Source organism: Saccoglossus kowalevskii, chromosome 12 (genome assembly GCF_978046115.1).
Source record: "Saccoglossus kowalevskii chromosome 12, keSacKowa6.1, whole genome shotgun sequence".
Classification (NCBI taxonomy): Eukaryota; Metazoa; Hemichordata; class Enteropneusta; family Harrimaniidae; genus Saccoglossus; species Saccoglossus kowalevskii.
The window spans coordinates 11,020,066-11,076,164 of NC_140652.1; the positions used below are offsets into that span (position 1 = coordinate 11,020,066).

Consider the following 56,099-nt stretch of genomic DNA (forward strand, 5'->3'; position numbering starts at 1 on the left):
TGGGTGAAACTTGAACTGTACTGGCTAGCCATGGGTCAAGCTTGGACTGTACTGGTTAGCCATGGGTGAAACTTGAACTGTACTGGTTAGCCATGGGTGAAACTTGGACTATACTGGATAGCTATGGGTGAAACTTGGACTATACTGGCTAGCCATGGGTGAAACTTGAACTGTACTGGCTAGCCATGGGTCAAGCTTGGACTATACTGGTTAGCCATGGGTGAAACTTGGACTATACTGGATAGCCATGGGTGAAACTTGGACTATACTGGCTAGCCATGGGTGAAACTTGAACTGTACTGGCTAGCCATGGGTCAAGCTTGGACTGTACTGGTTAGCCATGGGTGAAACTTGAACTGTACTGGCTAGCCATTGGTGAAACTTGGACTGTACTGGCTAGCCATGGGTGAAACGTGGACTATCCTGGCTAGCCATAGGTCAAGCTTGGACTATACTGGCTAGCCATTGGTGAAACTTGGACTGTACTGGTTAGCCATTGGTGAAACTTGGACTGTACTGGCTAGCCATTGGTGAAACTTGGACTATCCTGGCTAGCCATAGGTCAAGCTTGGACTATACTGGTTAGCCATGGGTGAAACGTGGACTATACTGGTTAGCCATGGGTGAAACTTGGACTATCCTGGCTAGCCATAGGTCAAGCTTGGACTGTACTGGTTAGCCATTGGTGAACTTGGACTGTACTGGTTAGCCATGGGTGAAACTTGGACTGTACATGGGTAAAACTTGGACTATCCTGGCTAGCCATAGGTCAAGCTTGGAATATACTGGCTAGCCATTGGTGAAACTTGGACTGTACTGGTTAGCCATGGGTGAAACTTGGACTGTACTGGTTAGCCATGGGTGAAACTTAGACTATACTGGTTAGCCATGGGTCAAGCTTGGACTGTACTGGTTAGCCATGGGTGAAACTTGGACTATACTGGTTAGCCATGGGTGAAACTTGGACTGTACTGGTTAGCCATGGGTGTAACTTGGACTGTACTGGTTAGCCATGGGTGAAACTTGACTATACTGGATAGCCATGGGTGAAACTTGGACTGTACTGGTTAGCCATGGGTGAAACTTGAACTGTACTGGTTAGCCATGGGTGAAACTTGGACTATACTGGTTAGCCATGGGTGAAACTTGGACTGTACTGGTTAGCCATGGGTGAAACTTGGACTGTACTGGTTAGCCATGGGTGAAACGTGGACTGTACTGGTTAGCCATGGGTGAAACTTGGACTGTACTGGTTAGCCATGGGTGAAAGTTGGACTGTACTGGTTAGCCATGGGTGAAACTTGGACTATACTGGTTAGCCATGGGTGAAACTTGGACTATACTGGTTAGCCATGGGTCAAGCTTGGACTGTACTGGTTAGCCATGGGTGAAACTTGGACTGTACTGGTTAGCCATGGGTGAAACTTGAACTGTACTGGTTAGCCATGGATGAAACTTGGACTGTACTGGTTAGCCATGGGTGAAACTTGACCTGTACTGGTTAGCCATGGGTGAAACTTGTATTATAGATAAGACTTGAGCTATCTTGGCTAGCTTTAAAGTGAGCCTTGGGCTATCCTGGCTAGCCATGGGTGACTAAATTGATGATAATGTATTTTTCAGTATGTTCTTATCATACTCCTCACAATTATGCTGCCTGGAAGATTGCACAGTACAAATTATGTGCATATTTTGATGTGCAATTTTTTGCGCAAGACCGGACCCAGGTTAGCCGGTTCTGTAGAACAACTACTTATGTCATGAGACAACCGAATGTGTAAATTGGGACAATGGTGAAAATAAATATAGAAATCATACTTATAGTGTAGTCCAATGTTAGGAAATATTTTCCAGAGCTCTAATCAGTTCTTTGCATAGATGTAATATGGCTGTTTTACTAACAATAATGCCAAGGGAGGTCACTAGCCTTTCAGTTTGGTGGGGGTGTGCAGCGGTGAAGTAAAACCCGAGACCCCATCATAGACTATTTTTACCTCAAATACCATACCCCATTATAGATGTGATTTTGTGTATCCCATCAGAGACCAAATTGTCACTAAATTTATTCAGTTAAATAGGTTTAATCTACTCATCACCTGGTCTCATCAACGAAAGGACTAAAACTCAGGTAAATAAAAGGATATTAAAAAAACAGATCCCATCCCCCGGCCCCATCATAGACAGGCAAACCTGATATTGGATCTAAAAGCAATCAAATGCATACCCCAATTACAACCCCAAAGGGTGGGTGACATGTCCACATATTGTGATTTGCAATAAGTGACACCCCCACCCCCGGCAATTATGACACTAATTGTTTTTTTTCAAAAAGAGAAACAGAACTACTAATAAAAACTAAAGAAAAATATATCGCAATTCCGAATGCGCTTTGTGATTGGAGGACTTGTGTTCGGTTATATGTTTATTTTTTATTTTCGCCAACAATGGCATTGTTTATGAGACTGTGAAAGGTGTCGTCTGCACTCATCACAGATAAGAATATTCCTCTGTTCGTTCTTGTTTTACAGAAATTAATTTAGACTAAACAAATAGTTTTCATTAAATAAAAAAACGGATGATTTAACATATGGGAGGCTATTGCATTTGTTGGGGAGAGAGTGTCAATGTAGAAATTATACACTTACTCGTTGTTAAAAACTAGTCCAAATTTGTCCGATAAGTATTAGTAAGATTTCTGCGAAAATAATATTATTTACAAATCAGAGATAAGGATCAATGAGTCATATAAAACCTACAAACTTTTCAAGTTTCAGATTGTTTGCCCGCTATTATTTAAAAACTGACGTACTGTGTTTAAATCCCGTCGCGGTCTCAATTGTAGACGGCAACTTTAACGGGACATATTAAAGGAGATGGCTTCAATTTAATAAATGTCGTATACGCGTAAAAAATGTGTGCAATTGATATACTAAAGCTAATCCTGTTAAAATAAAAGTGAAAAAAATATATAAACTCATGAAAAATGTCATACTCACTTTAAACTTGGTTTAGATGGCAACTGAACGCCGAGCTGATTGCAACATAAGTTTGACTTCGCCGCCATCTTGACTTAATTATAGAGGGCGCACTTCACTTTTCAAGTCACTTGTAATAACAATTGCGGGCGCTATCAGACCTGGAGATCTTTTTTTTACCTCCATGATCCTTACTTACTTAGTCTTTACTAGACTCGTCACATCCGACAATGTACAACACACACTTGCATAAGGTAAGGTTCATGCCAGGTGCGGCCACGTATGTGCAGTCGGTCCGGCGAACCATTTATTTAACAAAACACACTAATAAAGCCAACTAAAAACGGCTGCCATTGCATTGCATGTAGTGTTCAGATTAAAATAAACTAAATGAGAGAAAAAATAACTAGCATGGACTGCAAACAAAAATCGACTATTGATGCTCGGCAAATGACATTAACATTACTCGGTCAAAGAAACATTAAAAAACTACTGACAAAAACATCGACAAAAATACAAAAATAGTAACCCCCGTTACTGGCACGCCGACCGCCCAGGAAATACCAGGTTAAAAAACCCTTTGGGGACAAGAAATACCTGGAAACCTGTACCCGTCGCACTGTTGAACGTGCCCAGGGGAAGGTGGCGGGTGTCGCCCTGTATTATACAACAAACATTAACAAACTTACAAAACAACCAGTTGAAAACTGCACTGTAGCGGGACTGGCCTAGACTGACATCCAACCTTCTGTCCTCCACTTAAATACCCTTTGTCACATGACCCCCACATACCATACCCGTCTGTTTGCCATCACGAACAGACAATAGTTAACCGCTATACTGCGAAACGCGGTTAACAATATTTAGTCACTGAGGCAAAATGGTTTGAAAGTGTACGATTAATTAAACACAGCTGATATTATAGAGACTCGGTCGTACATAGGAAACATCGAAAACAACACTATACTGTTTATTTTTCTGTTTTTCAAGTTTGTATTTCTTGTTTTAACATGTACATTAAAATCGGTGAAATACAACATTTATTAAAGCGCGGTTGATAAACATTGATTTTCCCACAATCCAATGCGTTCTTCTAATGGAAATCACCAGTATGAGGTTTGACCTGGGCGCGACTTGCACTGATTACTGCTGGTGACTCCTTGATACCTTCGAATAACATGAAAATTACCTAATTAAAGCTTGGAAACGTCTCAGTCCGTACTCGTTGATCTGCGCAACAGTCAAAGTCGCCATCTTTGTTTATATGAGACTCATATATCTCGCACATGCGACTACCGCGCTTTAATTTATGTTTCTGTTTCTGGGAAATTTAACGTGAATTCCTCCCTGTGTGTGTTGTGTGTTTGGTTCATTTCTATTATCAACGAACTTCCCAACACATGCATACCACACGTCGTCGCCTTCTGTATAACGTAGTGTTCAAATTGCAATTCGTCGCATGATGGCGCCACTGCTAATTCAGATTTACTATATACAGTACCTGGGTGTTCATGAGTAACCGCGTTCACTTGACTGACAATACGTGAGTGAGAAAAGAGGGCCATATATTCACCAAACGTTTATATTTAATCTCAATACAGACTCCCCAACTTTCATTCAAATTGAAATTGGGGGTTTATACTCATAGTTTTTTCGAATAATAGTCTGTCATTACACCAATGTTCTAAGTTTTCCTCAGTTGCAACATATTGGAATTTGGACAAATTCCGGAGGGCAAATCTTTTGAGTAGCCCTACTGCAAGGGTTTATAAAATAAAGGTATGCAACTCACGCAAATTGCGAGATGATCACAAAATCGCGAGACAAATCACATATATATGTTGTTTAACTCTAAGCTTGCGTCAGGCGTAACATGTGACCATGACAAATGGTCACTAATGCAAAAAGTGAGTCTGAGAGGGTTTGTCTTAAACTTGCGTAATTGAATTTGCGTAAATCTTTGCTTTAAAGTTGTATTGTAGGCAAAACTTTGTTGAAATCCCATTTAATTTTGAGTAACTTGGCTAAAAGTTACATTGTTCGCTAGTTGTACTGATCGAAACCTGACGCTGTGGTAACATGAGTGAAACATTTGTCCTCTAAATTCAAATGGCAGAAACAACTCGAGAGTGTGGTGTGCATATCAGGCTAATCGGTGAACAGAGAATCTTGGTGCGATTTAGTGGTTTGAACAATCGAAGCTACGGAACTGCTCGGTGATGTTCGGGTATTGACAACTTGAAGACGGATATCTTGCTGTAGCTGTGGTAGTTATTTCAGTAAAAATACTACTTAAAATGTCAAAGACTTCAAACAAAATTTAGCCGATAATACAACTTCAAATATGGCTCTTTAGGTGTATATGGCTCTTTAGGTGTATATGGCTCTTTAGGTGTATATGGCTCTTTAGGTGTATATGGCTCTTTAGGTGTATATGGCTCTTTAGGTGTATATGGCTAGTCTTTAGGTGTATATGGCTCTTTAGGTGTATATGGCTCTTTAGGTGTATATGGCTCTTTAGGTGTATATGGCTCTTTAGGTGTATATGGCTCTTTAGGTGTATATGGCTCTTTGGGTGTATATGGCTAGTCTTTAGGTGTATATGGCTCTTTAGGTGTATATGGCTAGTCTTTAGATGTATATGGCTCTTTAGGTGTATATGGCTCTTTAGGTGCATATGGCTAGTCTTTAGGTGTATATGGCTAGTCTTTAGGTGTATATGGCTCTTTAGGTGTATATGGCTCTTTAGGTGTATATGGCTCTTTAGGTGTATATGTATAAGTGTTTATATTATCGTATATGTAGACTTATAGCGGGAGACTATCACTGATTAACAACGATGTTGTTCATGAGTTGCGCCCTCTTGCGACAAGGCACTTCTCTGGTGCTTCACCGCCTGGCAACCGGAGGCGGTGAAAACAAAGGCCCAAAACTCGCAGAAAACGGTATTTTGGGATGATTGTTGAGACTCCTCTGAACAGTGTAACAAGATTAGCATTACGTGTGTAACATGTATAAATTTGGTTGTTCAGGATTACTTCAAAGTTGAGTTTGTGTTGTTTTCTCGAATTTACCGACTCGACCGGCGTTCCACAGCAGCGCGCACAGAGCCCATAGAAATGCATGTACAGTGGTGCGCGTCTTAGTAACGTGGAACGTCTTGTGACGTAGCTCCGCCCCCGAGGATATCGAATCGCGCAAATGTCATAATTGCAGCGCCCTCACATGGTAGAATAGAACGTTTGGGGGGATTCGGAAAAGGTCAATTGTTATGGCCTGGTTATTGAATAGATCATTGTTTGTCCGAATAGAAAAAGTTACGCACTCGTGCGCACATACCTTGGCAACGTCTAGTGTTAGAATACCCTCATTTCTGACCCCTGCCCTCTGAGACAATCCAAACTACGGCCATTATGCAAACAGTTGTGAACAATATTGTGTCTGAACTTTGTTACCTCTTGATTTGTCAAAGGAGAACGCATTCCACGACATACAATAGAGACTGTAACGAGACACGTAGTTACGTCTTTTGTTGTATAAAAGCTGAATTGTGTTCATTGACTCTACACGTGTATCGAGGGTCCATGGTTGTGTACGAATCCTCGTCTAATATTCGAACGCTCTTGCTCACGTAATGTCTGCATATAATATAAATATTTATTAAGTCTCTGAATATAAAAATAATACAAGTCAACCACATAATCTATGTCAAGAGTGATTGATTTTTAATGCATGGAATGTGGTAAGTTGCGAGTACACTCCCGCATTCCTGCTTACACTTAACAACCGTCTTGTTTAAAACCTTACGCATACTCGCCGCGGCCATTAGAAACTTTCGGAGGTTTTGGTTCTAAAAAAACATGCGCAGGGAATCTACAAAGGGGATATGCATAAAAGTAATTCATATACAATATGATTTATTGTAAAAAAAAGGGAACAAACTAAAATGTAAGGCGAAACTATCCAGAAAATTAAAAAAAGTGTTTCTACCAGAGTTTATAATGGACATGTATACGTATCAACAAAGATAGTTCTTATTATGCTTTTAGTAAGTCATGTGACCTAATTCTGCGCGACGTGAGTTAATTCTAGACGGGGCCAGTCGGTTATTGTTTTATATGATAATATCCTATATGAAATAAAATTGGGCCGACGCGAAATTTCCAGAAGAAAAATATGTCCGCATACGCTTTGAAATAGTTAGTACGTACAAGAAAATTTAAAACGCATGCTTATTTTGTAGTTCGATTCATGTTTAATGTAATGTATAATCCAGTGTATATATCAGAATTCAATATCGAAAATTAAAATGTAAAAACGTTATTCACATTGCCTTGCCTAGGATAAATTCCGGCCACGAGGGCGTTTCTGGGATAAAGAGTCCGACCCAAGATAACATGTTATTGCGCGGGGGGGGGCGTATATCCCGGAAGATTCAAGATGAGAGATTGTTATCGTACTTAAAACATACTTTTGAAGGCCTTCAGTAAGTTTGTAAACTATTTTGCAAGAAATTCGTAAATGGGAACCATACCACTATTTTCAAATGAAAATACTATGCTATAAATATTCTCCACCATTTTGTTAAGCATCACATGTACATATGTGCGTGAACGTTGACCTTTCGGATTTTGTGATCATCAACCAGGCCGCCCAGGGTAGTTATTCTCCAATAACTGTTTCGCCAAGAGGCACTAGGTGTGTTTTAATTAGGATTTATGATTAATAACATAGTATAAATGGAAGGGCAAAGTACGCCACCATTATCTGGGTGTGCACGTCACCATTATCTGCTGTGCACGTCACCATTATTTGGGTGCATACGTCATCATTATCTGGGTGCTCACGTCACCATTATCTTGGTCCGGAGCTTGAGGTTCATGCATGCAAAAAACTTCGTCCGTAAGAATGTTTTCATTAAATCAAATTAAGACGTTAATAACTGTCTAATTGTTGTCAGAAACGGAACCGATGTAGAATTGTTGGTTAGGTGAGGAAAATGTGTGCCAAAGATGTCTTTACCAAAGTATTAAACGAATGCTTCAAATGGGCCATGATCCGCCCCCGAAATAGTCTATCCGCAATCTACGGCAATGTGTCGTAAGTGTGATTCGCCGGTTAATTCTTCATGTCCATGTATTCATTTTGGTGTACCTGACGAGTCGGAGTGTCTTTCTCGTATGCGTTGTTGTCGTATGATTGGTTGAAGTAGGGAGGTGGCGGCGATGACGTCGTGTCACCGCGCATGGTCAGGTATTCACTTTGTACTGGTTGTAGATATAACCCTGGGTCACCTTTGGGGTTTATGCCCAGATCATCGATATCAGCATACACAGGTTCATTGAGGTGCTGTAATGGTGGCGGTGTGTTCCTTCGCCTGAAATGAATTACGCAAATATATTATTGGTTGAAAGTGTGTGAAGTAAGTCGCGCTCTATAGTGAGCAGCGATTCAGTGACGTCACGGTAAATCAAGGTAAATGGGAGAAATTAATTTTGTTTTGACCTGTAGTCGTACGTAAAATAACAAAATAATGTTTTTTGGAGGTTTACTGCATTCGAAATGATAATCAAGTATTTCTTTCTCATGAATTTGAACCGGTGAGAATAACTTAACTTTCAAAATTTATAGATCAAAGCAAAGTGATTATATCAGAGTTTTTTTTTTCTAGGAGAATTTTCAATGGAAAACTGAAAAAACATCTCAAAAACTTGAACTCACAATGAGTAATGGGTACTCATCAACGCGTGATTGGTTTCACCCGAATGAACCGAAGTTCAACGTTTAATCTAGCCTAAGGATGGCTATTGTTTACTAGTATTTAGACAATTGTTTCATTTTCGGTTTCGTTTTTTTTTTCAATGAAACCCCTCCATACATCTTGTGTTTTACTCCATGCCTATTGTTTACCCACCGTCCAATCTGAGTAAATGACAGTTTCTTAGGGACGACGTCAAAAGATCGATGTCGGATAAAAAAACTTAATTCCTTTAGTTTTTTTCCAAACCCTCCACTGAAACTTAATTGATAAATATTGGTCATGGCGTCAGACTACATTCACAATTAAATGCAAATTGATAATCGGACAGTAGTATTGCATAGCAGTTGGTTGTCGGGTGGGTGTAAAACGATTTTACAAATGCACCTCATTTGACGCACAGATTTATACTCGAACCAAACCATTTTTCTGTTTTTTTTTCCCTTTTCGGTTATTTCTGTCCATGATTGGATAGAATAAAAACGAACTACAAATCCTCCATGATTTTTTTGACTTCAATAAAAATTAAAATCGTTTTTGTAGGATGGAAACTTTTTAAGGTTAAAACCCCCACCCCCAAACTAAAGGAAATAAGTTTTTTATCCGACACCGATCTTTTGACGTCGTCCCTTACAATACATCTATTCGCTACCTTAGAGGTCATGTTTAGAAATTCGGAACTTGAAGTCATGAGAGAAGTTATAAATAAACTTATTTAAATTACCACCACCCGAACACTTTAAATAACGGTCTATAAGATTAACTCGACCTGACACTTACACAATATACACCTTGAACATATATAACTAATATTACTCCCATATGATCAAGTACGTATATTATACACCCCATGTCTATATCATACAGGTTTGGGAGAGGTTACTATGTAATTTACCTTCGGCGTATGGCTACGACGACAATAATGACTATTATGAGAAGAACAATGCCAGCACCAGCGCCACCAATAATCATCGGCATGGAACTTGCTTCATTATATCCAGCAGTGGGTGGCGGAATATCACGTGGTGATGTCGTGGTGATATCTCGGATATCACGTGGTGGAGTCGTGCTACCTATAGGAACAAAGAGTCAAAGAGTGAAGTGTTTATAACTCATAGCACAGAGTGTCATATAAACCTCCCAAACAATTTCACTGTGTTATCAGCCTTCCTTTCACTCCCGGAAGTAGCGAGACTAGGGTTCAGAAATACCCCTGCTTTGTCATAGCGGGAAATACAAACATGTCATTTTTGCTAATATTCGATAGAAGGGAATTTTATTTTTGTGACGTCGATTGCCGGGGTCGATTGGTACACCAGCAAGCACAATGTCACGCGTGCAAGTTTACGTTTACACCCCAAAACGGTATGCGCGCGCTTGCGAAACGCCGTATTTTCTACTTCCGGGAAAGTGGTATATAGATGACTTTCCCGGAAGTAGCGAGACTGGGCTGTAAAAAGTCTCCTGCTTTGTCAAGGCTGAAAAAACAAACATGTCAGTTTGTTTATAGTCAATAGAAGGGAATTTTATTGTTGTGACGTCGATTGTTACACCCAGAAGCACAATATCACGCGTGCAAGTTTACGTTACACCCCAAAACGAAACGCCGTATCTTTGACTTCCGGGAAAGTCGTCTATAGACGTCACAGAATCGCCTTGTCGCCAGAGGGCGAGACACAGAAGCGCCTTGTCGCCGGAGGGCGCAACTTAGAAAATACCCACCTGTGGATGGGGGAGCTATGAACATACATATACCATTTGGCCGGTTGAAATCAATTTGTCCAACTTCAAAAATATTGAGACCCGTGTACTTATCAGCTCTGTGTACCGATAAAGTCGTCCAATCTGACCAGTAAATGTATTGATCAGACACGCCTAGAGCAAACGGAAGACCAATCGACGATGACACCAAAATATGACGGTCGTTGGACGCCAGATTAAATGTTTCAATTTTCTTCAAATGTATATCAGCCCAATATAATTTGTTTTCTGAAACATAAAAAATAAAAATAAAATATTATTGTTTTGTTTTCAGAAATAAGAATTATATAATAGTATTAAGATGTTTGCCATTTTGTGTCAAATTTTTGTTTCCAGTTCAACGGAACTTTCCGTATGCGAGAATGCATGCGGCTGTACAAGTACAGATTTGAAAACACGATAATAACGCACCTTTCATATCAAGGGCTAAACCAGCTGGTACTACAATATCCGTCGTTACTAGGTCCCCTCTACCACTTCCATCCAGATTGGACCGCTCTATCTTTGCGTTAGTGCCGGTAACTGACCAGTATATATGGCTATAGAGATGGTTAAGACAATTGTTTAGCAGTATAATTATTGAAATATACTTTGTCACGGGGGCTTGCTAACTAACGGCGAATTCCATTCGGGCTCACATTAGGGGATTTACCGTCAGTTAACAAGTCCATATGTATTTTATTATCTAATAGTAGTGTTCCCTTGGGATAAAAATCTATTTTAGGTATTAATGTATTCGTCTTTGTTATTGAAGTTCGTGAAATCACGGAAGTTTGGATATCTATGTTGAATAAAGATAACATCCACAAAAATAGTTTCTGCCTAATCGTCAACCTGGTGGTAAATTGGAGCGTATCATTTGGCCTAGAACGTTAACCAAAGGGTTATGGTCATCGCGCCGTATCCTGTTCGATATGGGACTCATAGCGACGTACACAACGCGTGTAAAATACATTGTTTGTTTACATGAAATTCGAACACGCGCTGCGCGACGACCACCACCCTCGATACGTACGCGACCGTCGTCACACCCGTTAGTGAATTTACTGCGTGAAATAACGTTCTGGGGGCGTGTGGCCCATAGGCATTATTTTAATATTATTTATAATTATTACTCATCCCATTACATGATCAAAACCCCAACTTTGCTCAGTTTCAAAGTTCAACGACATTTTGCACACCACATGGCACGCGCCTATTTATCAATCCAAATTCCTAAACTCGTGTGTGTGTTCGCTATTACACAGTCAATTGTTGACTGTTCCTCCCTATCATTAGTTTTAGCAGTTTCTTTGCTTACACAGAAATGCCAAATCAATCCAAATCGTATCGCAATCCCGGATCGCAATGCGCAGTGTTTCGTTACAACGGATTGTGTATTTCACCTTCCGTGTGTATCCACAACAATAGAAACAGGTTGTCCAAGTCCAGTAGTAATAACAGACTGCACTTCCGAACCATCTAAGTTACTGTACTCAATTCGTGACGTTCCGACATGTGTCCAATACACTTTGCGATTAACTACATCTAGAGCTAAGCCGGTAATTCCTAGAATAGAAACAAAACAAACCTGAGTTGTATTGACACCGAAAACATTATTGCACATTCAATTAACTGTGGTATGCTAAAAAGTTTGAAACGTTGAAAGTAGACTAAACTGCCTGATAGCGGATTAAAGTATCGCTTCATCTATAATTTAATATAATTTATTGTTTCAACACATAATACACGAGAACAAATCACAAAATAAGCAATATGCAAATAACAAGTGAAACGTATAGTAAGTGATGAGTAGAAATAGGGTAAGAAGAATTAAATCAAATAATAATCTCCCTAAAGAAAAAAAAATAATATACTAAAGAAAATTAATGAATTAATTAGATGATAAATTACATGTAATCAATAGGTCAGAATGTAAATAGAGAACAGAATAGTGTGACCGTTTCGTGCACGTGTTCGCTGTGAGAACGCTTATCACGTATACGCACCAAAGACACTTTTTCGCTGTAGGGACTATTCAAGGACGTTGTTTTTTTATGTTGTACCCGAGTCGATGTGGTGACACATTGCACAAGTTTAAATTCCAATGAAATTTGTTATTTTGGAAAGTGCTGACACCGAAATGAGACGTGGCGGTAAATAACAACACACAGCGACAGTATGCGACAACTTGTACGTTAATGACAACTTGTACGTGACGCGCGTCTCCAGACTCGCAGCGCACATATGACGCACACGCTAATCTGTCCCCGGTTGTAGTATCTACCTTCGATGTCCATTGACGCAATGATTTCTCGTTCCGTGCCATCCATATTAGCTCTGTTGACTGTATTGAGACCATAATCAGTCCAGTATAGTTTATTTTCTACCGGGTCGTAATCTACAGCAATTGGGTTGTTTATGTCACTGAGTGGTAGTGGAATGTGACGTTCTGACGGTGACAGCGTATTCACGTGATATATCAGGCCCTGGGAGTCAGCCACCAACATAAAATGGTCCATCGCAGCATCTAGAATTACGCATGAATAAAGTACTTAATAACCATGATGCATCAGTGTATTGAAACGCCACAGTCGCCACTCCGCGCCGTGTTCTCTGGGAGAAACGTATGCAACGCGTGGTGTTTTTTTCACGCGAAACGTGCGCTTGGTGACGACTGGTGCTTTAAAGCGGGAGTGTCATCACCTGAGCCACGCGGGAATTGGGACCCAAGCGACGATAACAACACACGCAAAAAACGCAAAGGCTCATGGGTAGACGCTTGTTTTTTTTTAAACAATGCCACGCTATGGCCATATGACGCATGCGCAGGTGACGATTCTTCGCTTTAATTATTTGCACTGTGTGGGAACATATCTTACAGTTCATACCCGCCCTGCCACTAATCAAGGTACTTGAAGAGAGCGAGTATATAAGCAGGTATTATGTGATTCACTGGGGTTGAATTGACTGAATATGACCTGTGTCCCAGCTTCCTCCGCCTGTGTCTCCGCTTCGCTTCTACCGAAAAATAATGTTACTACTGGCGAAGCAGAGAAACAGACGGGGGAAGCTTGGATATCTGATCTGGTGAGATGATGTCTTTTTTTTAATTATGCAACACATGGTTAAATCATAGACAGCATATAGTATGAGACCCACTGTGCTGTCCATGATTAAATACTAGTATACGGCATCACGTTTGTCGCCATGATGTTTAGAAGTAGACCTCGAACGAACAGCAGGGGTTTAAAGTGGAATCGGCGAAAATAATATTTCGTACCTCGGGCAAAAACAAAAATTGATCGCCATCTGCAGTGGTTTGCTCACATTGGCGGATCCAGAAAATCGGTAAGGAGGGCGCGCTCCTATTGACGTGACCCGAAGGCCAAGTCCGCGCAACTCCGGTGGGCTGGGTTTGTTAATTGATTTGTCGATTTTTGTTTGCGTGTCACTCACTTACGACACAGGTGCGTTTCATGGCTAGAGGGCGCGACTTACATAAAATGTATATCATCTATATTGGGTATTTAGTATTTGGTATTGAGATAATTAATACGTACCCAACTTGCACAATGTGTCGGTATCGATGTTCCATTCACCGTCGGACTGACATAATGACGGTTCTGCGGTGATTGGTATGAAGTAGTTATCACAGCGTACATAGCATTTATTGCCAGGAGTATTCACGCAACTAAGAGACATTTTGCCGTGAAGTATATGCATTGGACATCGAATAACTGTATATGAAAATGCATCGTATTAATTGTATGTAGTAACACTATAATTAAGAATAATTTGCTATTTTTAATTTCGTTTTTATTAACTATTGTTCGTAATTAGCTTCATATTCCGTTAGTAGCTGCGAAATACTCGCAAATGCTTCGAAGTTCAATGCTCATCAACATTATCATAGAACATCAACTTTTAATTGCCGATTTTTTTTTCAAGATAACTACAACAGTTAACGTACCTGAAACACAGTTAGGGTCGCCAGGTATTTCACTACAAAGACACTCTGCACCATCGTCAGTGGGTATACATAATTCAACACATCCACCATTTTGAGAATGGCAATCGCCTATAATATAATATACAGCAGACCTTAGACAAAAATGGCCGCAGAGATTTCATCGAGAGCCACGAGACTTCATGCTCCTCAAATAGTACCTCAAATAGTACAAATTCTCCCCGCTATTGCGTCCACTGTTTTTTTTTTCTTCTGATCAATATAACTATATAACAGTTTAACAGTTCATGTGATGACGGAATAGGTTGGTAACCATTGAGGGGGCAATTAACAAATCTCGCGACACTCTCGCTCTCAGCGAGATCTCTGCGGCCATTGACATCTAAGATCTTATACAGCAAATTGTAGAGACAATATCCACCAAAGGTCGTGCATTATATAATTAAAGAGCAATGGTCGTCGAATTCTCCTATGTACTATCTTGCAGTACTTACTGTCTGTCGACAAACGCTGTTTTGTTTTATCGTACACCATTAGTGAAATGGCAGGTTCATTCAGTGATTTTACGTCGACGTAATTTTCTCCGAAGTGGTCATACATTAGTAGTTGCTGCGAGGTATAGTGAGTCCAATACAAATGATCCTGGAAATAGTTAAAATATTTAAAACACTTCCACTAACTTATACCTAAGTCAGTTCGATCTGAATTCAAATTTTGCATTGGTGAGCATATTACTGCGTATGTATGCAATGCATTGTGGGAATTACATTCAAATTTTGCACTACTGAGCATATTACTGCACATATATGCAATGCATCATGGGAATTACATTCAAATTTTGCACTACTGAGCATATTACTGCGCATGTATGCCATGTATATGATGGAAAATTATAATCACCGTGAAATTGGATGCAATTTTTTTTGGAAATGTTTTAACAATATTAGGAGTCATGTTAATAATGATGCAATATCACCAAGCAACATTTAAAAATATGAATATGAAAAAAAATCTCGCCATAGGGCCAATGTAAAAAAATTGTCCAGTGAGCTCAATTTTCGGTATCATGATGGTATGAACTCATAATAATGAAAATATGATAAACATGACATTGAAACTTGAATTCAGCTCTAACGTCTTTAAAGATGCAATATTGGTGAAAACTTTTCAATATTATTGTTTGTATGTCTACGAATACACTAAAATATTATCATAAGTTCAACTAACATGTTGTTCTTGCAGCTAAGTATTCATTCGATGGAACAATGACGATCGCTAATAAGCATGTGCGCTAGTTCCATTTTCATCGAACGAATAAGATTGTATGTGCTCCAAAAGGCACCATTTTTAGTTTACGAAATATTACAATTCAATTTGACCATAAACACGCAGTATCAAACAGCGACAACGTAAAAGAAAAAAACGCGTTCGCCCATAATGCATCGTTAACGTTGATGTTACGAAGAATCGAACATGCACAAAGAAATAATGCAACTTGTGCAAGAATACCTGGAATATGGCAAGCCCTGTTAGCTGTGTTTGTATATTCAAATCAGATAGAACGATGCTTCGACTCTGTCCATCTAAACCGATAGATTCTAGCCTGGAACTCCCCGCATCTATCCAGTATAGTCTATTAAAATACACATTTACTGCAATTATAGGTTGTATTGATTATATGGCAACAATTTAATCATTAGCATACATTGTAATTAATAATATTATTATTGTTTACCTGTCCTTTGAATGGTCAATTGTCAATGTCGTTGGCGATACTAGATCGGATGTTATAAATGCTTTTCTTTGTCGGCCAGTAAGACTTGATTTCTCGATTCTTGGCAGGCTTCCACTGTCAGCCCAAAACAACAACCTATTGAAAAGTCAATAAATGTTTTGTAAAAGTGGGGTTTGACATTTTGGCTCAATTAGTGATCGCGTAAAGTGTTAGCACGGAACTTCTGGAACTTAAAGCGCGGTGGTCGTCGCGCAGCGCGTGTTCGAATTTCATGTAAATAAACAATGTATTTTACACGCGTTGTATACGTCGCTATGAGTCCCATATCGAACAGGACGCGGCACGACGACTGCCGCCCTTTAATCTATGTTATATACTCATCTATATATAAGCTTTCAGATGATATATAAGTTGTTACAGTAGCTCAGTAACTTTTAAAAAGTGTCTAAGTTACAAGACAACACGTTTTACTCATGTTGCTAGAACATAAAAATAAGAATCAATATACATGCACGTGGCCCTGATGTATAGTATAGTGAGTCATGAGTAATAAGGTTATATTCAAATGTGTATATACACTGGTGTTTTAGCACAGTAGGTATTTCTAACAATGGGGGTGTCATGGAAGTTAAAACGGGAGAGTCGTCACCTGCGCATGCGCGGGATTTGAGTCCCAAGCGACGATAACAACACACGCTAAAAACGCAAAGGGACATGGGTAGACGCTTGTTTGTAAACAATGACACGCTATGGCCATCTGACGCACGCGCAGGTGACGACTACGACTCAAAGGATTGATGGAGCATAATAGAGAGTTTAGATTATGTGGTTCAGTGGCCGTTGTTGGCATTTAGTGGGGATTACTAGAATGCATCGTACCACGTATATATCTTCTTGATAATCGATCAAAATTACGTATATTTTTATATATTTATATACATTTTCATATGCTACTAAAGAAGGACCATTGCCCGAATAGTTATTTCGGACAACGATCACAAAATATTGCCTATACTATGTACCTTAGCATCCTTCATCGTTTTACATATAGTTTTAATTTTCTTACTTTTTCTCTGGGTGCACGACTATTCCTCTTGGTTGGTCTATATTATCAGTGATCACGGGATTTACATAATCCCCGGTAACAGATGAGACAAATATCGCTTGTGAATTAATCCAGTAGAGAGTTCCCTCCATCCAATTCACAGCTATACCTGTATATAATGCACACAGTCAAAGGAAAACCAATGTAATTATTCGGACAAATATTATTTATGTATATGTTATACTATTATGGGTTTTGATTGAAGTAAAAATGCACTTGGTATAGTAAGAGCATACACTTGATGGAATTCAATATTACTATTTCAAATAAGAAATGTAGATAATACTGAGGACAGGTGTCAGCAGCGCGTGTTCTAATTCCATGTAAGCAAACGTATTTTACACGCGTTGTGTACGTCGCTACGAGTCCAATACGACCACCGTTCTTTTATACTGCACTTTGATACAAAAACCTAAGGATGTGATTTATCGTAATATAAAAAAAAAATTTTTTTGAATACTTGCATGTTTGCTACCAAAACAAAGATTTTATTTTTAAAATTAAACATGTTCAAAATACTTAAACTTATTCCTCTTCAAGATATTTCAAATATATCAAATAATTGTAAAATACGCGAAATAAATTGGACAGTAGTGAATATTCATTAACATATTGCTGTCATTGCGGCATTTTCGAGTATTAAATAGCGAAGAAAACTTACCCCGTGTGTTAGGCACATTAGAGACAATGGTCGCTGGATTCTCCCCTTCTCGTAGTTTCAATCGTTGAATATGTTTACTGACGTTATCAAAGTAATACAACATGTCATTGTGATAATCGTAATCCATATACTTTGCAGTAACACCCGTAATGAAACATTCTGCGTGTATGACGTCACTCAAAGTTGCGTAATGTACTGGTAAACTGCAGATGCTGTCACTGGTAGAATACACTAGATGGTGTCCCGGTAGGAAATGACTATCTACAAAAACAGATAACAAGTTTGATGAAGTGACATGCGGAGAATTCTGGTAATGGGATTTATTGATCAACTATCTTTTACATGTTCATTCACGCGAGGCTTGATATGGCCGGTCAGCTTTTGAAGTCATTTGATGAAAATGTTACCTGGTTTTGAAATCAAAACTTAGCTAGAAGAGATAGGGAACCTTCCGGACCTCCTTTCCCGAAATACCCATAATGTACTTGGGATGATTGGGATTCGGGCCGGATTAAAATATTGTTAAATCTGAATTTGTAAATAAAATGTCAAACGACTTGAAACTTTTTTGATTAAAATCCATCTTTCGGTTCCTGCAATCTTTGATTCTGCCAGAAATAACACTTTTAAATTACATTTATACTAATACACATACGACATTTGTTGGTAGCGAATAATTTGGCTCATTAGCAAATTTAGGTTGTTCATATTCAAGCAAACATTAACGTTAATTACTGATTTCGTACCGTATTAGATAGTATACATATGTTAGTATGAGGTTATTACGAGGATACCTCAAAGTATGCACGAAGACAGTACAGCGGGAGTATCGACCGACGCGCAACACTACTTTGTGTGGAGTCCGGTCAAACTCTGGTGGCAGCCATGTTTGTTTTTATTATTAGTGGACGCTTACGCGCGTAATCATTCCATATTTGGAATTCGCATTTTTTTATATGGTAGGATGAAAATACCCTGTAAATACCGCAAAATTACGGCACGCTGTTACCTATGGCGTTACGGGTGACAGATGTATAATAATATGTTATAACTTTAACGCAGTTACCCATTCAACCGTACCTGGTGAACATGTTTTCCCATCGGACGATAGAATACTTCCATGAGTACACAGACATCGGTGTCCAGAGGGGTCTCCAACACATAGCTGGTCACATCCACCATTATTATCGGTGCATTCACCTACATAGAATATTAATGTAAACAAACTTGCAAAACTAGACACATGTGTAAATTTAATGTACATTATACTTTTGTAGAAGTAGCATCAAACCAAGAAATCACTTCCAAATTTATACACATTTTTCGTGGCAGATAAAGACTGTACCATGCAGTAAATGTATAACCCAACTCACCATCCATAAACTGTTGTCTCCATTCCGAGTAGTATGACATACCAAGCGGTCGTCGTTTGGAAATCGTAAAACCTTTGATGATATTGGGATCGGATCTGTTAAATATATACAGTTTCTGTTCCCAATGGTCTCCCACAAAGTAATTATTCTGAAACAGATCATGGTAAAAAGCTGATTTTTTTAAAGTTTTTTTTTTCTAGTAGATTATTTCTCAATTTGTTAAACAATTGTGGTGTAATTTGTCGATTGATTTTCAGTATTTTTTTCTATATTTTCAAACTTTAATAACTGTGGATAAGGATATTATTTATATATTATATATCAATACATATGTTGCGCCATCTAGCGTCGAGGCATGCCTCTGAGAGACAAATGATGCCGGATGTAATAAGCTTCTGTCTTTCAAATAGACAACTTTGTTTTGGTTGTGCAGTTATTACCTCTGCTGATAAAGTTATGTTTTCGAAAGCGTTGTTTTTTTTTTCTGCTAGCAAAATTCCGGGGGGAAAAGTTATGGACGGATTGCTCTGAAAAAAAAGGCATTTTGGTTGTGATCCGGATCACTGTTGCGAGATATGGGATATGTGTAAATAACTCCACAACAAATGCGTAGGGTGTATGAGTCCCATATCGAACAGTACGCGGCACGACGACTGCCGCTCTTTAAAGCGGGAGGGTCGTCACCTGCGCACTCGCGGGAATTGGGTCCCAAGCGACGATAACATCACACGCTAAAATCGTAAAGGCTCATGGGTAGACGCTTGTTTGTAAACAATGACACGCTATGACCATGCGCATGCGTAAGTGACGACTCCCCCGCTTTAAGAGACAAGTGGAGAAACCGGCTGTTTCCCCAAATCAGGAGAAAATGGTGATTTTTCAATGCCAAACCATGGGGGTAAAAATTAAGCCAACCGATAATAAAATTCGATCGCACACGTCGTTTCTGGGTGGAAAATCCCTTACATACGAACGTCTCATTACACGACTCAGAACACTTTCCCGGGGTACTAGTATTTGAAACTGAATTCGTTATCCATTTGTACCGCTGTCGCTGATTGGCTCCTTTGTACGATAACAGAACAAAACCAGCATAAAGTGTCATTAAGAATAGATACTCGTTTTTGATCGTCACGGTGAGACTTTGACAATTCTATGAATAAGTAATAGTCTAGTGAATATGTCCGGAAGGCTTTTGGCAGGCCTCACGTACGAATCAGTCTGCACATGCGAGTTCACATGGTAATATACTGAAACAGCCGATCAGCGACGATACAAAATTCTTTGCCGTCTACGCATTTACGAAGTGATTCACAAGGCCATTTTCAGTGCTCTGGGAAGGGCACACCGATTGGCTGGATTCCAGGCTAGATGTCAATTTAAAGCGCGGTGGTCGTCGCGCAGCGCGTGTTCGAATTTCATGTAAATAAATGTAGTTTACACTTGTTGTATACGTCGCTATGAGTCCCATATCGAACAGGACGCGGCGCGACGACTGCCGCCCTTGAAGTAACACCACATATTTTACATGCTGAATATTACACCAGAATGTTAAGTTATCACTACATCTGTCATTTCTTAACTCACCTGATTTATAGCTATACTGAATGGCAGTATAAATGCTTGTCCTGAGTATTCCTCGGTAACCACATAAGAACCAAGGTCAATGGTAACTGACATTATCTTGTCCAGTCCGCCTTCTGTCCAGTAAAGTCTTAATACATAGATGCGTGAAAAATAAATAAATAAATAAATAAATAAATAAATAAATAAATAAATAAATAAATAAATAAATAAATAAATAAATAAATAAATAAATAAATAAATAAATAAATAAATAAAATAATGTAGGTGTTATGGTTGCATGGTTGTGGTGACCTGTGACATTTACTTTTGACCTTGAAATGTGACGAGATCTTGTGGATCACATGGGTAACGTTCAGTTTTAACCCATCAGCTATTTAACCGTGCTATTATATTGAGAACAGACAAACACATATACTGTGACAATCAACATTGACGTTTTGATCTGAAAATCTAACTGGATCTTGCGAGTCGTATGAGAAACGTACGGTGTAAAGTTTGAAGGTGGTACCCCCTCCAATTGTGTTACGAACTTACATACACACTAAGTATGACCTTGACCTTTGTCTCAAATATGTAACGAGGTAATTGTGGTTCACATGTGTGTAGAACTGAAAGGCTAGACCTAGTGTTCAGTTGGACTACCTTGACCTTGGAACCGTTGTTCTTGCATTGTAACTAGTTATTGGGGTCACACAGTGAACATGTGTGTCAAGTTTGAAGGCCGTACCTATTTTTCGCAATGTTATTCTATACCTTACATACATAAGGTATGTATGTCATTTATTTTTATTATTACATGTTTTTGAGTTTATTGTATTTTATGTCAAGATCTCAAATGGGATACGATAGCAATAAAGAATTACTTACTTACTTACTTACTTACATAAACACATACCGTGACCATAACCTTTGACAATTTGGCCCCAAAATTGTGACCAGGTCTTGTTGGACACATTACAAACATACATACATACATACATGCATACATACATACAATTAATAACCCTATGACGTCATGCACTCCGCATATTAATCCTCACTTGTTTTCCTGGAAGTCGATGGCCAGACCATGTGGCGTATGAATGACGTCAGCGCCACTATGCTCTTCATCGACTATTATTTGTCTATCTTCACCATTCAGCTTAGCCATCTCAATTTTCGGATTATCTCCCAGGTCGCACCAGTACAGGTACCTGGAACATAAGAACGTTTCAATTTCAGCTGAAGACTATCACATAAAAAGAAAGGTGTGTGTTTACATTATCAAGTTAATACAAACCCAGGTACTTACCAATACGACCACGGATTCACATTTTTGAGCGCGCATTGATCAATCGAAACAGTTGAAGTAAAATATTACGTGTAAGATTTTGTATGTAAATCATGCATTGCGTAGCCATTTTTGTTGAGCAGTAGTTTCTGAAAAATATTGGATGATCTTGCTAAATGCATCCATATTTAGTTAAGAATCTCCACATACGGCGGGTACTTACCCTTGACCCGGATGTACAGCAATTCCTCGGGGCCAGTCAATGTCATTGACAATAATTGGATGTGTGTACATTCCATTATAATCTGACACCATTATCCAATTATATGATGAATCAGTCCAGTATATTTTCTTGTTAACCCAATCCACGTCTAGGGCATCTACATTATAAGAAGTTGCCCCATACACTGTCGTCACGTGATCATCGTCCGACATCTTGTAAACACCATGCTTCTGAACATCATTCCAAAATATCAGCCTATCGTGATAGTCAAATCCTATGCCTCGTTTGTAAGAATCGTATTCAGTGAGAACCAAATCTACAGCTATTTCACCAGTATTCTGTAAAATAATATATCAATTGGTGGCGATGAGTTTATATCAACAAAGAGCAAAATAAATGCACTTAACAATGAAATACTTTTTTAATACGAACTCAAAATTAAAGGTATAGCGGCCATTATGATTTCCTGAAGTAAATAAAAAGACGATTCTCCGCTACAAACGTCAAACCAGCTGGCCCGTTTTAATTTGTTGCTGGGAGGGCAGAGTTAAGGTAATGAAATCGAAAAACGGGCGTGGTCTTGGCTGCTGGTGATCAATGTCAACAAATGGTGGTCAATGCGAAGCTTTATAGAAGATTGTTCCTGATTGGCTACCCAATTTTAACACCTTACGTTCAGACCATCAGAGAGTTTGTTTGTTGACAGTTATTTTCAACGTACCAAATTCTGCTTTGTATATATGCTTCGATCCAAACTGAAAATGCTGAAAATTTGGGAATTATTTCGACCTTGTTTACAATTTTAAATCCATTTAATTGAAGCAGCAAGTGTAGAAGTAGGTACTAACACAGTCCCTCTAGAGGGACTGTGGTACAAGTAACACCACGGGACGGCGAGAAGTTGTTTCAGACTACGCCCTCACAACTTCACAGAGCGCAATTGTTTCAGACTATGCCCTCACAGCTCGCTGTCCCGTGGTATTACATATACTATTACAGCAACAGTAAAAAAATCACCTGAAGTGCCGTTAGTGTGTCATCTTCTACTAACATGATATATGACCTGTTGCCCTCACTCGCCGTGTCCCTCATCACCATTAACAACCCATTGTTGTTCGGGAAACCTAGAGAAATGTCAAAATATGTATATTACCTTTTGTACTTGACAATTTGCGATAATAGGCAATACGTGTTTATGTTGTGAGTCGATAATTGTTCCTCTCTCAATGCGTATAACAGTGTAACTTTCAGATTTCAACAGCTCCGCATCAATGATCATTTTAGAAACATCCCCTTTCCAGTGAGTATACAAATTCAACTTTTATTATATGTCACGGAAAGAGTTATATCCAATATATCTGATTTAAATGTATTTTAAAGTGAAAATACATACAATTGCATTTAATTCGTCAATATTGCCGATTAAAATCTACGCTGGGTTGCCAGTGAGCGTTTTTTTTTAAATACTGTAATATTAAAGGGCGGTAGTCGTCGCGCTGCGCATGTGCGACATTTGTGTTGATCAACATTGATTTCTCCCACAATCCAATGCGCTCTTCAAATAGAAATCACAAGTATGAGGTTTGACCTGGGCGCGACTAGCACTGATTACCGCTGGCGACTCCTTCGATACATTCCAATCACCTGAAAATTCCTAATTAAAACTTGGTAACGTCTCAATTTGTACTCGTTGATCTCATTTGAACAGTCAAAGTCGCCATCTTTGTTTATATGAGACCAATATATCTTGCGCATGCGTGGCGCGATGACTACCGCCCTTTAAATATCAGAGTTAAATCCGCGTTGGGCTGTTTTTTTCATTAAATACGTGGGTATATCCAACTTGAATTCATTTAATTTCAACTCGACATTATAGATGATTAAACACATCCACGTCGGACTGGCTGAAAAATTTTATAATTTTCGAAAAATAAATTTTACCTGTTTATATCGTCAATATGCGTGAAAGTTTTGTTGTTTTTCATTTAAATTTAAATCATCAATATTGACGATTTGAAACCACGTCGAGCTGATCGTGAAAGCTTAAAAATATACCGTAGTGTCATTAGCTGAATACGACGACACTCTGAATGCTACCGCTTCATTGGTCGAGAGCGTATGACAGCGCATATGGGGCAAATGGCAGTACTGGACCGTAGCGACGTGTAGTTGGCGAGAGACTGGGGAGTTGCCGGTGAAATCCCCGATAAGACATAAAACCTCTACGTTATATTTTGATATAGGGATAGAAGAGAGGGTAGAAAATAGGAGTTTTGAATTTATAAATTTGTGTGAGTAAATCGGCCGATGTGGGTATCGTGGATGCTTATCCACATGTGTGTTTCTCGATTCAATTATATTTGTTGTTGTTTAATTATAGTTATTATTTTTCATTCGTATTTAGTTTGTATCGATAGACAACCATTTTCTGTATTTGTTCGTTTTCGTTTCATTCGATTCCAAGCATTATTCTCTGAGTTATTTCACCTCACAATACATGTATTCCTATGACAAAGAAGCACAAATCAATTTATTGTAAGCCATTTACGTAATGTTCACAAACATGCCTTTATCACAAAAGAAGGGACTCATTTGGAGAGCAGACATGCTCCTCGTGTCTGTTGTTGCACGTGACCTACAGCTGTCTACTGTGTTCGTTCTTCGTCGACTTCGACTGGCTTCCATGTGAGGTAGTATTCTTGTGTTCTGTTTTCTGACTTGAATTTTTGAATCCGCTGTTTATGTTTTTAACGTCTTTCATGTCTTTTGTAGGAGTGTCCAATCCGTGATTCGAACTTGCGATCTTTGAGTTCCCAGCGAGTCTTCACTAGCATTCAAAAATCTAACTAAACATACTGGATTCGAACCAGCGATCGCTCACATTGCTGACATAGTACAAATCAACTGAGCTATGTGGGTAGTCATGCAAATTGAATAATTTGTTGTCATATTTAGCTTTATTGCCAAATAGTGTTTGCGAGAAAAATATGGGCAGGCAAGGGAATTGAACCCGGCTCCTCCTGATCACTATGTAGAGAACTGACCCACAAGACCACGATGGATTGACTGGTTGTACTTGCAATTGATAAGAGTATATAGTGTATATATATAGAAATACAACATATTTCAATTATTGAGTTACAATTGTCCAAAAAATTGGCAATTTTGTGTTTTTACTTGTGTAAACTATATACATGGCATAACCCGTTAGAGTACATTTTGCCAATTGGGTGTTTGCCATTTGCGTTGCCCATATCTGACCCTAACCCTAACCCTAATGCCAAGACACGTTCCTGTTAATAATTCCGTTGCCCATACCTGACCCGACCCTAACCCTAATGCCAAGACACGTTCCTGTTAATAATTGCATTGCCCATACCTGACCCGACCCTAAACCTAATGCCAAGACACGTTCCTGTTAATAATTCCGTTGCCCATACCTGACCCCACCCTAACCCTAATGCCAAGACACGTTCCTGTTAATAATTCCGTTGACCATACCTGACCCGACCCTAACCCTAATGCCAAGACACGTTCCTGTTAATAATTCCGTTGACCATACCTGACCCGACCCTAACCCTAATGCCAAGACACGTTCCTGTTAATAATTCCGTTGACCATACCTGACCCGACCCTAAACCTAATGCCAAGACACGTTCCTGTTAATAATTCCGTTACCCATACCTGACCCGACCCTAAACCTAATGCCAAGACACGTTCCTGTTAATAATTCCGTTGACCATACCTGACCCGACCCTAACCCTAATGCCAAGACACGTTCCTGTTAATAATTCCGTTGCCCATACCTGACCCGACCCTAACCCTAATGCCAAGACACGTTCCTGTTAATAATTCCGTTACCCATACCTGACCCGACCCTAACCCTAATGCCAAGACACGTTCCTGTTAATAATTCCGTTGCCCATACCTGACCCGACCCTAACCCTAATGCCAAGACACGTTCCTGTTAATAATTCCGTTGCCCATACCTGACCCAACCCTAACCCTAATGCCAAGACACGTTCCTGTTAATAATTCCGTTGCCCATACCTGACCCGACCCTAAACCTAATGCCAAGACACGTTCCTGTTAATAATTCCGTTGCCCATACCTGACCTGACCCTAACCCTAATGCCAAGACACGTTCCTGTTAATAATTCCGTTGCCCATACCTGACCCAACCCTAACCCTAATGCCAAGACACGTTCCTGTTAATAATTCCGTTGCCCATACCTGACCCGACCCTAACCCTAATGCCAAGACACGTTCCTGTTAATAATTCCGTTGCCCATACCTGACCTGACCCTAACCCTAATGCCAAGACATGTTCCTGTTAATAATTCCGTTGCTCATACCTGACCCGACCCTAACCCTAATGCCAAGACACGTTCCTGTTAATAATTCCGTTGCCCATACCTGACCCGACCCTAAACCTAATGCCAAGACACGTTCCTGTTAATAATTCCGTTGCCCATACCTGACCTGACCCTAACCCTAATGCCAAGACATGTTCCTGTTAATAATTCCGTTGCTCATACCTGACCCGACCCTAACCCTAATGCCAAGACATGTTCCTGTTAATAATTCCGTTGCCCATACCTGACCCGACCCTAACCCTAATGCCAAGACACGTTCCTGTTAATAATTCCGTTGCCCATACCTGACCCGACCCTAACCCTAATGCCAAGACACGTTCCTGTTAATAATTCCGTTGCCCATACCTGACCCGACCCTAACCCTAATGCCAAGACACGTTCCTGTTAATAATTCCGTTGCCCATACCTGACCCGACCCTAACCCTAATGCCAAGACACGTTCCTGTTAATAATTCCGTTGCCCATACCTGACCCGACCCTAACCCTAATGCCAAGACACGTTCCTGTTAATAATTCCGTTGCCCATACCTGACCCCACCCTAACCCTAATGCCAAGACACGTTCCTGTTAATAATTCCGTTGACCATACCTGACCCGACCCTAACCCTAATGCCAAGACACGTTCCTGTTAATAATTCCGTTGCCCATACCTGACCCGACCCTAACCCTAATGCCAAGACATGTTCCTGTTAATAATTCCGTTGCCCATACCTGACCCGACCCTAACCCTAATCCCAAGACATGTTCCTGTTAATAATTCCGTTGCCCATACCTGACCCGACCCTAACCCTAATGCCAAGACACGTTCCTGTTAATAATTCCGTTGCCCATACCTGACCCGACCCTTACCCTAATCCCAAGACATGTTCCTGTTAATAATTCCGTTGCCCATACCTGACCTGACCCTAACCCTAATGCCAAGACATGTTCCTGTTAATAATTCCGTTGCCCATACCTGATCCGACCCTAACCCTAATCCCAAGACATGTTCCTGTTAATAATTCCGTTGCCCATACCTGACCCGACCCTAACCCTAATGCCAAGACACGTTCCTGTTAATAATTCCGTTGCCCATACCTGACCCGACCCTTACCCTAATCCCAAGACATGTTCCTGTTAATAATTCCGTTGCCCATACCTGACCTGACCCTAAACCTAATGCCAAGACATGTTCCTGTTAATAATTCCGTTGCCCATACCTGATCCGACCCTAACCCTAATCCCAAGACATGTTCCTGTTAATAATTCCGTTGCCCATACCTGATCCGACCCTAACCCTAATGCCAAGACACGTTCCTGTTAATAATTCCGTTGCCCATACCTGACCCGACCCTTACCCTAATCCCAAGACATGTTCCTGTTAATAATTCCGTTGCCCATACCTGACCTGACCCTAACCCTAATGCCAAGACATGTTCCTGTTAATAATTCCGTTGCCCATACCTGACCTGACCCTTACCCTAATCCCAAGACATGTTCCTGTTAATAATTCCGTTGCCCATACCTGACCCGACCCTAACCCTAATGCCAAGACATGTTCCTGTTAATAATTCCGTTGCCTATACCTGACCCGACCCTTACCCTAATGCCAAGACACGTTCCTGTTAATAATTCCGTTGCCCATACCTGACCTGACCCTAACCCTAATGCCAAGACATGTTCCTGTTAATAATTCCGTTGCCCATACCTGATCCGACCCTAACCCTAATCCCAAGACATGTTCCTGTTAATAATTCCGTTGCCCATACCTGACCCGACCCTAAACCTAATGCCAAGACACGTTCCTGTTAATAATTCCGTTGCCCATACCTGACCCGACCCTAACCCTAATCCCAAGACATGTTCCTGTTAATAATTCCGTTGCCCATACCTGACCTGACCCTAACCCTAATGCCAAGACACGTTCCTGTTAATAATTCCGTTGTCCATACCTGACCCGACCCTAACCCTAATGCCAAGACACGTTCCTGTTAATAATTCCGTTGCCCATACCTGACCCGACCCTAACCCTAATGCCAAGACACGTTCCTGTTAATAATTCCGTTGCCCATACCTGACCCAACCCTAACCCTAATGCCAAGACACGTTCCTGTTAATAATTCCGTTGCCCATACCTGACCCAACCCTAACCCTAATGCCAAGACACGTTCCTGTTAATAATTCCGTTGCCCATACCTGACCCGACCCTAACCCTAATGCCAAGACATGTTCCTGTTAATAATTCCGTTGCCCATACCTGACCCGACCCTAACCCTAATGCCAAGACACGTTCCTGTTAATAATTCCGTTGCTCATACCTGACCCGACCCTAAACCTAATGCCAAGACACGTTCCTGTTAATAATTCCGTTGCCCATACCTGACCCGACCCTAAACCTAATGCCAAGACACGTTCCTGTTAATAATTCCGTTGCCCATACCTGACCCGACCCTAAACCTAATGCCAAGACACGTTCCTGTTAATAATTCCGTTGCCCATACCTGACCTGACCCTAACCCTAATCCCAAGACACGTTCCTGTTAATAATTCCGTTGCCCATACCTGATCCGACCCTAACCCTAATGCCAAGACACGTTCCTGTTAATAATTCCGTTGACCATACCTGACCCGACCCTAACCCTAATGCCAAGACACGTTCCTGTTAATAATTCCGTTGCCCATACCTGACCCGACCCTAAACCTAATGCCAAGACACGTTCCTGTTAATAATTCCGTTGCCCATACCTGACCCGACCCTAAACCTAATGCCAAGACACGTTCCTGTTAATAATTCCGTTGCCCATACCTGACCCGACCCTAACCCTAATGCCAAGACACGTTCCTGTTAATAATTCCGTTGCCCATACCTGACCTGACCCTAACCCTAATCCCAAGACACGTTCCTGTTAATAATTCCGTTGCCCATACCTGACCCAACCCTAACCCTAATGCCAAGACACGTTCCTGTTAATAATTCCGTTGCCCATACCTGACCCAACCCTAAACCTAATGCCAAGACACGTTCCTGTTAATAATTCCGTTGCCCATACCTGACCCGACCCTAACCCTAATGCCAAGACACGTTCCTGTTAATAATTCCGTTGCCCATACCTGACCTGACCCTAACCCTAATGCCAAGACACGTTCCTGTTAATAATTCCGTTGCCCATACCTGACCTGACCCTAACCCTAATGCCAAGACATGTTCCTGTTAATAATTCCGTTGCCCATACCTGACCCGACCCTTACCCTAATGCCAAGACACGTTCCTGTTAATAATTACGTTGCCCATACCTGACCCAACCCTAACCCTAATGCCAAGACACGTTCCTGTTAATAATTACGTTGCCCATACCTGACCTGACCCTAACCCTAATCCCAAGACACGTTCCTGTTAATAATTCCGTTGCCCATACCTGACCCGACCCTAACCCTAATGCCAAGACATGTTCCTGTTAATAATTCCGTTGCCCATACCTGACCCGACCCTAACCCTAATGCCAAGACACGTTCCTGTTAATAATTCCGTTGCCCATACCTGACCCGACCCTAACCCTAATGCCAAGACATGTTCCTGTTAATAATTCCGTTGCCCATACCTGACCCGACCCTAACCCTAATGCCAAGACATGTTCCTGTTAATAATTCCGTTGCCCATACCTGACCCGACCCTAACCCTAATGCCAAGACACGTTCCTGTTAATAATTACGTTGCCCATACCTGATCCGACCCTAACCCTAATCCCAAGACATGTTCCTGTTAATAATTCCGTTGCCCATACCTGACCCGACCCTAACCCTAATGCCAAGACATGTTCCTGTTAATAATTCCGTTGCCCATACCTGACCTGACCCTAACCCTAATGCCAAGACATGTTCCTGTTAATAATTCCGTTGCCCATACCTGACCCGACCCTAAACCTAATCCCAAGACACGTTCCTGTTAATAATTCCGTTGCTCATACCTGACCCGACCCTAACCCTAATGCCAAGACACGTTCCTGTTAATAATTCCGTTGCCCATACCTGACCCGACCCTAACCCTAATGCCAAGACACGTTCCTGTTAATAATTCCGTTGCCCATACCTGACCCGACCCTAACCCTAATGCCAAGACACGTTCCTGTTAATAATTACGTTGCCCATACCTGACCTGACCCTAACCCTAACCCTAACCCTAACCCTAACCGTTGACCATACCTGACCTGACCCTTACCCTAATCCCAAGACACGTTCCTGTTAATAATTCCGTTGCCATACCTGACCCGACCCTAACCCTAATGCCAAGACACGTTCCTGTTAATAATTACGTTGCCCATACCTGACCTGACCCTAACCCTAATGCCAAGACACGTTCCTGTTAATAATTCCGTTGCCCATACCTGATCCGACCCTTACCCTAATGCCAAGACACGTTCCTGTTAATAATTCCGTTGCCCATACCTGATCCGACCCTTACCCTAATGCCAAGACACGTTCCTGTTAATAATTCCGTTGACCATACCTGACCCGACCCTAACCCTAATGCCAAGACACGTTCCTGTTAATAATTCCGTTGCCCATACCTGACCTGACCCTAACCCTAATGCCAAGACATGTTCCTGTTAATAATTCCGTTGCCCATACCTGATCCGACCCTAACCCTAATGCCAAGACACGTTCCTGTTAATAATTCCGTTGCCCATACCTGACCCGACCCTAAACCTAATGCCAAGACACGTTCCTGTTAATAATTCCGTTGACCATACCTGACCCGACCCTAACCCTAATGCCAAGACACGTTCCTGTTAATAATTCCGTTGTCCATACCTGATCCGACCCTAAACCTAATGCCAAGACACGTTCCTGTTAATAATTCCGTTGACCATACCTGATCCGACCCTAAACCTAATGCCAAGACACGTTCCTGTTAATAATTCCGTTGACCATACCTGATCCGACCCTAAACCTAATGCCAAGACACGTTCCTGTTAATAATTCCGTTGCCCATACCTGACCCGACCCTAACCCTAATGCCAAGACACGTTCCTGTTAATAATTCCGTTGTCCATACCTGATCCGACCCTAAACCTAATGCCAAGACACGTTCCTGTTAATAATTCCGTTGCCCATACCTGACCCGACCCTAACCCTAATGCCAAGACACGTTCCTGTTAATAATTCCGTTGCCCATACCTGATCCGACCCTAACCCTAATGCCAAGACACGTTCCTGTTAATAATTCCGTTGCCCATACCTGACCTGACCCTAACCCTAATCCCAAGACACGTTCCTGTTAATAATTCCGTTGCCCATACCTGACCCAACCCTAACCCTAATCCCAAGACACGTTCCTGTTAATAATTCCGTTGCCCATACCTGACCCGACCCTAACCCTAATGCCAAGACATGTTCCTGTTAATAATTCCGTTGCCCATACCTGACCCGACCCTAACCCTAATGCCAAGACACGTTCCTGTTAATAATTCCGTTGCCCATACCTGACCCGACCCTAGACCCTAATGCCAAGACACGTTCCTGTTAATAATTCCGTTGCCCATTCCTGACCCGACCCTAACCCTAATGCCAAGACACGTTCCTGTTAATAATTCCGTTGCCCATACCTGATCCGACCCTAACCCTAATGCCAAGACACGTTCCTGTTAATAATTCCGTTGCCCATACCTGATCCGACCCTAACCCTAATGCCAAGACACGTTCCTGTTAATAATTCCGTTGACCATACCTGACCCGACCCTAACCCTAATGCCAAGACACGTTCCTGTTAATAATTCCGTTGACCATACCTGACCCGACCCTAACCCTAATGCCAAGACACGTTCCTGTTAATAATTCCGTTGACCATACCTGACCCGACCCTAACCCTAATGCCAAGACACGTTCCTGTTAATAATTCCGTTGCCCATACCTGATCCGACCCTAACCCTAATGCCAAGACATGTTCCTGTTAATAATTCCGTTGCCCATACCTGACCCGACCCTAACCCTAATGCCAAGACACGTTCCTGTTAATAATTCCGTTGCCCATACCTGACCCGACCCTAACCCTAATGCCAAAACACGTTCCTGTTAATAATTGCATTGCCCATACCTGACCCGACCCTAACCCTAATGCCAAGACACGTTCCTGTTAATAATTCCGTTGCCCATACCTGATCCGACCCTAACCCTAATGCCAAGACATGTTCCTGTTAATAATTCCGTTGCCCATACCTGATCCGACCCTAACCCTAATGCCAAGACACGTTCCTGTTAATAATTCCGTTGCCCATACCTGACCCGACCCTAAACCTAATGCCAAGACACGTTCCTGTTAATAATTCCGTTGCCCATACCTGACCCGACCCTAACCCTAATGCCAAGACACGTTCCTGTTAATAATTCCGTTGCCCATACCTGACCCGACCCTAACCCTAATGCCAAGACACGTTCCTGTTAATAATTCCGTTGCCCATACCTGATCCGACCCTAACCCTAATGCCAAGACACGTTCCTGTTAATAATTCCGTTGCCCATACCTGACCCAACCCTAAACCTAATGCCAAGACACGTTCCTGTTAATAATTTCGTTGCCCATACCTGACCCGACCCTAAACCTAATGCCAAGACACGTTCCTGTTAATAATTCCGTTGCCCATACCTGACCCGACCCTAACCCTAATGCCAAGACACGTTCCTGTTAATAATTCCGTTGCCCATACCTGACCCGACCCTAACCCTAATGCCAAGACACGTTCCTGTTAATAATTCCGTTGCCCATACCTGATCCGACCCTAACCCTAATGCCAAGACACGTTCCTGTTAATAATTCCGTTGCCCATACCTGACCCAACCCTAAACCTAATGCCAAGACACGTTCCTGTTAATAATTTCGTTGCCCATACCTGACCCGACCCTAAACCTAATGCCAAGACACGTTCCTGTTAATAATTCCGTTGCCCATACCTGACCCGACCCTAACCCTAATGCCAAGACACGTTCCTGTTAATAATTCCGTTGCCCATACCTGACCCGACCCTAACCCTAATGCCAAGACACGTTCCTGTTAATAATTCCGTTGCCCATACCTGACCCGACCCTAAACCTAATGCCAAGACACGTTCCTGTTAATAATTCCGTTGCCCATACCTGATCCGACCCTAACCCTAATGCCAAGACACGTTCCTGTTAATAATTGCATTGCCCATACCTGATCCGACCCTAAACCTAATGCCAAGACACGTTCCTGTTAATAATTCCGTTGCCCATACCTGACCCGACCCTAACCCTAATGCCAAGACACGTTCCTGTTAATAATTCCGTTGCCCATACCTGACCCAACCCTAACCCTAATGCCAAGACACGTTCCTGTTAATAATTCCGTTGCCCATGCCTGACCCGACCCTAACCCTAATGCCAAGACACGTTCCTGTTAATAATTCCGTTGTCCATACCTGACCCAACCCTAACCCTAATGCCAAGACATGTTCCTGTTAATAATTCCGTTGCCCATACCTGACCCGACCCTAACCCTAATGCCAAGACATGTTCCTGTTAATAATTCCGTTGCCCATACCTGACCCGACCCTAAACCTAATGCCAAGACACGTTCCTGTTAATAATTCCATTGCCCATACCTGACCCGACCCTAACCCTAATGCCAAGACACGTTCCTGTTAATAATTCCGTTGCCCATACCTGACCCGACCCTAACCCTAATGCCAAGACACGTTCCTGTTAATAATTCCATTGCCCATACCTGACCCCACCCTAACCCTAATGCCAAGACACGTTCCTGTTAATAATTCCGTTGCCCATACCTGACCCGACCCTAAACCTAATGCCAAGACACGTTCCTGTTAATAATTCCGTTGCCCATACCTGACCCGACCCTAACCCTAATGCCAAGACACGTTCCTGTTAATAATTCCGTTGCCCATACCTGACCCGACCCTAAACCTAATGCCAAGACACGTTCCTGTTAATAATTCCGTTGCCCATACCTGACCCGACCCTAAACCTAATGCCAAGACACGTTCCTGTTAATAATTCCGTTGTCCATACCTGACCCGACCCTAAACCTAATGCCAAGACACGTTCCTGTTAATAATTCCATTGCCCATACCTGACCCCACCCTAACCCTAATGCCAAGACACGTTCCTGTTAATAATTCCGTTGCCCATACCTGACCCGACCCTAAACCTAATGCCAAGACACGTTCCTGTTAATAATTCCGTTGCCCATACCTGACCCGACCCTAACCCTAATGCCAAGACACGTTCCTGTTAATAATTCCGTTGCCCATACCTGACCCGACCCTAAACCTAATGCCAAGACACGTTCCTGTTAATAATTCCGTTGCCCATACCTGACCCGACCCTAAACCTAATGCCAAGACACGTTCCTGTTAATAATTCCGTTGTCCATACCTGACCCGACCCTAAACCTAATGCCAAGACACGTTCCTGTTAATAATTCCGTTGCCCATACCTGACCCGACCCTAACCCTAATGCCAAGACACGTTCCTGTTAATAATTCCGTTGCCCATACCTGACCCCACCCTAACCCTAATGCCAAGACACGTTCCTGTTAATAATCCCGTTGCCCATACCAGACCCGACCCTAACCCTAATGCCAAGACACGTTCCTGTTAATAATTCCGTTGCTCATACCTGACCCGACCCTAAACCTAATGCCAAGACACGTTCCTGTTAATAATTCCGTTGCCCATACCTGACCCGACCCTAAACCTAATGCCAAGACACGTTCCTGTTAATAATTCCGTTGTCCATACCTGACCCGACCCTAAACCTAATGCCAAGACACGTTCCTGTTAATAATTCCGTTGCCCATACCTGACCCGACCCTAAACCTAATGCCAAGACACGTTCCTGTTAATAATCCCGTTGCCCATACCAGACCCGACCCTAACCCTAATGCCAAGACACGTTCCTGTTAATAATTCCGTTGCTCATACCTGACCCGACCCTAAACCTAATGCCAAGACACGTTCCTGTTAATAATTCCGTTGCCCATACCAGACCCAACCCTAACCCTAATGCCAAGACATGTTCCTGTTAATAATTCCGTTGCCCATACCTGACCCGACCCTAACCCTAATGCCAAGACACGTTCCTGTTAATAATTCCGTTGCCCATACCTGACCCGACCCTAACCCTAACCCTAACCCTAACCCTAACCCTAACCCTAACCCTAACCGTTGCCCATACCTGACCCGACCCTAAACCTAATGCCAAGACACGTTCCTGTTAATAATTCCGTTGCCCATACCTGACCCGACCCTAACCCTAATGCCAAGACACGTTCCTGTTAATAATTCCGTTGCCCATACCTGACCCGACCCTAAACCTAATGCCAAGACACGTTCCTGTTAATAATTCCGTTGCCCATACCTGACCCGACCCTAACCCTAATGCCAAGACACGTTCCTGTTAATAATTCCGTTGCCCATACCTGACCCGACCCTAAACCTAATGCCAAGACACGTTCCTGTTAATAATTCCGTTGCCCATACCTGACCCGACCCTAACCCTAATGCCAAGACACGTTCCTGTTAATAATCCCGTTGCCCATACCTGACCCAACCCTAAACCTAATGCCAAGACACGTTCCTGTTAATAATTCCGTTGCCATACCTGACCCGACCCTAACCCTAATGCCAAGACACGTTCCTGTTAATAATTCCGTTGTCCATACCTGATCCGACCCTAACCCTAATGCCAAGACACGTTCCTGTTAATAATTCCGTTGCCCATACCTGACCCGACCCTAACCCTAATGCCAAGACACGTTCCTGTTAATAATTCCGTTGTCCATACCTGATCCGACCCTAACCCTAATGCCAAGACACGTTCCTGTTAATAATTCCGTTGCCTATACCTGACCCAACCCTAACCCTAATGCCAAGACACGTTCCTGTTAATAATTCCGTTGTCCATACCTGATCCGACCCTAACCCTAATGCCAAGACACGTTCCTGTTAATAATTCCGTTGACCATACCTGATCCGACCCTAACCCTAATGCCAAGACACGTTCCTGTTAATAATTCCGTTGCCCATACCTGACCCAACCCTAACCCTAATGCCAAGACACGTTCCTGTTAATAATTCCGTTGCCCATACCTGACCCGACCCTAAACCTAATGCCAAGACACGTTCCTGTTAATAATTCCGTTGCCCATACCTGACCCGACCCTAACCCTAATGCCAAGACACGTTCCTGTTAATAATTCCGTTGCCCATACCTGACCCGACCCTAAACCTAATGCCAAGACACGTTCCTGTTAATAATTCCGTTGCCCATACCTGACCCGACCCTAACCCTAATGCCAAGACACGTTCCTGTTAATAATTCCGTTGCCCATACCTGACCCGACCCTAAACCTAATGCCAAGACACGTTCCTGTTAATAATTCCGTTGCCCATACCTGACCCGACCCTAACCCTAATGCCAAGACACGTTCCTGTTAATAATCCCGTTGCCCATACCTGACCCAACCCTAAACCTAATGCCAAGACACGTTCCTGTTAATAATCCCGTTGCCCATACCTGACCCGACCCTAACCCCAATGCCAAGACACGTTCCTGTTAATAATTCCGTTGCCCATACCTGACCCGACCCTAACCCTAATGCCAAGACATGTTCCTGTTAATAATCCCGTTGCCCATACCAGACCCGACCCTAACCCTAATGCCAAGACACGTTCCTGTTAATAATTCCGTTGCCCATACCTGACCCGACCCTAACCCTAATCCCAAGACACGTTCCTGTTAATAATTCCGTTGCCCATACCTGACCCGACCCTAACCCTAATGCCAAGACACGTTCCTGTTAATAATTCCGTTGCCCATACCTGACCCAACCCTAACCCTAATCCCAAGACACGTTCCTGTTAATAATTCCGTTGCCCATACCTGACCCGACCCTAACCCTAATCCCAAGACACGTTCCTGTTAATAATTCCGTTGCCCATACCTGACCCGACCCTAACCCTAATGCCAAGACATGTTCCTGTTAATAATCCCGTTGCCCATACCAGACCCGACCCTAACCCTAATGCCAAGACACGTTCCTGTTAATAATTCCGTTGCCCATACCTGACCCGACCCTAACCCTAATCCCAAGACACGTTCCTGTTAATAATTCCGTTGCCCATACCTGACCCGACCCTAACCCTAATGCCAAGACATGTTCCTGTTAATAATCCCGTTGCCCATACCAGACCCGACCCTAACCCTAATGCCAAGACACGTTCCTGTTAATAATTCCGTTGTCCATACCTGACCCGACCCTAACCCTAATGCCAAGACACGTTCCTGTTAATAATTCCGTTGACCATACCTGACCTGACCCTAACCCTAATGCCAAGACACGTTCCTGTTAATAATTCCGTTGCCCATACCTGACCCGACCCTAACCCTAATGCCAAGACATGTTCCTGTTAATAATTCCGTTGCCTATACCTGACCCGACCCTTACCCTAATGCCAAGACACGTTCCTGTTAATAATTCCGTTGCCCATACCTGACCCGACCCTAACCCTAATGCCAAGACATGTTCCTGTTAATAATTCCGTTGCCTATACCTGACCCGACCCTAAACCTAATGCCAAGACACGTTCCTGTTAATAATTCCGTTGACCATACCTGACCTGACCCTAACCCTAATGCCAAGACACGTTCCTGTTAATAATTCCGTTGCCCATACCTGACCCGACCCTAACCCTAATGCCAAGACATGTTCCTGTTAATAATTCCGTTGCCTATACCTGACCCGACCCTTACCCTAATGCCAAGACACGTTCCTGTTAATAATTCCGTTGCCCATACCTGACCCGACCCTAACCCTAATGCCAAGACATGTTCCTGTTAATAATTCCGTTGCCTATACCTGACCCGACCCTTACCCTAATGCCAAGACACGTTCCTGTTAATAATTCCGTTGCCCATACCTGACCCGACCCTAACCCTAATGCCAAGACACGTTCCTGTTAATAATTCCGTTGCCCATACCTGACCCGACCCTAACCCTAATGCCAAGACACGTTCCTGTTAATAATTCCGTTGCCCATACCTGACCTGACCCTAACCCTAATGCCAAGACACGTTCCTGTTAATAATTGCGTTGCCCATACCTGACCCGACCCTTACCCTAATGCCAAGACATGTTCCTGTTAATAATTCCGTTGCCCATACCTGACCCGACCCTAACCCTAATCCCAAGACATGTTCCTGTTAATAATTCCGTTGCCCATACCTGACCCGACCCTAACCCTAATGCCAAGACACGTTCCTGTTAATAATTCCGTTGCCCATACCTGACCCGACCCTAACCCTAATCCCAAGACATGTTCCTGTTAATAATTCCGTTGCCCATACCTGACCCGACCCTAACCCTAATGCCAAGACACGTTCCTGTTAATAATTCCGTTGCCCATACCTGACCCAACCCTAACCCTAATGCCAAGACACGTTCCTGTTAATAATTGCATTGCCCATACCTGACCCGACCCTAACCCTAATGCCAAGACACGTTCCTGTTAATAATTCCGTTGCCCATACCTGACCCGACCCTAACCCTAATGCCAAGACACGTTCCTGTTAATAATTCCGTTGCCCATACCTGACCTGACCCTAACCCTAATGCCAAGACACGTTCCTGTTAATAATTCCGTTGCCCATACCTGATCCGACCCTAACCCTAATCCCAAGACACGTTCCTGTTAATAATTACGTTGCCCATACCTGACCCGACCCTAACCCTAATGCCAAGACATGTTCCTGTTAATAATTGCGTTGTCCATACCTGACCCGACCCTAACCCTAATGCCAAGACACGTTCCTGTTAATAATTCTGTTGCCCATACCTGACCCGACCCTAACCCTAATGCCAAGACACGTTCCTGTTAATAATTGCGTTGTCCATACCTGATCCGACCCTAACCCTAATCCCAAGACACGTTCCTGTTAATAATTACGTTGCCCATACCTGACCCAACCCTAACCCTAATCCCAAGACACGTTCCTGTTAATAATTACGTTGCCCATACCTGACCCAACCCTAACCCTAATCCCAAGACATGTTCCTGTTAATAATTACGTTGCCCATACCTGACCCGACCCTAACCCTAATCCCAAGACACGTTCCTGTTAATAATTCCGTTGCCCATACCTGATCCGACCCTAACCCTAATGCCAAGACATGTTCCTGTTAATAATTCCGTTGCCCATACCTGACCCGACCCTAACCCTAATGCCAAGACACGTTCCTGTTAATAATTCCGTTGACCATACCTGACCCGACCCTAACCCTAATGCCAAGACACGTTCCTGTTAATAATTCCGTTGCCCATACCTGACCCGACCCTAACCCTAATGCCAAGACATGTTCCTGTTAATAATTCCGTTGCCTATACCTGACCCGACCCTTACCCTAATGCCAAAACACGTTCCTGTTAATAATTCCGTTGCTCATACCTGACCCGACCCTAACCCTAATCCCAAGACACGTTCCTGTTAATAATTCCGTTGCCCATACCTGACCCGACCCTAACCCTAATCCCAAGACACGTTCCTGTTAATAATTCCGTTGCCCATACCTGACCCGACCCTAAACCTAATGCCAAGACACGTTCCTGTTAATAATTGCATTGCCCATACCTGACCCGACCCTAACCCTAATGCCAAGACACGTTCCTGTTAATAATCCCGTTGCCCATACCTGACCCGACCCTAACCCTAATCCCAAGACACGTTCCTGTTAATAATTCCGTTGCCCATACCTGATCCGACCCTAACCCTAATCCCAAGACACGTTCCTGTTAATAATTACGTTGCCCATACCTGACCCGACCCTAACCCTAATGCCAAGACACGTTCCTGTTAATAATTCCGTTGCCCATACCTGACCCGACCCTAACCCTAATGCCAAGACATGTTCCTGTTAATAATTCCGTTGCCTATACCTGACCCGACCCTTACCCTAATGCCAAGACACGTTCCTGTTAATAATTCCGTTGCCCATACCTGACCCGACCCTAACCCTAATGCCAAGACATGTTCCTGTTAATAATTCCGTTGCCTATACCTGACCCGACCCTTACCCTAATCCCAAGACATGTTCCTGTTAATAATTCCGTTGCCCATACCTGACCTGACCCTAACCCTAATGCCAAGACACGTTCCTGTTAATAATTCCGTTGCCCATACCTGACCCGACCCTAACCCTAATGCCAAGACATGTTCCTGTTAATAATTCCGTTGCCCATACCTGACCCGACCCTAAACCTAATGCCAAGACACGTTCCTGTTAATAATTCCGTTGCCCATACCTGACCCGACCCTAACCCTAATGCCAAGACACGTTCCTGTTAATAATTCCGTTGCCCATACCTGACCTGACCCTAACCCTAATCCCAAGACACGTTCCTGTTAATAATTCCGTTGCCCATACCTGACCCGACCCTAACCCTAATGCCAAGACACGTTCCTGTTAATAATTCCGTTGACCATACCTGACCTGACCCTAACCCTAATGCCAAGACACGTTCCTGTTAATAATTCCGTTGACCATACCTGATCCGACCCTAACCCTAATGCCAAGACACGTTCCTGTTAATAATTCCGTTGCCCATACCTGACCTGACCCTAACCCTAATGCCAAGACACGTTCCTGTTAATAATTCCGTTGACCATACCTGATCCGACCCTAACCCTAATGCCAAGACACGTTCCTGTTAATAATTCCGTTGCCCATACCTGACCTGACCCTAACCCTAATCCCAAGACATGTTCCTGTTAATAATTCCGTTGCCCATACCTGACCCGACCCTTACCCTAATCCCAAGACACGTTCCTGTTAATAATTCCGTTGCCCATACCTGACCCGACCCTAACCCTAATGCCAAGACACGTTCCTGTTAATAATTCCGTTGACCATATCTGACCCGACCCTAACCCTAATGCCAAGACACGTTCCTGTTAATAATTCCGTTGCCTATACCTGACCCGACCCTTACCCTAATGCCAAGACATGTTCCTGTTAATAATTCCGTTGCCTATACCTGACCCGACCCTAAACCTAATGCCAAGACACGTTCCTGTTAATAATTCCGTTGCCCATACCTGACCCGACCCTAACCCTAATGCCAAGACACGTTCCTGTTAATAATTCCGTTGCCCATACCTGACCCGACCCTAACCCTAATGCCAAGACACGTTCCTGTTAATAATTCCGTTGCCCATACCTGACCCGACCCTAACCCTAATGCCAAGACACGTTCCTGTTAATAATTCCGTTGCCCATACCTGACCCTAACCCTAATGCCAAGACACGTTCCTGTTAATAATTCCGTTGCCCATACCTGACCCAACCCTAACCCTAATGCCAAGACATGTTCCTGTTAATAATTGCATTGCCCATACCTGACCCGACCCTTACCCTAATCCCAAGACATGTTCCTGTTAATAATTACGTTGCCCATACCTGACCTGACCCTAACCCTAATGCCAAGACACGTTCCTGTTAATAATTCCGTTGCCCATACCTGACCCGACCCTAACCCTAATGCCAAGACATGTTCCTGTTAATAATTCCGTTGCCCATACCTGACCCGACCCTAACCCTAATGCCAAGACACGTTCCTGTTAATAATTCCGTTGCCCATACCTGACCCGACCCTAACCCTAATGCCAAGACACGTTCCTGTTAATAATTCCGTTGCCCATACCTGACCCGACCCTTACCCTAATCCCAAGACATGTTCCTGTTAATAATTCCGTTGCCCATACCTGACCCGACCCTAACCCTAATGCCAAGACACGTTCCTGTTAATAATTCCGTTGCCCATACCTGACCCGACCCTAACCCTAATCCCAAGACACGTTCCTGTTAATAATTCCGTTGCCCATACCTGATCCGACCCTAACCCTAATCCCAAGACATGTTCCTGTTAATAATTCCGTTGCCCATACCTGACCCGACCCTAACCCTAATGCCAAGACATGTTCCTGTTAATAATTCCGTTGCCCATACCTGACCCGACCCTAACCCTAATCCCAAGACATGTTCCTGTTAATAATTCCGTTGCCCATACCTGACCCGACCCTAACCCTAATGCCAAGACACGTTCCTGTTAATAATTCCGTTGCCCATACCTGACCTGACCCTAACCCTAATGCCAAGACACGTTCCTGTTAATAATTCCGTTGCCCATACCTGACCCGACCCTAACCCTAATGCCAAGACACGTTCCTGTTAATAATTCCGTTGCCCATACCTGACCTGACCCTAACCCTAATGCCAAGACATGTTCCTGTTAATAATTCCGTTGCCCATACCTGACCCAACCCTAACCCTAATGCCAAGACACGTTCCTGTTAATAATTCCGTTGCCCATACCTGACCCGACCCTAACCCTAATCCCAAGACATGTTCCTGTTAATAATTCCGTTGACCATACCTGACCTGACCCTAACCCTAATGCCAAGACATGTTCCTGTTAATAATTCCGTTGACCATACCTGACCCGACCCTAACCCTAATCCCAAGACACGTTCCTGTTAATAATTCCGTTGCCCATACCTGACCCGACCCTAACCCTAATGCCAAGACACGTTCCTGTTAATAATTCCGTTGACCATACCTGACCCGACCCTAACCCTAATGCCAAGACATGTTCCTGTTAATAATTCCGTTGCCCATACCTGACCCGACCCTAACCCTAATCCCAAGACATGTTCCTGTTAATAATTCCGTTGCCCATACCTGACCTGACCCTAACCCTAATGCCAAGACATGTTCCTGTTAATAATTCCGTTGCCCATACCTGACCTGACCCTAACCCTAATGCCAAGACATGTTCCTGTTAATAATTCTGTTGCCCATACCTGACCTGACCCTAACCCTAATCCCAAGACATGTTCCTGTTAATAATTCCGTTGCCCATACCTGACCTGACCCTAACCCTAATGCCAAGACATGTTCCTGTTAATAATTCCGTTGCCCATACCTGACCTGACCCTAACCCTAATGCCAAGACATGTTCCTGTTAATAATTCCGTTGCCCATACCTGACCCGACCCTAACCCTAATCCCAAGACATGTTCCTGTTAATAATTCCGTTGCCCATACCTGACCCGACCCTAACCCTAATGCCAAGACATGTTCCTGTTAATAATTCCGTTGCCCATACCTGACCCGACCCTAACCCTAATGCCAAGACACGTTCCTGTTAATAATTCCGTTGCCCATACCTGACCCGACCCTAACCCTAATGCCAAGACATGTTCCTGTTAATAATTCCGTTGCCCATACCTGACCCGACCCTAACCCTAATCCCAAGACATGTTCCTGTTAATAATTCCGTTGCCCATACCTGACCCGACCCTAACCCTAATGCCAAGACACGTTCCTGTTAATAATTCCGTTGACCATACCTGACCTGACCCTAACCCTAATGCCAAGACATGTTCCTGTTAATAATTCCGTTGACCATACCTGACCCGACCCTAACCCTAATCCCAAGACACGTTCCTGTTAATAATTCCGTTGCCCATACCTGACCCGACCCTAACCCTAATGCCAAGACACGTTCCTGTTAATAATTCCGTTGACCATACCTGACCTGACCCTAACCCTAATGCCAAGACATGTTCCTGTTAATAATTCCGTTGCCCATACCTGACCCGACCCTAACCCTAATGCCAAGACACGTTCCTGTTAATAATTCCGTTGCCTATACCTGACCCGACCCTAAACCTAATGCCAAGACATGTTCCTGTTAATAATTGCATTGCCCATACCTGACCCGACCCTAACCCTAATGCCAAGACACGTTCCTGTTAATAATTCCGTTGCCCATACCTGACCCGACCCTAACCCTAATGCCAAGACACGTTCCTGTTAATAATTCCGTTGCCCATACCTGACCTGACCCTAACCCTAATGCCAAGACACGTTCCTGTTAATAATTCCGTTGCCCATACCTGACCCGACCCTTACCCTAATCCCAAGACATGTTCCTGTTAATAATTCCGTTGCCCATACCTGACCCGACCCTAACCCTAATGCCAAGACACGTTCCTGTTAATAATTGCATTGCCCATACCTGACCCGACCCTAACCCTAATCCCAAGACACGTTCCTGTTAATAATTCCGTTGCCCATACCTGACCTGACCCTAACCCTAATGCCAAGACATGTTCCTGTTAATAATTCCGTTGCCCATACCTGACCCGACCCTAACCCTAATGCCAAGACATGTTCCTGTTAATAATTCCGTTGCCCATACCTGACCCGACCCTAACCCTAATCCCAAGACATGTTCCTGTTAATAATTCCGTTGCCCATACCTGACCCGACCCTAACCCTAATGCCAAGACACGTTCCTGTTAATAATTCCGTTGACCATACCTGACCTGACCCTAACCCTAATGCCAAGACATGTTCCTGTTAATAATTCCGTTGACCATACCTGACCCGACCCTAACCCTAATCCCAAGACACGTTCCTGTTAATAATTCCGTTGCCCATACCTGACCCGACCCTAACCCTAATGCCAAGACACGTTCCTGTTAATAATTCCGTTGACCATACCTGACCTGACCCTAACCCTAATGCCAAGACATGTTCCTGTTAATAATTCCGTTGCCCATACCTGACCTGACCCTAACCCTAATGCCAAGACATGTTCCTGTTAATAATTCCGTTGCCCATACCTGACCTGACCCTTACCCTAATCCCAAGACACGTTCCTGTTAATAATTCCGTTGCCCATACCTGACCTGACCCTTACCCTAATCCCAAGACACGTTCCTGTTAATAATTCCGTTGCCCATACCTGACCCGACCCTAAACCTAATCCCAAGACATGTTCCTGTTAATAATTCCGTTGCCCATACCTGACCTGACCCTAACCCTAATGCCAAGACACGTTCCTGTTAATAATTCCGTTGCCCATACCAGACCCGACCCTAACCCTAATGCCAAGACACGTTCCTGTTAATAATTCCGTTGACCATACCTGACCTGACCCTAACCCTAATGCCAAGACATGTTCCTGTTAATAATTCTGTTGCCCATGCCTGACCCAACCCTAAACCTAATGCCAAGACACGTTCCTGTTTATATTTTCTCAATAATGATACTCTGTTGTGCACTGTCTGCGGGTAAGTTGCATTGATGTCAACTGATTAAAAAAGTCGCGTTTAAGTAATTTCCACTATTAACAAGTTGTTAAATTGAGAGAATAAATGTGTGGATAAATATTTGATACATATTTAGGTGTAAGAACTCGTGTTTGACCAACTAACACCATTGCAAGTTGTTAAAATAATGAAATAAATAAACTGGTATCATTGGATATTTGATTTAATTGTGAAACTTTCTAACAAAATGTTAACAGCTGGCTTCGAACCCTCAATCAACAATTCCGCAGACACAGTATAAATTCCACAACACCACAGAAGATATTCGTCTGTTACCTGAATTGTTTTCGTAATATAGGGAACGCCATCGACACTTTAACAAAACTTACCTTGACTTGGGTCTTGTTTTTCTCTTGTGACTGGAAACTGTTGAACAAATTGCTCGTCGTCCAGTTTAAGACGTAAGTTATTTTATTATTTATTCATTCAGTTTTGTACGGTGGAGTTTTGTGAGGTTTATTGTTTTTTCGCGACGTTCTTTGCTTACTTATTTACGGTTTGAGAGATTTCAGTTTATTTGATTTACGTTTTTACGGTAGCTCTGAGCGGGACTCGAACCCACTGTCTTTTCAAGCTAATTTTGTTTTATTTTGATGGCACGCTTGTGTACCACGCCACGACGTTGGTCGTTAAGTGGTGTTCATTTTTCTAACTACTCCAGTGTTCCGATGAGTTGAACGGAAAAGCCAAAACGATTGCTCGTTTCTGATTGCTTCGGTTCTGGTGAGTGTGTATCTCGTGTGATTCGAACCCATGTCGTTTGTAATGGGCGATTTTTTATTTCCCATGTTGGCTACGCCGTAATATGCAACCACTTCCCTGTTTTATTGTGATTTTGAGAGTGTTTAATGATGTCTTCCTCGCCCGTCACGCCATGACCCAGTTTCAACCACACGGCCATTTTGCAACAAGTGCGTGTCCCTCGGCGTCACCCGACTGACTATATGATCGTTCTGTTCAACTGTTAAGCTAGGATTTATTACCGTTATTATCATTATATTGTCACATGATTTATTTTACCTTATGTGTAATGTCTTAAGTATCTTTATTGTAATTTGTATCTACCAATTCGTATATACCGAGGAAACGACCCCGATTGAAGGTCATGTATTTTGTGACGTCACCAATTCGTGTGTAGGTACGGCTTCTAGATCCGTGCCCTCACAGTTTTTTTGGACCTGATCGAATGTGTGCGATAGACAGCCACAGTGGGTTTCGACTACTGGGGGATCGGAGATGCATATATTTATCGAGCCATGGGGACGTATAGTTTAATTTGTATGTCATAGATCATTTACCCACATTATATTCATCAAAATCCGTAATTTATGACTGTTTAATTTTTCACAAATTACATACTTCGTGTATATGGTTTTAGGATGTTTTTGTTTCATGCCTATAATGCATGGCGTCGTTTCAATAATAAGTGTCCTAAGAATAGCCAACAGGTGGCATGGCCCCGTGAACACGCGACTGGCGAAAAAACAAAACTCGAGGTTATACAAAGTTGAGCGTGAGGTCACGTGAACACCAAGAATCCTTGGATTTTCAACACAACATTTTGCAACGAGTGTTTCAACTTTTATTTGCCCTTTCTGGTATTCGTGACAGTGTAGTTCCCGACGTCTGCCTGCCAGGCAGTGTAAAACAAACATACCATGAAACTACAATAGACATACATGCCACTTTCTCGCTATGAAGTAAAGCATGAATGATCATTATGAGTAGAAATGCACTGTTCATGGTTTGCGAAGGTAAACAACTCGATGAAGGTTCTGGTACACAAAATAGATTGTATGCATCAGTGAGTCGTGTACACCGTAGTCACGTGGTGTGTGTGTGCCTCAGGGGTGGAATAACGCCAAAAAATATCGAAGAACGACGTGGACAATTTTTAAATTACTACAAGCTCACATCAATTCGTGCCCGTTACGACTTGGTTGTGTCCAGTACAAAGATTGGGCTAAAATTCTAAGACGATATTTTCCTAAATATCAACGTTTTCAGACTACACAGTACCGGTCGTTATTTATTCACGCAAGTACATCTGTAGTGCTACGGCTGTAACTTTACAACTGACAAACGAAATGGTATATACTAAACGTCACGATATTGTTCTTGTTGTTTATTATTATCATTTACATTCAGCACTCAATTAAATAAGAAGCACTGAAAAATGCCTGCATCGACGCAAAACAGTTGCTCTTGTAGGATCACCGTGACTGTTACTAATAGTGTTTGTTTTACCAAAACGAATAACTGCTTTAGTTAACACCAACTGTCTTCATGGTCGCCGACCTGTTTCAAGTTCAATACTCGCGCTTGATGACCTACCATATCATTTCCCGATTTTCACAGTACGTTTGATTTAAATAAGTCGCCCTGGGAGTTCAAAACGGGTTCGCCGCCGCTTGTAATGTAAGTATGAAAACAGAATAGTCACCCAATACAATGACGCAGTCAATATCTACTTACGCGATTATAATAACACCGTCACACGAACCAAATAAACTATCGGGTAAATAGAAGACTGCCACACACTTGTTTTCGCTATTCAGATTCATTTGCCGTCACAGAATATACAAACATACCAGAGACAAAAATCTCACTTTATATGTGGTGTACAATGACAACAGAAGGAAGTTAAGAGGAAGTATTGTCACAACGCTTTCGCCTGCTTGCTGTATAATTTAAAAAAATACGCTCGAAATTGAGTCATTTAACTAACTTACCGTAAACAGCGGTGAGTGAGAATAAAATAAAAAGACATCGTAGTTCCATGATCTACCAAGTCGTGTCCGTAGTTCAGCCTAAGTATCGTCCATGATTACGCAGCTTATGAATACTATACAGGTATTTGTCCTGAGATCTCGGTTATAATTGTATGTATCGAGGCCCTTGAATCAGCACGCCGAGGGCGTTATTGTCAGTGCTGTGGTATGGAATACTGTCGCTGTGATCTCGTTAATCTGTCTGTGACCCCTTTTACATGTCGCTACACGACTTTTATACGCGGTGTGTCCCATCGTTAAATTATGGACCACTTGCGTTTTTACGTTCGTCTATAAGGTGTCTCAAGAGTTTAAAATGGGTGGCCATTTAATAGTTTTGTTTTTTTCGTTCCTCTGTGAACTGACTTTTTTTTTCTTTTCAGGCGAAAAAGTCAGTTTTAACCCAACCCCCCCCCCCCGCGTTTTTAAATGGGCCACGCTTATTGGAAATATGTACCCTATCTATCTGAATCGCCGCGGCTTGGCTATCTAGAGAGAAAGTATTCTTTTGTCCAATATTTCAGGAATTTCACGAAATTTTGATATGTCTGAAAAGACTCTAAATACCGAGTGTCCAAATATGCAAATGCACAGATGATATCATGTTTGAGTAACCAAGCTGTGGTTGAACCGTGCCGTGAATAGTAACGTACCGTTGGAGGCAGTGTCGTAATCTGGATGGACTCCAATGAGGTAGGCTGGCACAATCTGGGCAATTTATTTCTTTTTACAGTTTAAATTAAATAGAAATATCGCGAATGGAGATAGTTTCGCGTTTACCCCAAATTTCACAAAACTATTTTTTCCCAAATTTTTCATTATTGAAATTTGACTGAAAAAAAAATCACCACAGCTGGGCCAGCCTACCGTAGTGGGAGCACGCACATAAACGACATACAAGTCGTGTTACGTATTGGGGCGTGACCACGGTTACGCTGATTGAGATATTGTACGGTTTAAGTCAAGTAAATCACCGTTACTACCCGTATACATGTGTAAAATTATAGTAGCTACTAATAGCGTACACGTGGCCGATCAGTGTCGGCTGCGGGATCATTGTCGGAATCTCGATTCTCTTTCTCGAGTAACTCGTTTCATTACGCGCCATCCGTCATGTGACATGCAAATGAGCCAGTTACTAGTAAATAATTATTTTGGTTTGAATTATAGCATTCGGGTGCACAACGTACTGGTACTGGTGACAGTGGTCCTAGTGACTCGCTGATGTTTTAAAGCGCGGTGGTCGTTGCGCAGCGCGTGTTCGATCTTCATGTAAATAAACATTGTATTTTACACGCTTTGTATACGTCGCTATGAGTCCCATATCGAACAGGACGCGGCACGACGACTGCCGCCCTTTAATGACCTTGACTTATATATGCCAATTGTAGCAATTTACATCTCAACCTTATACGATCTGTCAACAAACCATTCACCTTCGGAACATCAGAAAGGCTTTGAGATGTGTGTAGTTTATGCGAAATTATATCCAACAGAATTCTTGAACCCATGATTGGGTACAAATTACAATGAAAATGATTTTTGATTTAGTGATTCAAACACAACAACCTGTCCAGCGCAGGCTAGTTTCAGTGCTCATGATTTGTTGGCATAGCAACTGATTTTATCACTTTTCATGGTCATCACAATAATCAGTGGCAGGTGTTCTGCATATGATACGAAGTGGGAATGCAGTAACATTTTGACCAAATGAGGGCGCCATTTACCTTCGTGAGTTCATTTAGTATATATTTTAGATGCTGGAGATCGTTATTATTACAATAATGAACGACCCACAGCGCCACATCGGATGATAATTCCATGCAAAATAATGTATGAGTAGAAGGTAGATCAGGATCAGACCAAACTAACCAAAGATTACATTCTGATTCATATTCACCAAATAAAAACATAGTATAACGTATAATACAGAATTAACGTGTGCAGTACAAAGCCGGGCTGGACTTATTAGTAAAATAACTGTCTAAAACTGCGTTTTTTGGGGACCCCAAACTTGTCTATTGATGATCTGGTTATCACCAGAGATGAGCACATGCCACTAGTTGCCTTTCCTAGATGGAGGACATCCAGCGCTTCGGATTGTGGGAAAAAAATCTCCGTTTATCAGCATAAATCTTGCACATGCGTCGGAGGTGGCGCGACGACCACCGCGCGCCCTTTAACTAAGTTGAATTACATATGAGTTCATGTTTTCCAGAATTGTTTATATCGACCACGTAACTTTTACGACATGATATCAAACTATCCTCGGGGACAGAGCTACGTCACAAGACGTTCCACGTTGCTAGGACGCGCACCTCTGTACCATGTATTTCTATGGGCTCTTAGAGCCGGTAAAAATAGCTATATTCGAGAAAACAGCACAAAATCAACTTTGAAGTAGTCCTGGGCAACTAAATTTATATATGTTGGACATGCAGGAGTGATCTTGTTACACTGTTCAGGGGAGTCTCAACAATCATCCCAAAGTACCGATTTCTGAAAGTTTTCGGCCTTTGTTTTCAACGTGATGGTTGCCAGGTGGTGAAAATGCCCGGATGTCCGCCCGAGAATAGGTACTGTTTCCCACAACAGAAGGCGTTTGAATATAGCCCTGAGAGAGCGGGTAATAAAGGTACCTACAAACATGTCCACCAACTGAACTTGTTATCTACTCCACACTTATACCGAATTGCACGTTAAAGCGCGGCGGTCGTCGCGCAGCGCGTGTTCGAATTTCATGTAAATAAACAATGTATTTTACACGCGTTGTGTACGTCGCTATGAGTCCCATATCGAACAGGACGCGGCGCGACGACTGCCGCCCTTTAACATGCAGTCAATGTTAGTTGCATGTCAATCTGAACAAAAAATGTGATTCATTTTCAAAATAAAAGAGATAACAAAGGCTCTTGTGATTATAAACTAGGCTAATTCATAACCTGATTTATTTGGGCGTTTTATTGACCGTCCATCTCTACCAGGAAACTACACATGTATGGAAGCAATGCAAGAGATGGAATTATCAATGAATTTAAATATTTAGGAAATACGGATTTCGAAACTTCTAAGATCTATACGATACTGCTATAATACTTGTATACAATTATTTTTCTTCTGCACGGACTTTTGCATATTTTCAACAACGTTCAATAAGATTTATCCTAGGGGTCAATTGATTTGCCCTCACACTTGCAGTGAATGGAGACACTGGGCGTCAAAGTTGTGTAAAGATATCAGGTGGGTAGAAAAGATGCATTTGTGGAATCGCCTCTGATTGTTATGAACAATCACCACATAAACAAAATATATGGGGAATAAAAATTGGTCATCAGGAAAACGGTACATTTTAAAAACTTTCCCCGGAGAGTGAAGATACATTTATGGGTATGGAATCACGTGAATTTAAAGATGTAGGTGAACGTAAGTTTGTTGAATAGGCAAGACTGCGCACTTACGTATTGTATTCTGGTCGATTCAGGAATAAAAGTGATAGAAAATAGAATTTATTGTTTTTGTAATACGGATAAATTTGAAAATGAAATTCATTCTCTGTTAAACTGTGCATTTTGTGGTGATTTTAATGTTTTTTTGTGTGTGTGTTAATAACATTTTTTGTTATTTCACAATGAAGAAAAGGTTACAGAGAAGACGATGAAATCCCCCCTGGAAAAAAAATAATGTACATGACAAACCCTGTCTGGTATACGGTGGTGAGACAAAAACAAAAACAAGATTAATTTACTTGTATTTAAGCCAACCAATTATTTAAGAACTCCCATTTACGATAGTGATATTGTTCCTTTCCTTTATATAGGGCTATTTCCAACTCTATTTTTTCTATTTTCACGGACTAGTGATTTAAACGCATTTGCAGAAGGGATTGTAGCATTTCTTCTACAGCTATAAATATACTTTTTGAACAGTAAAATGAAATGGTTCAAAATTAGACTGTCTTCATTTAAAATACCTAAAATTATATTTACTTTATCACACTGTATTCGTTGAATAATACTACACCCTGCCTGCAATGCATGCCATAATTTTTGAACATTGTGACAGACAACTAAAAGATGTTCAATTGTTTCATTATACAATTGGCAGAGTGAACACAAAGAAGAATTTACAAGGCTTCATTCAAATAATTTTGCATTAACAGGTAGGTATCTATGTAAAGTTTGAAACTGAAAAGCTCTCATGGCTGAAGCTATAGTTGTCTGAAAAGGAAGTGTAAATATCACATTACTCATTTCAGAGGATACACCATACAGTTCTTAAAATCCGCTGACAATGGTTGGAGTCTCAACAATATCTCTGCATAACAATTTATAAATTTGTTTACTTGTAATTGAATTAATATCTATATAGGAGGACTTGCAATAAATCCTTTCACCATAATCAACCTTTGTATGTCTGTTTCTATGAATTATGCTTTCCCACTCCCTTGGAATAGCATCTACTATACCCTGAATTTGGAAAAATTCTACTTGAGAAATACCCTTATTATTCAGGAAAAAACAATTATAAAAGTTTCCATTGGTGTCAATTAAATCCCCAATCCTATTAATATTTTTGTTTGCCAATCCCCGATAATACACTGAGTGGTTAGCAATCTTTAAAAATGTATTATTCCAAAGTATCTGGCTATCAATTTGCTGTACAGGTTCAGGATTTATATGAGTAATTTGTGACCAGTCTTGTAAAATATCATAATAGAAGAGTGGGACCTTGTTTATCAACTCTTTAATCTCAATATTACACAAAAGAATAATATTACTCCCAAAACTCCCTAAAACCCCATCCATAATAGTTTGCCATCCAAAAAACCACCAAAGATAAATTGTTTAACCTATTTTTTTTTTTTTTTTGTCTTTATGACAGAGTCAACTTCAATCATAGTAATACCCCCATTTTCAATACTGGAGATCGGTGTATTCATTTTAACTTTGTCTCTCCCGTTCCAAATAAACTTAAATATAATCTGTTTTATCTCTTTGAAGACTAGTTTTGGTGTATGAATCACTGTTGCTATAAAAAGAAACTGTGAAAGGCCGAATGTTTTCAAAATTTGAATCTTACCAATAATTGAGAGTGATCTTTGAGACCACAGATTACATATTTGTTTCAGTTTTGTTAATTTATTTTTGAAATTTTCTTCAAAGAACTTGTTTTCATCATAGGTTACATAAATGCCCAGTATTTTTATACCATTAGACCAGTTTAAAACAAATTCAGGTTTTTTCTTTGGCTTGTGCCCATAACCCAGCAACAATAATTCTGTTTTATCTTGGTTTAACCTCAAACCTGAACAACATTTAAAATTATTAGTTATTTGAAACAAAACTTTAATTGATGTTGGTTTGATAAAACATGTAATGTCATCTGCATACATTGCCAGTTTAATACATTTCTGAAAAAAAAAAACTTCAATAGACTGGTTGTTTCTAATTACAATTGCTAACAATTCAATAGCTACAATGAGTAGATATGGAGATAGGGGGTCTCCTTGACGAACTCCTCTACCCACTTCAAAATAACCAGTTGAGATACCATGGTTCATGACACAAGCAGTAACATCCTCATAAAACATTTTCACCCAATTTATAAATGATTCACCAAAGTTGAAACTCTTTAAGGCTTCAATAATAAACCTGTGGTCGACTGAATCAAATGCCTTGTGAAAATCTAGAGACACTAGAACACCTGACATATCATTCTGTTTAGAGTACCACATAAGATCAAGAACTGTTTGTATAGCGTCCCCGATGTAGCGGCCTTTTACAAATGCACATTGGTCTGGATGAATTATGGAAGGCAAGACATTAAGCATACGCTTTGAAATAGCTTTGGATGCAATTTTAACATCTACATTAATCAAAGATATTGGGCGATAATTTGAAATATATGTTTTATCTTTACCTTTTTTGGCAATTAACGTAATGACACCCTGTCTTTGTGAAACACTCAACAGACCTTTATGATATGAATAATTAATATTATTGAGCAAATTACTGGCCAAAATGTCTTATAAAAATCAGCAGAGAGACCATCGTTCCCTGGTGTTTTATTGTTAGGCAATGATTGGAGTACTGAATAACATTCTGTCATTGTTAATTCTCCCTCACACTTCTTTTTTGCCTCTGCATGATTTTAAAGTTAATCTCATGGATCACGTGGTTATTAACAAACCGCAAACTACTAGTATTCAACCAGGATGTCCCAACAGCGATAGGCTTTGTCTGTTGTTGTTGTTGTTGTTGTTGTAAAAATTGTTGTTGTTGTTGTTGTTGTTGTTGTCGAGTTACTAGTATTTTCACCAGACGTCGAAATGATTTATTGAAACGGAGTTTAACAGAGAAAGATATTTCGATGTTTAAACATATTCAGCCAATTACTGGTATTCTCGCTACTTTAGGAAATGTGCTCATTTGTGTATTTACGTGAAACAGTACGCACTCAGCAGAGAGCCTTGTGATTGTATTTACTATTTACTGGGTGGCTACCACAAGTAAAGATAATACAATTTACATCACACCATACGAATAAATACCTGGTTCATGACTAGAATACAATCGATTTGAGTATTCAAAGGTCGATCAAAAAAAAATCAACGATTTTAATTGGTGAACAATAAAATTTAATCAATATATTTTATATATATTCCACAAAAGAAAATACACTGTATGACCTGAAGAAAAGATACAAGATAGAGATATATTTCATAGTTTACATACTAACCCTGAGTTGAAACATACATATAAAAGCCGAAAATATGAAATATACAGAACTCTTAAAATAATGAAATCCGAGAACCAAAGATAATAAAATTTGCATTTAAAGCCAAGATACGTACAGAAAAAAAAATACACCGTGGTGAATATATTGATGTATTTGAAATTGTGCATGTGTATATGTTGAATGTACACGCTGAATTATCGGTACGTACTACATACCGAAAGATACATATGATGCACAGTTTGAAACATTTATTTTACCAAATACAGCTATGTCTATTCGTAAAATTATTGTTGATTTCCATGCCAGACACACTAAGGCACGGTAGAATGGTTATGTTGTAGCTAATAACTTAGTGCAATATACTTTAATATAATTTACTGCTGATATTCAAAATAACAACAACAAAAAATGATTGAAAACAGAATGAAATACGGAGAGTAGATGTAGATATGTCCCTAATGCGTGGAGCGAAATTTGTTGGTAGTTCCCTGACAATGTTGGATAAGTGGGGCAAACACGAATCGGTCGCTAAGATACCAACTGCGCACTCACAGGCAAGCTGAATACAAACATTGGATAACGCATGACTAATATGACTAATAATACTGCATTGGAATGATGATCTAGG

General features: G+C 41.7%; 1 protein-coding gene across 1 annotated transcript; it reads right to left on the bottom strand.

Moving 5' to 3' along the window:
• Nucleotides 1–6,612: 6,612 nt before the first annotated feature.
• On the bottom strand, nt 6,613–48,821 carry LOC102806512 (low-density lipoprotein receptor-related protein 5-like). The gene is made up of 20 exons (XM_006813825.3): nt 48,695–48,821; nt 23,415–23,521; nt 22,398–22,735; nt 21,945–22,097; nt 20,905–21,031; nt 19,318–19,465; nt 19,025–19,144; nt 17,945–18,205; nt 17,245–17,392; nt 16,179–16,313; nt 15,953–16,076; nt 14,938–15,085; nt 14,447–14,554; nt 14,037–14,213; nt 12,761–13,003; nt 11,880–12,042; nt 10,906–11,033; nt 10,456–10,722; nt 9,629–9,806; nt 6,613–8,352 (listed from the first exon to the last, which is right to left on the bottom strand). The coding sequence occupies exons 1-20, from the start codon at nt 48,741–48,743 to the stop codon at nt 8,094–8,096; spliced, it is 3,381 nt and encodes a 1,126-aa protein (XP_006813888.1). The 5' UTR covers nt 48,744–48,821; the 3' UTR covers nt 6,613–8,093.
• Nucleotides 48,822–56,099: the final 7,278 nt, after the last annotated feature.

What these genes read in the sequence shown, in the direction of transcription:
- LOC102806512 (XM_006813825.3), bottom strand. Translation starts at nt 48,743, where the DNA reads ATGGAACTACGATGTCTTTTTATTTTATTCTCACTCACCGCTGTTTAC. An exon ending in GAGACAACAGTTTATGGATG is followed by an intron (nt 19,145 to 19,317) that starts GTGAGTTGGGTT and finishes TATTCTATGTAG; the next exon opens with GTGAATGCACCGATAATAAT. An exon ending in GTCGTGCACCCAGAGAAAAA is followed by an intron (nt 16,314 to 17,244) that starts GTAAGAAAATTA and finishes ACTTTTCAATAG; the next exon opens with GTTGTTGTTTTGGGCTGACA.